General features: G+C 39.5%; 4 non-coding genes across 4 annotated transcripts; all 4 read left to right on the forward strand.

Annotated features, from left to right (window-relative positions):
- Positions 1–10,603: 10,603 nt before the first annotated feature.
- LOC148545730 (small nucleolar RNA R71) lies at positions 10,604–10,711 on the forward strand. Its single transcript, XR_015901295.1, has one exon. It is a non-coding gene; the product is annotated as a small nucleolar RNA R71 (small nucleolar RNA).
- An 8,750-nt stretch (positions 10,712–19,461) lies between these two features.
- On the forward strand, positions 19,462–19,569 carry LOC148545731 (small nucleolar RNA R71). Its single transcript, XR_015901218.1, has one exon. It is a non-coding gene; the product is annotated as a small nucleolar RNA R71 (small nucleolar RNA).
- Positions 19,570–42,797: 23,228 nt separating this feature from the next.
- LOC148545732 (small nucleolar RNA R71) lies at positions 42,798–42,903 on the forward strand. Its single transcript, XR_015901565.1, has one exon. It is a non-coding gene; the product is annotated as a small nucleolar RNA R71 (small nucleolar RNA).
- Positions 42,904–49,528: 6,625 nt separating this feature from the next.
- On the forward strand, positions 49,529–49,632 carry LOC148545733 (small nucleolar RNA R71). The gene has a single exon (XR_015901196.1). It is a non-coding gene; the product is annotated as a small nucleolar RNA R71 (small nucleolar RNA).
- Positions 49,633–72,089: the final 22,457 nt, after the last annotated feature.

Consider the following 72,089-nt stretch of genomic DNA (forward strand, 5'->3'; position numbering starts at 1 on the left):
TTAGAATCCTTGATTCTCCCTTAAATTGTTTTGGTGTGAAACACCAAACTTAGCTCCTTGCAATACATACCAATCATTTAACCTTTTTATTGAAATAGCTATGAAAGGAAAATTACCTCAGGTTGGGTTGCCTCCCAACAAGCGCTTCTTTATTGTCATTAGCTTGACATTGGGGCTTTCCTTTTATGGTGGTTGATGATTGTAGTGCCTCAACTTGTCTCCCCTGACTGTGATTCTCCTCTTTGTTCTTTGGTGCTCAATTTCAGCATGTTCTAATGAGAGTATCTTGCTGACAATGTAGTAATCATCAGTCTGTTGGCTTGATCCTAGTTGTTGATAAATCAATTGCACTTTATCACCTTTGGAAAGCCCTTCTGTTGGAATTTTTTTGTTCTTCCAACCCTTTTTGATTCTGTTTTCATTCTTCTTCCTTCCTCTTATTGATCCTTTCTGCTTGCAAGTGGGCTTCATTTTGGGATTCTTCTTCTTGATAACTAACACATCAATGCTTTCATGAATCTCTTCATCGCTCTGTACAAGTTCTTTTTCTTCTTCCCATGCTGCATTATCTACTTCTTGCTTTGGGAGGTGATTGCTGATCATCTTGTCAATTTCTTCCTTCCTCTGCAGTTCTATCTCGTCAGTTTCCATGCTTTCTTCTTTTTTATTGATGAACTTTATTTCTGGAGAGACACTCAGTGTGACACTTTCATCATGTAGCCTAAGGGTCAACTCTCCTTTTTCTACGTCTACAATGGCCCTAGCAGTGGCCAAGAATGGCCTTCCCAGTATAATAGAGTCACTATCATCCTCATCAGATTCCAAGATCACAAAATCAGCAGGGAAAATGAATTTGTCTACTTTGACTAGAAGGTTCTCAACTATACCCCTTGGGTACACTACTGATTTGTCCACCAATTCTAAAGACATCTGTACTGGTTTCACTTCTTTCATGCGCAGCTTTTTCACTAGAGAGGAGGGCATCAGATTGATACTAGCCCCTAGATCATACAGCGCCTTGCTGATGGTCATGTTACCAATGGCACAGGGTAGAAAGAAACTCCCAGGATCTTCACGTTTAGGGGGAAGTCCCTTTTGAATCAATGCTCTGCATTCCTCAGTAAGTAGTATGGTATCTTTCTCATCCCAACTTCTTTTCTTATTGATAAGCTCCTTCAAAAACTTGGCATACAGAGGCATTTGCTCAAGTGCTTCAGCCAAGGGAATATTGATTTCCAGCTTTTTGAAAGTCTCAAGGAACTTATGAAATTGTTGGTCCTTAGTCTCTTTGTTGAACCTCTGGGGATATGGCAGTGGAGGTGTGATGCTCTTTCCTATTTGCTGCTGTCCCTGAGTTACTTCTTTTGAACCGTGTGGTTAGTTGTCCTTCTCTTTGAGTTTCTCAGTGCTCTTGTTTGGCATCACAACTTGATTCTTGGCTTCATCTTCCTTTGTTTGCTCCTCATCTTCTATTGGTCTTTTGCTGCCCTCTGCTTGCTTCTTTGTAGTGTCATTATTGCTCATCAATGTTCTCCCACTCCTTAATTATATCGCCTTGCATTCTTCCTTAGGATTTGGAATTGTGTCACTCGGCAGAGAGCTTAAGGGTCTCTCAAGAGAAATCTGCTTGGAGATTTACCCCATCTGTCTCTCTAGGCTCTTCAGGGATGCTTCATGATTCTTGGTTGTCATTTCCTGGTGTTTCAACATTTTGTCTATCACGGCCTCCAAGTTAGTGATTCTTTGGGCTTCAGGTGATACTTGAGGTGGGTTATGAGATGTGGGTGGTGGATGGTAGGCATTTTGGTTGGGGTTGGGGTAGTTGTTTTGAGGTTTTCTGTAGGGGTTTTGGTTATTTTGCTGTTGGTTGTGGTTTTAGTTGCTTCTTGGGTTGTTTTGGTTTGAGTTCCTCTGCCATAGTTGTTGGTTTTGGGTTTGATTATCTCCCCATCTGAGGTTTGGGTGGTTCTTCCAGGATGGATTGTATGTATCACCATACACTTCATTTGGTCCTTGGTTGTGCATATACTGTACTTGCTCTTGTTGTTGTTCTTCTTGAGTTTCTTCATTCTGTCCCCATGTGGTTGATGGTTGGCTAGTGTTAACTGCTGCAACTTGGAGACTATCAATCCTCTTGGCCATTTGCTCAAATTGTTGTTGAATTTGCTGCTGCATCATCTTGTTTTGAGCCAAGATTGAGTCCACTCCTTCAAGCTCCATTACTCCTCTTCTTTGTGATGGTTGGCGGTTTCCTTGATGAGCAAAGAAATATTGGTTGTTAGCCACCATATCAATGAGATTTTGAGCTTCCTCTGCAGTTTTCATGAGTTGCAAGGAACCTCCAGCTGAATGATCCAAAGCTTCTTGAGATTTCAATGTTAAGCCCTCATAGAAATTCTGCAGCTTATCCCACTCAGTGAATATTTCAGGAGGACATTTCCTGATTAGAGCCTTGTATCTCTCCCATGCCTCATGGATGGGTTCAGCCTCCATTTGTGTAAATGTTTGTACCTCAGTCTTCAACCTTATGATCCTTTGAGGTGGGTAAAATTTGGCAAGGAACTTGGTTACCAAATCATCCCAATTGTTGATGCTGTCTCTTGGAAAGGATTCCAACCATTGAGTGGCCTTGTCTCTGAGAGAAAATGGGAATAGCAGTAGCTTGTAGCTGTCAGGAGGCACACCATTAGTTTTAACAGTGTTACAAATCCTCAAGAAGGTGGATAGTGTTGGTTCGGATCTTCAAGTGGTCCTCCACCAAAAGAGCAATTGTTTTGAACCAAAGTGATGAGTTGTGGCTTTAGTTCAAAATTGTTTGCATTGACATTTGGAGTTAAGATGCTACTTCCACAATGTCTAGGATTTGCAAAAGTATAGGAAGCTAAAACTCTCCTCTGGGGTGGATTGTTATTGTTGTTGTCTGCTCCACCTGGTGGATTGGTTGAATGTTCCTCCATATCTTGGAATTCTTCTTCTGATTCCTCTTCTCCAACAATATTTTTCCCTTTTTCAGCTCTTCTTAACCTTCTAAGAGTTCTTTCGTCTTGTTCATGAAAGATGGGTGTATTTCTTCTTGTACCTGACATACAAGCAGAACATAAGAAACACACAAACTAGTGACACTTCAATCTATTGCTAGAATGAAGTTTTAGTTAGCTTAAGCAAAAATTCAAACAGTTAGTGGGTTAATTGAAAATTAAAGGAACAGAAAATAAAAATGCTAGATCTAGATCACCACCTCACTTAATCATTGTCAATCTAATCAATCCCCGGCAACGGCGCCAAAAACTTGATGGGATATTTTTGTGGAAAAACGAATTTCTCCAAAACACCCAAATCTAACCGGCAAGTGCACCGGGTCGCATCAAGTAATAATAACTCACGGGAGTGAGGTCGATCCCACAGGGATTGAAGGATTGAGCAATTTTAGTTTAGTGGTTGATTTAGTCAAGCGAATCAAGATTTGGTTGAGAGATTTGTGATTTGCAGAATTGAAATTGCATAGAAAGTGAAGGAAATGGGTAAATTGCATGAAATTAAAGAGAACTGGAATTTAAAGTGCTGAATCTTAAAGAGCAAGAAATTAAATGGCAGAAACTTAGAACGCAAGAAATTTAAATTGCAGAATCTTAAAGTGCAAGAAATGTAAATGGCTTGAATTGTAAAGGGAATTGGGAATTGGATTTGCAGAAATTAAACAAGGAAACGTAAAATTGCAACAAGCAGAGAAATAGAAGAAGACTTGGATCGAATCGGATCTAAAACAGAAAAGTAAATGAGCATGAAAAGCAGTAAACAGAGGATGTAAAATTGGAATTCAGATCTCAGGACCCAAGAGACTAGAAAACCGAGTCTAGATCTCAATGCCTTCCTAGATCCAACAAGCACAACTGCAAAGGAAATTGTAAATTGCAAAGAAAGTAGATGAAGAAGCAAGTAACCGAGACTGAAATTCAATTAAGCAGAAAATTAAACAAGATCCCAAGGTGAGATTGAAACAGAATTTCTTCAATTCTCCACCCAAAATCCAAGACAAGAAAAGTAAAGAGTGCTGGGCAAGAACAAGGAAGAAGAGAGATCAATTCTCCTCCCAAATTCTCTTGAATTAAAACAACAATGCTAAGAAATGTAAAAGTGAGCTCTAAGCAAACCGAAAAGAAATCTATTCTGAAAAACTAAAAGGGAAGCTCCCTTAAAAACTTAAATCCTATGCTATTTATACACTTTCTTCAAATGGTCTTCAAGCCTTCAATTGGGCCTTTGCTCTTGATGGAATTGGGTTGATAGAGGCCTTGGTTGATTGCTCTTGGAGTTTGGAGAAGAACCGAATTGAACCGGGTTGGAATCATGAAAGCTTGAGTAAAAGTTGGAGTAAAAGTTGGAGGCTAACTTTTACTCCAACTTTTCACATCAGCCACCCTTCCTTGCTGATACCAACGTTGGGGCAAAAGTTAGGGGTCTAACTTTTGCTCCAACGTTGGCCTCCCCTTGCATACTCATGGCGCCAACGTTAGCCAAAAAGTTAGAGGCTAACGTTGGCGCAAACTTTTGCTCTCCAGGGTGTGTTTTTCATGCGCCAACGTTAGCCAAAAAGTTAGGGGCTAACGTTGGCGCAAACTTTTGCTCTCCAGGGTGTTGATTTGTGATGCCAAAAGTTAGCCAAAAAGTTTGAGGCTAACTTTTGCTCCAGCTTTTTGCCCAAAAGTTAGCCCAAAAGTTTGAGGCTAACTTTTGCTCCAGCTTTTCGCCCAAAAGTTTGCCCAAAAGTTTGAGGCTAACTTTTGGTCAAGCTTTTTGCTCCCTGGTTCGTTTTAAATTAATCCAAAAGTTTGAGCTAAAGTTTGAGGCAAACTTTTGCTCAAACTTTTTGTCCTCTCTTCCTCCTAGCCATTCCTTCTTGCTTCAACCTTTCTCCAAGCTTTCTTCACCTATCATTAATCAACCAAACACATCAAAGCTATGCTCAAAATCATGAGATATTCATTCTTTCATAATATGTGACAATTATAGCATAAAACCTCATGAAATAGCATGAATTCATACATGGTTGATTAAATCAAAGGAAGCATGAAAATCTACCCAATTGGCTTGCTTATGGCTCAAGAAAGTGCATAATTCAAATGAAAACAAAAGAAAAAGGCTAGTGAAACTAGGCTAAGATGACTTGTCATCACTAAGGCGTGCCACCTTCTGGTGGAGATTGAGCATCGAGCCTATTGGGCGGTAAAGCAGTGCAACATGGATTTAGCCAAGGCGGGTGAAGCTAGGAAGTTACAACTAGAAGAGCTTGAGTGTTTGAGGAACGAGTCATATGAGAATGCTCGAATTTACAAGGAAAAGACTAAGGCATTTCATGACCATCACATCCGAAAGAAGGACTTTCAAAAAGGTGATGAGGTCCTCCTCTACAACTTAAGGCTTCGATTTATGCCTGGCAGGCTCCGTTCTAGATGGGAAGGACCTTTCAAGGTGAAGGAGATGAAGCCCTACAGAGTGGTGAAATTGTTTGATCCCAAGAGTGAAGCAACTTTCAAAGTGAATGGATATACAGTGAAGAAGTATCATGGTTGCAAGCCCCCAAGAGAGCTAGAGGTATACATATTGGAGGATGCACTAAGGAGAGAGGAAGCTTAAGAAAAGGACCGTCCAACTTAAGGACGTTAAAGAAAAGTGCTTGGTGGGAGGCACCCTACCGTGGTAAGATCTTCCTTGTTTGTACCATCTTGTTCGTATCTTTCGTTTCTTGTGAATTTTGTGATCTTTTGACGATTGATTGAGTGCATAGGAATGCTAGCTTTGTTGATTTTGTTGGATAGGTAGAATGTTCATATAGATAGGATGTGAAAAAGATAAAGAAAACAAAAATATTTCTTTGAAGAAGGGCACCGACGCACCAGCGCACAGTGCGCGCGCGCGCCAGTGGTGAAATTCCACTCTTGGGCCAAATACCCGAGAGTCATGCCCACTTTGTGCCCAACTCGCACCAGGCACCGACGCGTTCGCGTACATGCCGACTGCGCGCACCCTTGCAATTCAACCATCGACGCGCTAGCCGACGTGACGGAAATTGGCTAATTAAGAATTGTTATAAGATATGCGTTGCAAGTATAGTTCTTAACCAACCAGAAATCCGCTTATCAATTTAAAAAGGGTTGTCACAAGAATTAAAATTAAAATACTGGGAGTATAAATCCCAGGTCGTCTCCCAACGAGCTGCAGAAATGTGTGCTATTTTACTAATCAGATGTTTTCAAAAAGAGTTTGAGTTGAATAAACAGGAAATTAAATTGGAGAAATTAAGTAATTTAAATAAAAGCCTTGACTGGGAGTAGATTAGTTGGAAGCCCTATTCTTGTTGCAGTACTCTCAAGATTAATTGATAATTGAAGGTTGTTCTATTTAGTGATCCCTTACTAGGTAAGGAAAAGTCAAACAAGTTGGAATGTTGTTTCTATTCACAAGTCCCAATCCGCTTACTTGGAAGGACTGGCGTTAGTGACTAGAGAGCAATCCAACAATAAACCCAATTACAATTTCTCCTTTGAGCATTCCAACTCAAGGGTTCCTTTCAACCAACTCCCCATCAAGTTAGGGAACTACTCGCTCATTGTGAATGTGGAATTCATAACATAGAAAAGAGGATTAAAGAAAGACATGATAAATAAAACTCAAAGGAACCAATTAAAAATAAAAGTAACTCTTGTATTAATAAATTCTAAAATAATCCAATAGTAAAATTGAGTAAATTAAAGGACATGGAAGAGCAAAGCCAAGTAAAGAAAATGAACTAGAATGACGAAGTCTTGATGAGGTAATAACTCTTTTCAATATCCCAATGCAAAGAGCAAAATAAAATCCTAAGAACTATGGATGTGTAGAAAAAACCTAGAGGAGGAGTAAAACTAGATCTAAAAACTAAAAACTGTGTAGAATGAATGTTGTCATTGGTTTCTGCATGTCCTCTGGCTCTAGTCTGCTTTTTCAGACCGAAAACTGGGTCAAAACAGGGTCCAAAATCGCCCCCAGCGATTCTGCAGATTATGCAGATCGCGCACGTCATGCGATCGCGTCATTCATGCGGACGCGTCGTTCGGAGTTTTGCTTTTCCACGCGGGCGCTAAAGGAGTAGAATCATCCTTAATGTGCTCAAGGCAACTCAAGTGGTCGGCCACTAAATTCTGGTTACCACTCCTATCCTTAATTTCCAAATCAAATTCTTGTAAGAGCAGTATCCAACGTATAAGCCTTGGTTTGGACTCCTTTTTAGCTAATAAATACTTTAGAGCTGCGTGGTCTGAATACACTACTACTTTAGTACCAATTAAATAGGCTCTGAATTTATCCAGAGCAAAAACAATAGCAAGCAGCTCTTTCTCAGTAGTAGTGTAATTGGACTGAGCGGCATCTAAAGTTTTAGACGCATAAGCAATAACAAAGGGGTCCTTACCTTCACGCTGAGCTAGTGCTGCTCCTACTGCATGATTGGAGGCGTCGCACATTATTTCAAATGGCTGGCTCCAGTCTGGTCCTCTCACAATTGGAGCTTGAGTCAGGGCGGTCTTCAGCTTATCAAACGCTTGTTTGCAATCCTCACTGAACTCGAACTCAATATCTTTCTGCAGTAGCCTGGATAAGGGAAGTGCTACCTTACTGAAGTCCTTAATGAATCTCCTGTAAAAACCTGCATAGCCAAGGAACGAACGGACTTCCCTCACAGAAGAGGGGTAAGGTAAACTAGAAATAACATCCACCTTTGCTGGATCTACAGAAATGCCAGTATTAGACACAACATGTCCTAGTACAATACCTTGTTTTACCATAAAGTGACATTTTTCAAAATTTAATACAAGGTTTGTACTGACACATCTATCTAATACTCTAGATAATCCATCTAAGCAAAGGCTAAAGGAATCGCCGTACACACTGAAATCATCCATAAAAACTTTCATATAGTCCTCAATAAGAACAGAGAAAAGACTCATCATGCACCTCTGGAAAGTAGCTGGTGCATTGCACAAGCCAAAGGGCATTCTCTTGTAAGCATAAGTCCCAAAAGGACATGTAAAAGTGGTATTTTCCTGATCCTCAGGAGCTATATGAATCTGGAAATAACCTGTGTAACCATCTAAAAAACAATAATGTGATTTACCTGACAGGCGATCCAGCATTTGATCAATGAATGGAAGAGGATAGTGATCTTTACGAGTTGCTTGGTTGAGGCGTCTGTAGTCAATGCAGACCCTCCAAGCATTCTGTACTCTGGTTGCTATGAGCTCTCCATGCTCATTCTTCACTGTAGTGACGCCAGACTTCTTGGGGACTACTTGTACTGGGCTTACCCATTCACTTTCTGAAATGGGATAGATGATGTCTGCCTCCAGTAGTCTGGTCACTTCCTTCTTGACAACCTCTAAGATAGTGGGGTTCAGTCTTCTCTGGGGTTGACAGACAGGTCTTGCTCCCTCTTCTAAAAATATCCTATGCTCACAGACTTGAGGGTTGATGCCTACTAAGTCTGCCAAACTCCACCCAATTGCCTTCTTGTGCTTCCTCAGCACACTAAGTAACTGCTCTTCCTGTTGAGAAGTGAGTTCCCTTGCAATGATAACTGGAAACTTCTGCTCGTCTTCAAGGTAAGCATATTTGAGGTGTGGAGGAAGGAGTTTTAATTCTAACTTTGGATCATGGTCAGGCTCTAGGTTGTCTGGAGCTGGCAACAATGGTAAAGCACTGTCATTGTCCTCTGAGAATGTCCCCACACTTAGACCTTGTCCTATGTACTTCTCTTCGAATTCCTCCTGGTGAACTTCAGCCACGGTTTCATCTATAATGTCACACTAGAGGATAGAATGATCCTCCGGAGGATGTTTCATAACTCCATTCAGATTGAAGATTACTACTCGGCCATCTATTTCAAAAGAGTATGTTCCTGAAAAGCATCTAATTTGAACTTCGAGGTCTTTAGGAATGGTCTTCCGAGTAGGATTGATGATGGCTTCTCTGAGTCATTTTGGGGCATCTCCAGAATATAAAAATCAGTGGGAAACGTGAGCCCCTTAATGCCCACTAATACATCTTCAGCAACTCCGGCCACTGTAATAATGCTTTTATCTACTAACACAAAACGAGCTGCCGACCTTTTTAAGGGAGGGAGCCTCAAAATATCATATATGGACAAAGGCATTATACTCACACATGCTCCTAAATCACACATGCAGTCAGAAATTATCACACCACCAATAGTACAATTAACCATACAATGACCTGGGTCACTACATTTTTCAGGTAAACCACCCATTAAAGCAGATATGGAACTACCTAAAGGAATAGTTTCTAATTCATTAATTTTGTCTTTATGTATACATAAATCTTTTAGAAACATTGCATATTTAGGTACCTGTTGAATAACATCAAAAAGAGGAACAGTTATCTCAACCTTTTTGAATATCTCGACCATTTTGGGATCAGGTTCCAGCTGCTACCTGGGCTTCCTTGCAAGTTGTGGAAATGGAATGGGAGTGGTGTTTTCTGCAGTACCTGCGCCCTGTGGTGCTTCCTCCTGTAGCTGAATTTCTTCTTTTTCAGCTATGTCCTGTATGTCCTCTTCCTCTTCAACATCTTCTATTTCCACTGCCTCTTCAGCTGAGGCATTTTCTGGTGGGCTTGGCTCCTCCTGATTCCTCTCCTGCAGTGTGGTTCCAGACCTTAGGGTGATGGCATTAATACCACCCTTGGGATTGGGTAATGGTTGAGAGGGAATTCCACTGGAGCTCAAAGGTTGGTTATTGGAGTTATTCATTGATCCAATCTGGGAGACAAGAGCTTGCAAAGTAGCGTTCAGACCATTTAGAGTGGCATTAATGTTATTTTCCATGGTCTGCTGTCTCCGATCAATAGATTGTAGTAAGTCATCATTAGCAGATGAAGAAGGATAGGTAATTTGAGAGGTCTGCTGTTGGGTATTCTGTGGTCATTAAGATTGCCTCAGATGAGGTGCTCTGTAAGGCTGGTACTAATTCTGCTACCTGTTGTTGTTATTATTCTACCTCTGATTTCCCTGATTGTCTCTACCTCCTCTGTTGTTGTTGTCCCTCCAATTCTGGTTGGAATTGTCCTGCCATCCATGGTTGTAATTGTCACCTTGATTGTACCCTTGGTTGGGGCGGTCATAGAAGTAATGAGTGGTTGCCACGGTGTTGTCTTCCTGCTAGAGCTGCGGACATTCATCAGTATAATGGCTATAATCAACACAGATTCCACAAACTCTATGTGGGACTAACTGTTGGCTTTGTTGTGGTGGAGAAGGTTGAGCTTGCTGAACTTGTTGTTGATTCAATTGCATCTGCTTCAGCAAATTGGTCATTTCACAGATACTCTGAGTTAGAGCAGCAGTCTCTCTGCTAGAGGATACTTCTACAACGGCTTTTGAATGGCCTTGTTTCTGCCTGTGATTCCGAGTAGATTCAGCTAAGTCGCTGATCAATTGCCATGCCTCATCAGTGGTCTTGTACTTTTTCATAGACCCATTGCTAGCACTTTCCAATGTGGTCTTATCTTGGGGCCTCATGCCCTATGTGACGTAACCGAGTAACACTATCTTGTCAATCATATGGTGGGGGCAAGCTTCCAGAAGATTATTGAAGCACTCCCAGTATTCATAGAGAGTCTCAGATTCGTCCTGAACAATCATGGAAATATCTTTCCTTAGTTTATCTGTAACTTTAGCTCGAAAGAATTTTTCCAAAAATTCTCTTCTAAGTGTATCCCAGTTGGATACAGTTACTGCGGGTTGAGTGTAGTACCACTCTCTTGCCTTTCCCTCAAGAGAAAATGGAAAAGCTTTCAGCAAAATTGAAGTTCCATCTGCACCATCACACCTGACAGTAGAACAGGCTACTTGAAAATCTCTCAGGTGCTTGATAGGCTCTTGAGCAGGTAAGCCATGAAACTTGGGCATCAAATTGAGCAGTGCGGTCTTTATTTCAAAGTCTGTAGCCACCGCTGGGTGATGCGCTTGAAACGATTGCATTGTAAAATCAGGGGCTCCAGCCTCCTGGATAGTAACTCTCCTAGGTGCTGCCATTTCACCTATACGTAAATCAACCGAATCAGTAGAACGGGGGCTGGTTTCTTCCTCAAATGACGTTTCAGATCCACCCTTAGAGAGGACTAACCAACGCCGAGCTTGCCTTATTCGTGAAATAGTTCTTTCAATCTCAGGATCGAATATTGGCAAGCTTGGATCAGGAAGTGAATGCGTCATCTAGCGAAAGAAACAAGCAGCTCATAGTAGAAAGATAAAATAAAATGCAAATAAATAAATTCCAATTAATAACTTTAGCACTCTATTGCAACTCCCTGGCAACGGCGCCAAAAATTGACGTGACGGAAATTGGCTAATTAAGAATTGTTATAAGATATGCGTTGCAAGTATAGTTCTTAACCAACCAGAAATCTGCTTATCAATTTAAAAAGGGTTGTCATAAGAATTAAAATTAAAATACAGGGAGTATGAATCCCAGGTCGTCTCCCAACGAGTTGCAGAAAGGTGTGCTATTTTACTAATCAGATGTTTTCAAAAAGAGTTTGAGTTGAATAAACAGGAAATTAAATTGGAGAAATTAAGTAATTTAAATAAAAGCCTTGACTGGGAGTAGATTAGTTGGAAGCCCTATTCTTGTTGCAGTACTCTCAAGATTAATTGATAATTGAAGGTTGTTCTGTTTAGTTATCCCTTACTAGGTAAGGGAAAGTCAAACAAGTTGGAATGTTGTTTCATTTCACAAGTTCCAATCCGCTTACTTGGAAGGACCGGCGTTAGTGACTAGAGAGCAATCTAACAATAAACCCAATTACAATTTCTCCTTTGAGCATTCCAACTCAAGGGTTCCTTTCAATCAACTCCCCATCAAGTTAGGGAACTACTCGCTCATTGTGAATGTGGAATTCATAACATAGAAAAGAGGATTAAAGAAAGACATGATAAATAAAACTCAAAGGAACCAATTAAAAATAAAAGTAACTCTTGTATTAATAAATTCTAAAATAATCCAATAGTAAAATTGAGTAAATTAAAGGACATGGAAGAGTAAAGCCAAGTAAAGAAAATGAACTAGAATGACGAAGTCTTGATGAGGTAATAACTCTTCTCAATATCCCAATGCAAAGTGCAAAATATAATCCTAAGAACTATGGATGTGTAGAGAGAAAACCTAGAGGAGGAGTAAAACAAGATCTAAAAACTAAAAACTGTGTAGAATGAATGTTGTCATTGGTTTCTGCATGTCCTCTGGCTCTAGTCTGCTTTTCTGGGCCGAAAACTGGGTCAAAACAGGGCCCAAAATCGCCCCCAGCAATTCTGCAGATTATGCAGATCGCGCACGTCACGCGATCGCGTCATTCATGCGGACGCGTCGTTTGGATTTTTCTTTTCCACGCGGTGCGTCGTCCACGCCTCCGCGTCACCTGTGCTATTCCAATCCGCGCGGTCGCGTTATCCATGCGGCCGCGTCACTTCTCGCTGGTCATGTCCTCAATTTCTTGTGTTCCTCCCATTTTTGCAGGCTTCCTTTCCAATCTCCAATTCATTCATGCCCTATAAAGCCTAAAACACTTAACACACAGATCACGGCATCGAATGGAATAAAGGAGAATTAAAATACATAATTAAAAGTCTCTAGGAAGCAAGTTTTCAATCATGTAATAATTTTAGGAAGGAAATATAAATGCATGCTAATTATATGAATAAGTGGGTAAAGATCATGATAAAACCACACAATTAAACACATTATAAACCATAAAATAGTGGTTTATCACCAGCGCACGGTGCGCGCGCGCGCCGATGGAGATATGTGGACTCTCTGGAACAAAAACCAGAGAGTTGTGCCACAATTGGGCTAACCTTGTGCCAAAACTGACGCGTCCGCGCAAGGTGCGCGTCCGCGCGCCTGCCTCACTGATTCACTCTGGTACAAAAGCCAGAGACTTGAGCCAACTTTGTGTCACTTCTGTGCCTGAGGCACAACTCCCCTCGCGCGCGCGCGATTGACGCGCACGCGTCCCCTGCTAGCATCCTCACCGACGCGCAAGCGCACCTTGCGCGCGCCGGTTGCGCGAGTCAGTTTTATACTTTGTGCCTTGTCCCGTTTTTCTTTCTCTCAAACCCTTTTCTTTCTTAGTTTCTTTTTCTTCTCCCTCCATCTCCTCCCTTCTCCTCTTCTTCTTCCCTACCGCCCCGCCCCCACCACTGTCTCCGGCCACTCACCGGCGACAACCAACTTTTTCCGGTGGCACTACACCTCTCCCATTTTCTTTCTCATCATCACAAAAGAAGATTCGACCTTGTTCCTTCATACTTTTCAAGGTTTCACTTCTTCTACTTCTCTTCTTTATTTTTTCTTGCATTATTTCCTCTAGTTAGATGCTTCTTATTGCTTTACTTAGTTTCCCTTTTACTTGCATGATGATGTTTCTTGCTTTTTGTTTGCTTACCTTTCCTTTTTCCTTATTTCTCCATGGATGTTGAATTTGAGCTTAATTTGCATTAGTAGATTGGTGCACAAAACTGTGATCTCAGGCAACAGCGCCAAAAACACTGTACGCACGTCTTAATTAATCGTTTTTTTTTCACAACTTCGATACAACTAACCAGCAAGTGCACTGGGTCGTCCAAGTAATAAAACCTTACGTGAGTAAGGGTCGATCCCACGGAGATTGTTGGTATGAAGCAAGCTATGGTCATCTTGTAAATCTCAGTCAGGCGGATAATAATTGATTATGGAGTTTTCGAAAATAAATAATAAATAGACAGAAAATAAAGATAGAAATACTTATGTATATCATTGGTGAGAATTTCAGATAAAGGTATAGAGATGCTTTCGTCCCTCTGAACTTCTGTTTTCCTGCTGTCTTCATCCAATCAGTCCTACTCCTTTCTATGGCTGGCTTTATGCAAGGACATCACCGTTGTCAATGGCTACTTTTCATCCTCTCTGTGAAAATGGTCCAAATGCTCTGTCACAGCACGGCTAATCATCTGAGGTTCTCGATCATACTGGAATAGGATTCACCCTCCTTTTGCGTCTGTCACTACGCGCAGCACTCGCGAGTTTGAAGTTCGTCACAGTCATTCAATCCCAGAGTCCTACTCGGAATACCACAGACAAGGTTTAGACTTTCCGGACTCTCATGAATGCCGCCATCAATCTAGCTTATACCATGAAGATTCTGACTAAGAGATCCAAGAGATACTCATTCAATCTAAGGTGGAACGGAAGTGGTTGTCAGGCACGCGTTCGTGGGGGAATGATGATGATTGTCATGCTCATCACATTCATATTGAAGTGCGAATGAATATCTTAGAAGCGGAATAAGTTGAATTGAATAGAGAAACAGTAGTACTTTGCATTAATTCATGAGGAACAGCAGAGCTCCACACCTTAATCTATGGAGTGTAGAAACTCTACCGTTTGAAAATACATAAGTGAAAGGTTCAGGCAGGGCCGAATGGCCAGCCCCCAAAACGTGGTCACAGGATCAAAAATACAATCCAGGATGTCTAATACAATAGTAAAAAGTCCTATTTATACTAAACTAGCTACTAGGGTTTACAGAAGTAAGTAATTGATGAATAAATCCACTTCCGGGGCCCACTTGGTGTGTGCTTGGGCTGAGCTTTAGCTTTCCATTCGCATAGGCTTCTTTTGGAGTTGAACGCCAAGTTGTAATGTGTTTTTGGCGTTCAACTCTGGTTCGTGACGTGTTTCTGGCGTTTAACTCCAGACAGCAGCGTAGAACTGGTGTTCAATGCCCTTTTGCGTCATCTAAACTCGGCCAAAGTATGGACTATTATATATTTCTGGAAAGCTCTGAATGTCTACTTTCGAACACAATTGGTAGCGCACCATTTTGATTTCTGTAGCTCCAGAAAATCAACTTTGAGTGCAGGGAGGTCAGAATCCAACAGCATCAGCAGTCCTTCTTCAACCTCTGAATCTGATTTTTGCTCAAGTCCCTCAATTTCAGCCAGAAATTACCTGAAATCACAAAAAAACACACAAACTCATAGTAAAGTCTAGAAATATGAATTTAACATAAAAACTAATGAAAACATCCCTAAAAGTAACTAGATCCTACTAAAAACATACTAAAAATAATGCCAAAAAGTGTATAAATTATCCGCTCATCACAACACCAAACTTAAATTGTTGCTTGTCCCCAAGCAACTGAAAATCAAATAGGATAAAAAGAAGAGAATATACTATAAATTCCAAACTATCAATGAAACATAGCTCCAATCAGATGAGCGGGACTTGTAGCTTTTTGCCTCTTGAATAGTTTTGGCATCTCACTTTATCCATTGAAGTTCAGAATGATTGGCATCTATAGGAACTCAGATTTCAGATAGTTTTATTGATTCTCCTAGTTCAGTATGTTGATTCTTGAACACAGCTACTTTATGAGTCTTGGCCGTGGCCCTAAGCACTTTGTTTTCCAATATTACCACCGGATACATAAATGCCACAGACACATAATTGGGTGAACCATTTCAGATTGTGACTCAGCTTTGCTAAAGTCCCCAATTAGAGGTGTCCAGGGTTCTTAAGCACACTCTTCTTTTGCTTTGGACCTTGACTTTAACTGCTCAGTCTCAAGTTTTCACTTGACACCTTCACGCCACAAGCACATGGTTAGGGACAGCTTGGTTTAGCCGCTTAGGCCGGAATTTTATTCCTTTAGGCCCTCCTATCCACTGATGCTCAAATCCTTGGGATCCTTTTTATTTACCCTTGCCTTTTGGTTTTAAGGGTTATTGGCTTTTTGCTCTTGCCTCTTGGTTTTAAGAGCTTTGGCTTTTTCTGCTTGCTTTTTTTTCGCTTTTTTTTTCTGCAAGCTTTGTTCTTTGCTGCTTTTTCTTGCTTCAAAAATCATTTTTATGATTTTTCAGATTATCAAATTACATGTCTCCTTGTCATCATTCTTTCAAGAGCCAACATATTTAACATTCTTAAACAACAACTTCAAAAGACATATGCACTGTTCAGGCATTCATTCAGAAAACAAGAAGCATTGTCACCACATCAATATAACTAAACTAAGTTCAAGGATAAATTCGAAACTCATGTACTTCTTTTTCTTTTGAATTAAAACATTTTTCATTTAAGAGAGGTGATGGATTCATAGGACATTCATAACTTTAAGACAAAGTTACTAAATACTAATGATCATGTAATAAGACACAAACATAGGTAAGCACTTAACATAAAGAAAATGAAAAACAGAGAATGTAAGAACAAGGAATGAATCCACCTTAGTGATGGTGGCGTTTCCTTCTTGAGGAACCAATGATGTCCTTGAGCTCTTCTATGTCTCTTCCTTGTCTTTGTTGCTCCTCCCTCATTGCTTTTTGATCTTCTCTAATTTCATGAAGGATAATGGAGTGCTCTTGATGTTCCACCCTTAATTTTCCCATGTTGGAACTTAATTCTCCTAGGGAGGTGTTGATTTGCTCCCAAAAATTCTGTAGAGGAAAGTGCATCCCTTGAGGTATCTCAGGGATTTCTTGATGATGAGCTTCCTCATGTGTTTCTTGAGCTCCATGAGTGGGCTCTCTTGTTTGCTACATCCTTTTCTTAGTGATGGATTTCTCTTCCTCAATGGGAATGTCTCCTTCCATGAAAGCTCCAGCTGAGTAACATAGATGGCAAATAAGATGAGGAAAAGCTAGCCTTGCCAAGGGAGAGGACTTTTCGGCTATTTTGTAGAGTTCAAGGGAGATGACTTCATGAACTTCTACTTCCTCACCAATCATGATGCTATGGATCATGATGGCCCGATCCACAGTGACTTCAGATCGGTTGCTAGTGGGGATGATGGAGCGTTGGATGAACTCTAACCATCCTCTAGCCACAGGCTTGAGGTCCAGTCTTCTTAGTTGAACCGGCTTGCCTTTGGAGTCAATATTCCATTGAGCTCCTTCCACACATATGTCCATGAGGACTTGGTCCAACCTTTGATTAAAGTTGACCCTTCTAGTGTAGGGGCGTGCATCTCCTTGCATCATGGGCAAGTTAAACCCCATCGACTTGTTGGATGGGGTTTGTTAGCTGGGTTTATGGGGAAGAGTGGATGGATGTGAGTGGTGAAATGGTGATAGGGAAGAGAGATTGAGGTGATTGGTGAAGAGTTTTGGGGAAGAGTGTTTATTGGGAAGAGAGGATGAACATTGAGAAGAGGGAAGAGAGTGAGTGGTGGTAGGTGGGGATCCTGTGGGGTCCATAGATCCTGAGGTGTCAAGGAATTGCATCCCTGCACCAATTAGGCATGTAAAATGCCTTTGCATGCAATTCTGGCGTTTAAACGCCGAATTGATGCTTGTTCTGGGCGTTCAACACCCAGATGCAGCATATTTCTGGCGTTGAATACCAGCCAGATACTTCTTCACTGCGCATTTCTAGCGTCTGGACACCAGGATGCTGCTTGTTTCTGGCGTTCAACGCCAGATCCATGCTCTGTTCTGGCATTGAACGCCAGCCAGATGCTCCTTACTGCGTTTAAACGCCAGTAAGATCCTCCTCCAGGGTGTGATTTTTCTTCTGCTATTTTTGATTCTGTTTTTAATTTTTTGATTTATTTTGTGACTCCACATGATCATGAACCTAATAAAACATAAAATAACAATAAAATAAAATTAGAGAAATAAAAATTGGGTTGCCTCCCAATAAGCGCTTCTTTAATGTCAATAGCTTGACAGTGGGCTCTCATGGAGCCTCACAGATGTTCAGAGCATTGTTGAAACTCCCCAACACCAAACTTAGAGTTTGGATATGGGAGTTCAACACCAAACTTAGAGTTTGGTTGTGGCCTCCCAACACCAAACTTAGAGTTTGACTGTGGGGGCTCTGGTTGACTCTGTTTTGAGAGAAGCTTACTGTGCCTCTTTTCCATATTTACAGAAGGATGTCCTTGAGTTTTAAACTCAAGGGAGTCCTCATTCAATTGAAGAACTAGTTCACCTTTGTTAACATCAATCACAGCTCTTGCTGTGGCTAGGAAGGGTCTTCCAAGGATGATGGATTCATCCTCATCCTTCCCAGTATCTAGGACTATGAAATCAGCAGGGATGTAAAGGCCTTCAACCTTTACTAACACGTCCTCTACTTGTCCATAAGCCTGTTTTCTTGAATTGTCTGCCATCTCTAATGAGATTTTAGCAGCTTGCACCCCAAAGATTCCCAGTTTCTCTATTACAGAGAGGGGCATGAGGTTTATCCCTGAACCAAGGTCACACAGAGCCTTTTCAAAGATCATGGTGCCTATGGTACAAGGTATTAGGAACTTTCCAGGATCCTGTTTCTTCTGAGGCAATGTCAGTTGATCCAGATCACTCAGTTCATTGGTGAACAAGGGAGGTTCATCTTCCCAAGTCTCAATACCAAATAATTTGGCATTCAGCTTCATGATTGCACCAAGGTACTTGGTAACTTGCTCCTCAGTAACATCCTCATTCTCTTCAGAAGAGGAATACTCATCAGAGCTCATGAATGGCATAAGGAGGTTTAATGGAATCTCTATGGTCTCTAGTTGAGTCTCAGATTCCTTTGGTTCCTCAGAGGAAAACTCCTTATTGATCACTGGATGTCCCAGGAGGTCTTCCTCCTTGGGATTCATGTCCTCCCCTTCTTCCTTGGATTCAGCCATGATGGTTATATCAATGGCCTTGCACTCTCCTTTTGGATTTTCTTCTGTATTGCTTGGGAGAGTACTAGGAGGGGTTTCAGTGATCTTCTTACCCAGCTGGCCCACTTGTGCTTCCAAATTTCTAATGGAGGACCTTGTTTCATTCATGAAACTCACAGTGGCCTTAGATAGATCAGAGACTAAGTTTGCTAAATTAGAGGTATTTTGTTCAGAGTTCTCTGTCTGTTACTGAGTGGATGATGGAAAAGGCTTGCTATTGCTAAACCTGTTTCTTCCACCATTATTAAAGCCTTGTTGAGGCTTTTGTTGATCCTTCCATGAGAGATTTGGGTGATTTCTCCATGAGGGATTATAAGTGTTTCCGTATGGTTCACCCATGTAATTCACCTCTGCTATTGCAGGGTTCTCAGGATCATAAGCTTCTTCTTCAGAAACTGCCTCTTGAGTACTGTTGGATGCAGCTTGCATTCCATTCAGACTCTGAGAGATCATATTGACTTGCTGAGTCAATATTTTGTTCTGAGCCAATATGGCATTCAGAGTATCAATCTCAAGAACTCCCTTCTTCTGAGGCGTCCTATTACTCATAGGATTCCTCTCAGAAGTGTACATGAACTGGTTATTAGCAACCATATCAATGAGTTCTTGAGCTTCTGTAGGCATTTTCTTTAGGTGAATGGATCCACCTGCAGAAGTATCCAATGACATTTTAGCTAATTCAGACAGACCATCATAGAATATATCCAGGATGGTCCATTCTGAAAGCATGTCAAAAGGACACTTTTTGGTCAGTTGCTTGTATCTCTCCCAAGCTTCATAGAGGGATTCACCTTCTTTCTATCTGAAGGTTTGAACATCCACTCTAAGCTTGCTCAGCTTTTGAGGAGGAAAGAACTTGGCTAGGAAAGCTGTGACCAGCTTATCCCAAGAGTTCAGGCTATCTTTGGGTTGAGAGTCCAACCACACTCTAGCTCTGTCTCTTACAGCAAAAGGGAAAAGCATGAGCCTGTAGACTTCAGGATATACTCCATTAGTCTTAACAGTATCACAGATCTGCAAAAATTCAGTTAAGAACTGAAAAGGATCTTCAGATGGAAGTCCATAGAACTTGTAGTTCTACTGCATCAGAGAAACTAATTGAGGTTTCAGCTCAAATTTATTTGCTCCAATGGTAAGGATGGAGATGCTTCTTCCATGTAAATTGGAATTAGGTGCAGTAAAGTCACCAATCATCCTCCTTGCATTATTATTATTTTCGGCTGCCATCTCCTCTTCCTGTTCGAAAATTTCTGAAATGTGCTTGCTGGATTGTTGTAATTTAGCTTCTCTTAGTTTCCTCTTCAGAGTCCTTTTAGGTTCTGGATCTGCTTCAACAAGAATGTTCTTGTCCTTGCTCCTGCTCATATGAAAAAGGAGGGAACAGAAAAATAATAATAATAGGGATCCTTTTTGCCCAGGTATAGAGGTTCCCTTAGGTGAGTGGAAGAAAAGAGGAGTAGGAGAAAAGAAGAAGAGAAAATCTGAACTCAGAGAGAGAAGGGGGTTCGGATTTTTGGTGAGTAAGGAAGAGATGTTAGTAAATAAATAAATAAATAGAAGGAGATGAGAGAGAGAGAGAGAATTTTCGAAAATTATTTTTGAAAAATGGTTAGTGATTTTCGAAAATTAAAAGAAGAAATAAATTAAAATTGAATTTTGAAACAATTAGTTAATTAAAAAGAATTTTTGAAAAAGAGGGAGATATTTTCGAAAATTAGAGAGAGAGGGTTAGTTAGGTAGTTTTGAAAAAGATAAGAAACAAACAAAAAGTTAGTTAGTTAGTTGAAACAAATTTCGAAAATCAATTTTGAAAAGATAAGAAGATAAGAATTTTGAAAAAAGATTAGAATTTTTAAAATCACAATTAATGACTTGATTCATAAGAAATCACAAGATATGATTCTAGAACTTAAAGTTTGAATCTTTCTTAACAAGTAAGTAACAAACTTGAAATTTTTGAATCAAAACATTAATTGTTGATGATATTTTCGAAAATTAGGAGATAAAGATAAAAAAAAGATTTTTGAAAAATATTTTAAAAATTTTCGAAAATAAATAAGAAGAGTGAAAAAGATATGATTTTTGAAAAAGATTTTGAAAAAGATAAGATTTTCAAATTGAAAATCTGATTTGACTCATAAGAAACAATTGAATTTTAAAAGTTTTGAAAAAAGTCAACTCAATTTTTCGAATTTGATGAGAAGAAAAAGAGGGAAAGATATTTTTTTTTATTTTTAAATTTTTAATGATGAAAGAGAAAAACATGAAAGTGATGCAATGCATGAAAATTTTGGATTAAAACAATGAATGCATGCAAGAATGCTATGAATGTCAAGATGAACACCAAGAACACTTTGAAGATCATGATGAACATCAAGAACATATTTTTGAAAAATTTTTAATGCAAAGAAAACATGCAAGACACTAAACTTAGAAATCTTTAATGCTTAGACACTAGGATTTCAAGAATGCATATGAAAAACACCATACAACACAAAACACTAAAATATGAAGATCAATCAAGAAGGTTTATCAAGAACAACTTGAAGATCATGATGAATGCAATGCATGAATGCAATTTTCGAAAAATGCAAGATGAGTATGCAATTGACACCAAACTTAAAAATTGACTCAAGATTCAAACAAGAAACACAAAATATTTTTTTGATTTTTATGATTTTATAATTTTTTTTGAAAATAAAACAAAAAGAAAATTACCTAATATGAGAAACAAGATGAACCGTTAGTTGTCCAAACTCGAACAATCCCCGGCAACGGCGCCAAAAACTTGGTGCACGAAATTGTGATCTCATGTAACGGTGCCAAAAACTCTGTACGCACGTCTTAATTAATCGTTTTTTTTTCACAACTTCGATACAACTAACCAGCAAGTGCACTGGGTCATCCAAGTAATAAAACCTTACGAGAGTAAGGGTCGATCCCACGGAGATTGTTGGTATGAAGCAAGCTATGGTCATCTTGTAAATCTCAGTCAGGCGGATAATAATTGATTATGGAGTTTTCGAAAATAAATAATAAATAGACAGAAAATAAAGATATAAATACTTATGTATATCATTGGTGAGAATTTCAGATAAAGGTATAGAGATGCTTTCGTCCCTCTGAACTTCTGTTTTCCTGCTGTCTTCATCCAATCAGTCCTACTCCTTTCTATGGCTGGCTTTATGTAAGGACATCACCATTGTCAATGGCTACTTTTCATCCTCTCTGTGAAAATGGTTCAAATGCTCTGTCACAGCATGGTTAATCATCTGAGGTTCTCGATCATACTGGAATAGGATTCACCCTCCTTTTGCGTCTGTCACTACGCCCAGCACTCGCGAGTTTGAAGTTCGTCACAGTCATTCAATCCCAGAGTCCTACTCGGAATACCACAGACAAGGTTTAGACTTTCCGGACTCTCATGAATGCCGCCATCAATCTAGCTTATACCACGAAGATTCTGACTAAGAGATCCAAGAGATACTCATTCAATCTAAGGTGGAACGGAAGTGGTTGTCAGGCTTACAGGAATAGTTTAATCACAATACAACAACTTTCTGTAGGTGAACTTCGGCCTACAGAAATAACACCTCTGTAAGTGAACTTCGGCTTACAGAAATGGTTTAATCACAACAACTTTCTGTAGGTGAACTTCGGCCTACAGAAATAGTACCTCTGTAAGTGAACTTCGGCTTACAGAAATAGCGCCCCTGTAAGTGAACTTCGGCTTATAGGTATCACAACTCTCTGTAGGTGAACTTCGGCCTACAGGAGCAATACCCTGAGATACACAATTGATATTCACTACAGGTGAACTTCGGCCTACAGGAATAACAACTCACTGTAGGTGAACTTGGGCCTACAGGACCCCTAGGGCCAATGGAAAAGCAGCTGATGAACATACAACAGAACATCATACCACAAGGCTTAACTCTTTATTCTTATACTCTTCTCCTCTCTTCTTTTTGTTATATTACTCTTTTCTCATTATCATCATTCATTATCATTCTCGTTATTCATCATCACTTTCACATTCTTATGCAGTACCTCTTTCTTTCTCTGTATCTCTTTACACTGTTTTAATTACTCTGTTCTCTGTATCTCTTTTCTCTTCTCTGATTACTCTTTTCATCTGTATCTATATTACTCTTTTTCTCTTTATCTCTTTACTTTACTCTGGTTACTCTGTTCTCTGTTTATCTTTACTTTTCTCTGGTTACTCTATTCTCTGTGTTTCTCTACTCTGTTCTGATTTCTCTGTTTAACGTATGTATTTAAAGCTTATGAAAATTTCAGTATGAATAGTTAGTCTGTCCCAAGTATAGGTTCATTAAGTCTATACTGAAACGGTTTAACTTTTCATATAATACCTAACCCTATTCGCAATTCCAGGACTAGCTATGTTGCCCTAGTTCGTTCACTAGTCTCTGTCTGTTTTTCTATCATTAAAACTTTACAGACTTTTTCTTCGATTTTTATCTTTTCTTCAACTTTTTATCTTTTATTTATCTTTGCCTCACTAATATGTTTTTACCACTCCCTAAGTGTTTTATGAAAGTAATTATGAGATTCTGTGCTTAAAGTTGTCTTTCTAAAGCTTTTATAGAAAATTGCCTTTTCCGCATTATTTTATTATTTTTATTAAAATATTATTTTTAATTAAATATTATTATTTAATATTTTATTATTATTTATTATTTTATCGTTAAATTTTCGAAAATTACCCCTTTTTAACTTTTAACCTTTAAAAATTCACTTTTTACCACCCGTAACTTTTAATATTTCTACTTCAACCACCCTAACTTTCAGAAATTACAAAATAACCCCCCAAACACCAAATTAATTACTTCCTTGCCCTTTTATGAATCAAAAAGGTGTTCTTCATTGTTCTTCACCACACTCAAAGTGTTCTTCATGTTCTTCATAAATTCTTCAGATTCTTTCTCTGTTTTTACCCGTTTTTCAGTCTTTTCAGCAACCGATTTTTACCATAATTCAAAATAAAATTGCAGCCACTAAAACCCCATCTTTTCTACATGATTTTAACACAAATTAAACCCCAATTTAAGGTCTAGGGTTCGTTTTTCCAGCAGCCTTGAAGAACACAAATTCAAAGTTGAATATCATCAAATTTCATCAAATTTTCACCAAAATTTCAACAAGAATTACTCATATAAACAATCAATTTCAAGCATAACCAAACCATATCATAATCACACAACTCAAACACAATCAATCAAGATTAAATTCGTCAATCCCTACCTTGATTTGCTGCTCCAAATTCGGTTAGACTTTCAGGTGGTCCTTAAGCACTTTTTCCTCCTAAAACACATCAAGAACAACTTTAAATCCACAAAATCTCAACTGACCAAATCTCCCTCAGCACGTTAGGAAGAGATATCTCACCTTAGACTTGCTGAAAATTAATGTTTCTTGGCCCTCAAGTCAAGTTAAGCATGATTCCTAAGGAAGAACATCAAGAAAACACATGTTTTGCATGGTTTTCCTTGAAAACCGAATTGAAGAGGGAGGGAGACAGCCATCTCACCTTATTTCCAGCCTTGATAAGTCACATGGTTATGTAGAGGAAGAAGAGAGGATCATTTTGGTGAAATCGGAGTTTTGATTTGAGTTTTGGTTCAGAAGAAATCAAGATTTGAAGATTAAGTGTTCATGAAGTTTTCTCTCTTTTCTCTCCTTTCAATATCGGCCAAAATGATGAAATGAGACAGCCTTGGAGGTCTTGGGGGTGTAAGGTGAGTTGTGATTGGTTGGCTTGGAGGTGGGTTAAAATAATATTAAAATATCTCAGGTGTATAACTACTAAAACTAGGTGTATCGGAACACTCGTAAAAACATCTCTAAAAATTATTTTCTGAGCTACTAGCATAAATGACACTAGTAACATATTTATTATGAGAATAGAACATATATAATGAGGCCTTAGCATTGCTAAAGTCACCAGAGAGTGCTGGTGCTAAGCTGCACTAGTAAACCGTAAACCCGGTTAAACCGATTTTCTGTTTTTAACTAAAACAGACCAGGTAACCTTATAATATCATTCAAGCATTTTCTAATACTAATATAATGATAATATTATACTATTATCTCTCTCCTCTCATAAATCGAGTCTGGTTTGTCAAACTGAGACTATTTACGAAAAACCGAATCAAAACCCCTAACCGATACGGTTCAAAAACTAGGTTCTTCGTGACCGCGTTATCGAGCTTGTCTCAACTAAGGTCCTGAGTTAAAGATAATATAATGACAATGAGGATTGAGATGCTTGATGATACAGAAGAGGTATTCCCTTTACTGATCTTTCGGAGAAATCCATGTATTCAGAAACGATCTCTTGTACTCGAAAATCGGGGTTGTTACAACAAGCGTTCGTTTAGCAAGTCATATGCATTCCATGGTGATGTTCAATTTGGTAGGATTCATGAATCACATACTATTTTCACCCTATATGCTCACATGTATTCTTGGAGGATAGATTTACTCTTGACCAAGTAGGTAGATGATTTTATATTAGTTGCATGCATCCATTTAGGTAGTTTGCATTTCATAAACCCTTTCCCATCATGATCTTTGGTCTTTTTATTTTAAGCATGAGGACATGCTTGGTTTAAGTGTGGGGAGATTTGATAAACCCTGATTTTGTGGTTTATCTTGTGCTTATTTTGGGGGATTTTATCAATATTTCTCATACTTATTCGCAAGAAATGCATGGTTTTGTGTTCACTTCCCAATATTGCTCCATGATGGAAAACATGCTTATTTTGCCTTAAAATTGCCATATTTTAATCCTCTTTTATTGCCATTCGATGTCGTGATGTATTTGTTGAGTAATTTCATGAATTATAGGGTAGGAATAACTTAGAAGAGAGGGAGAAAGCATGTACAAAGAGGGAGGAACATGAAGAATTGAAATCTTGGGAAAAGCAGCATCGGCACGCCCGCGCACTCCACGCGGACGCGTGGATGGGATTGGCTGGAAGCGGCGCGCAAGGATGGACGCATACGCGCGGAACAGAAGATTCCTATCGACGCGCACGTGCACGCACGCATGGCGCGCACCTGTGGGAAGCTGCACGTGACCTCATTAAAGGAAATCGTGCCTGGCGATTTCTGAGGCTCATCAGGCCCAATTTCAAGCTGTTTCTGCATGGAAAAGACCCAAGGATGCTAGGGGAAAGGGGAGATCAATCATTTTTACACTAAGACATAATTTTAGCTAGTTTTTGGTTCTTTGGTTATTCTAGAGAGAGAAACCCTTGTTCCTCTCTAGATCTAGTTTTAATTTGATCTTCCCTTGTTGATTTATGAATTGGATCTTGTTAATTACTAGTTTTAATTGTTCAATTTGAATTCCTTGTTACAATTTTGCTTATATCTAGTGATAGTTTTATGAATTCTTGTCAATTGTCATTTTATACACATTTCATGAATGTTGTGAATCTTGACTTGTTGATGTTACATTGATGATTTCTATGTTTAATCTTGTTGTTTGGATGATTGTATTTTATACCCATTTAATTGCTATTTTGAACATGTCTTTTGTTAATGCTTACCAAGTGTTCGATGAATTGTTTACTTTGATTATGGAGTAGTCTTCTTTACTCTTGGCCTAGGTCAAGGGAATTGGGTAAACTTGAGTCATTGGGTCTAATGGATTTGATGATTTGGGAGCCCTTGGTGGTCAATTTGATACTCATTGACGCCAACCCACTACTAATCCAATTAGTAGGTAGGTTAGGACTTATGGGTTGATGTGATCAAAGCCATTTGGCGTACTTCAAGTCTAGGAGTAGATATCACGTACTTAAGACTTTGAGGGTAGACTTAATGAGCTTGGTTCCTCATAATTGTCAAGATACGGTTGTTAGACAAGGATCGTGACCCCAATTCCCATGCCTAGCCAAGAGTCGCTTTTATTATTCATATTTGAAAACCAATTTTCCCAAATTATTTGCTTTAGTTACAGTTACTTGCTTGGTTTATAATAGAATTAAGTGGAATGTTGCTTGTTCATTGGAATTGCTCATGTTTTGCTTAGATAGTTGAATTAGTTTGTTGCAATTTAAGATTACTTGCTTGTTAGGATTCCCATTTATTTTCATGCTCATAACTCACAACTCCGGATTTTTAACCAATGTTGAAGCACATGTTTGCCCATTCCTTGTGAGACGACCCAAGGTTTGAATACTTCGGTTATTTCTATTGGGGTTGAACTTGTGACAACCAAATCTCTCTCTAAAATTGACCCCTGAGGATTGTTGTTGGTAGAGCTATACTTGCAACGTGGTTTTATTGGAGAAAATCTTTACCAATACACCCTTGGGAGCCTGTCATCGATCCCACAGGGATTGAAGGATTGAGCAACTTTAGTTTAGTGGTTGATTTAGTCAAGCGAACAAGGGTTGATTTGAGTGAGTTGTAATTGACAGAAGCTAAATTGCATGAATTGTAAAGGGAGAGGGAAGAATTGCAGTAAATTAAAGAACTAAATAAGTAAAAGTGCTAAATCTTAAAGAACAAGTAAAGTAAATATCAGAAACTTAGATTGTAAGAAATGTAAATTGTTAGAATCTTAAAGGGTTCAAGGAGCTGGGATTGCAGAATTTAAACAGGGAAAAGTAAATTGCAACAAGCAGGAAAGTAAAATATGAATTGAGTCAAAATAAATCTCAAACAGAAAGGTAAATTGGCTTGAAGAAGCCTTAGCAGATAAACAGAAAGAAAAATGAAGGATCTCAGGGGTTAAGAGACTAGAAAACCAAGTCTAGATCTCATTGCCTTCCTTGATCCAATTCAAAGATCAATTGCAAGAGAATTAAAGATCAAATAGTAGAAGAAGTAAATTCAAGTCTCACTTTCTCAAATGGTGCAGTGAAACGAAAACAGAGAGAGATCTCAAGGTGAGATTGAGACAGAATTTCCTCAATTCTAAACACCCAAGACTCAAGCAAAGTATGTAGAAAAGAAGACAAGAAAACCCAGAGGAAGAGAATTCAATTCTCTTTCCCAATTCTCCCCAAAAACTCTAAATCTCAAGAACAACAATGTAAAAAAAATTGAGCTCTCCACTGAAGTCCAGTAAAAAAATCTGAAAAAAAAATCTCTCTCAAAACTTAAATCCTAAGCTATTTATACACTCTCTTCTAATGATCATTAAGCCTTGAATTTGGGCCCTTGGCCTTGATGGAATTGGGTTGAACATAGCCTCTGTTGATTGCTCTTGGTCTTGAGAAGAAATTCGTTTGCACTATGGACTTTGGGATCATTCACGTTTGAGTCAACGTTTGAGGCAAACGTTGACTCGAACGTCTTCGTGTGATGGCGTTATACAGAACGGGTGGTTGCTGTCACTCACGTTTGAGTTCACGTTTGAGGTTAAACGTGAGCTCAAACGTGATCCTCCCCAAGGCAATCTTCAGCCAATGTTTGACCTCACGTTTGAGGCAAACGTTGGCGAAAACGTGGCTCCTCCTCCAGGGTATTCTTAAGCCAATGTTTGACCTCACGTTTGAGGCAAACGTTGGTGCAAACGTTGAGCTCCTCCCAGGGTATTCCTTAGCCAACGTTTTACCTCACGTTTGAGGCAATCATTGGCGCAAACGTTGACCTCCTCCAGGGTGGTTGTGCTGTTATCCACGTTTGAGTTCACGTTTGAGGCAAACGTGAACTCAAACGTGATATGCTCAATGCTGCCTTTATTTCCATTCCTGCCATCCCCTTTCTTCAACCTTCCTCCAAGCCTTTTGGTCACCTATCATCAATCAATAAATGCATCAAAGCTACGCTAAAATTATGAGACTTCTTCTTATCTGTGCGCCTGCACCCCAACCCTTGTTGCTTCTGTACGTGCGCACGGACCTGTGTGTGCATGCACACATGATCCATCTCTTACCAAAAAAAAAGAGAGAGTTCTGTGCACACGCACAGTCTTGTGTGTGCGCACACGTCTATTTTCGCGGTCTGCCCGGAGCGTTCGCACGACTTATGCGGATGCACCCCTCCCCTTTTTACCTTTTTGTGCATACGCACATGCATCTGTGCGTGCGCACAGGTGCTGTTTTGGGCAATTTTTGTTTTCGCTTTTTCCTAAACCTTAAAGCACTCCCAACCCTTCCATCCTCCCTTTTCTTGCTTTTTCCATGTTTTTCCTCTTATTTTACTTAATCTTTATTGCATTTCATTTTTATTTTAGTTATTATATTAGTTTTACTTTAGTTGTTTTTATTTAAATAAGTTGCAAGTGTTTGCTTGTTGTTTGATTGGGTTGCTTGTTGAATTAATATCATCGATGCACTTATACTTTGCCTTCAATTATTATCACCTAATTGGAATTGTACATTTACATTTTGTTGCATATTAGGTGAAACTTTTATGAGTGCACATGGAATTTAGTGAATTGAATTGAATTGCTTGTTCACCATGGACTTTAAGTCAATATAATCACATTACAAGGTCCTTGTTTCTTGTTAATATTTTGCATTTATTTGAGTTGAATTAACTTGATTCTATCAAGTTTGTCACCTTTTTGTAACAAACACCTTAACCATGTGATTATTTGATTATGCCTAAGGATGAATAAGTAGTTCTCTTCATCATTGAATTGGTTATTGCTTATTGTGCTATTTTATTAATCTTGCGCTTTCACTTGCACAATTTCAATATCCAATATATCCTACATTCAATTCACTCTTATTGTAGTTGCCTAAGTTTGCTTGTATTTAATTGATGCTCATTCATTGCTTGTAACTTAGACTATTTAATTGAGGAACTGATACTTACTTTTTGATTGTGTGGATGCCATTTTAACCGGCCGTTGTGTGTATTCTAACTGTGTGCACACTTGGAATACACACATGGCTCATTTTCATCATCCAGAACACTATGCAAACTCCTCAATTAGATGCTTATTAGTTTCCCCCTACCCTTTTGTGCTACTTGCCCTATGATTCTTAACTATACTTTATCCATTCTTTTTGAGGATGAGACGTGAACGCAAGGAGCCGGGAGAGGAGGAGGACACCGAGGAGGGAGATGCCGAGCATACATTGGACTTGGCAATTTCTCCACAACCCAAACCCCCACATCCGCCAGCTGAAGGTGGGGTACTTTAGAGCCATTCTCCCCGGATTGTGTTTGTGCACGAAGGACCGTGCAACGCTTAAGTGTGGGGGAGGATTCGTCATTTTGGGGAGTAAACTTACTTTTCCGAACACTTTGCACTTTATTTTTGTTTCTTTTTATTAGTTTTCTTTTAGATATTTAGAGTGCTTTTGATTGTTGCATTGCATTTACTTCTAGTATATATATCTTAACTTATGCATAGTTTATTTCTAGTTATTGCATGTTGCATTTTTGCATCTTTTTCTTAGTATATATTTTATAGATAGAAGTTGTGATTGGATGATGTGAATACTATAGCACCTAGTTCAATTTTGTCCTAATTGTTCATGTTAATTTTTGCTTGTTAAAAATTAGGAATAGAACTAGGAAATTTTTGGAAATTGCATCCATCACATCATATATATAGGAAATAATTTTGGTGAAAAACAACAAGGATTTCCAAGAATTTTGTTTCAAAAGAATTCTATTGAATTGATTTAGAAAATTATTTTTACACTTGCTTGAATGATTTTTTATGGAATATAGAAGGGTAATAGAACAAAACAACCTTGTGAGTTGTTGAGCCTTAATGCGTGGTTACACATTATAACCACAAATTTTGTTCATTGTGTGCTATGCTCCTTCTATGATTGTAATCTTGGTTTTGCTTGATTCTTTATTTCCAATGTTTGATGTTGTGATTGCATTTAGTATTTGAGGCCATTTTTGGTATTAAACTCACTCACCCATATAGATCCACCCTTGCATCTACCTTTGTTAACCCCTTTTGAGCTTTTTAATCCCTTTGTTCTAATTGTTAGCACATCACAACCCTAAGCAGAAAACCATGAATTACCTTGAATTGTATCTTTGATTAGTTTAGGTTGAAGAGTGTGTTTCATTTAAGTGTGGGGGGAAATTTTGGGAAGCATTGGTAGAGAAAAAATTTTGTTTTGGGTATTTATTGAAAATTTGGAAACTACATGAAGCAGAGTAACTACATGCATGAATCATCAAGTACTTTTTATCATGAAAGTAAACTATGAACCATAAAACAACTACGAACTAGATAGTAATCTAGAAACTAGAAAACAACAATTTTTGAGTAATTTCTGTGATTGTTTGGAGCTGATAACTAGTTATGATGAGGGTGCAATGTGTTCTTTAATGAAAACTATGGTGGAACACCAAACTTAGATTTACACACTCACCCTTGAATTTCTTTGGTGTGCAATGGTGCACGAATTGAGAATCACACTTTTTGAATTCGTACCACTAACCAGCAAGTGCACTGGGTCGTCCAAGTAATACCTTATGTGAGTAAGGGTCGAATCCCACGGAGATTGTTGGTTTGAAGCAATCTCTGGTTATCTTGTAAATCTCAGTTAGGAGGTCAATTATAATTATCAGTTGACTTGCAAATGAACAAGGGAACATAAAATAAATACTTGGTATGCAGTAATGGAGAATATATTGGAGTTTTGGAGATGATTTGTCTTCTGAATCTCTGCTTTCTCCCTGTCTTCTTCTTCACGCACGCAAGATTCCTCCTATGGCAAGCTGTGTGTTGGTGGATCACCGTTGTCAATGGTTACCATCCGTCCTCTCAGTGAAAAAGGTCCAGGTGCGCTGTCACCGCACGGCTAATCATCTGTCGATTCTCGATCATGTCAGAATATGATCCATTGATCCTTTTGCGTCTGTCACTACACCCAACACTCGCAAGTTTGAAGCTCGTCACAGTCATTCAATCCCTGAATCCTACTCAGAATACCACAGACATGGTTTAGACTTTCCGGATTCTCAAGAATGCTGCCAATGGATTCTAGCTTATACCACGAAGATTCTGATTAAGGAATCCAAGACATATTCATTCAATCGAAAGTAGAATGGAGGTGGTTGTCAGGCACGCGTTCATAGGTTGAGAATGGTGATGACTGTCATGGATCATCACATCCATCATGTTGAAGTGCGAATGAACATCTTAGATAGAAACAAGCGTGTTTGAATAGAAAACAGAAATAGTTGCATTAATTCATCGAAACACAGCAGAGCTCTTCACCCCCAACAATGGAGTTCAGAGACTCATGTCGTCAGAGATTACAATGTTCAGATCTAAAATGTCATGAGATGCAAAATAAATCTCCAAAAGTTGTTTAAATACAAAACTAGTAACCTAGGTTTACAGAAAATGAGTAAACTATGATAGATAGTGCAGAAATCCACTTCTGGGGCCCACTTGGTGCGTGCTGGAGCTGAGACTTAAGCTTCTCACGTGTCTGGGCTGTTTTGGGCGTTCAACGCCAGGTTGTAACCTGTTTCTGGCGTTGAACTCCAACTTGTAACTTGTTTCTGGCGCTGGACGCCAGACTGCAACATGGAACTGGCGTTGAACGCCAGTTTATGTCATCTATCCTTGAGCAAAGTATGGACTATTATATATTTCTGGAAAGCCCTGGATGTCTACTTTCCAACGCAATTGAGAGCGCGCCATTTAGAATTCTGTAGCTCCAGAAAATCCACTTTGAGTGCAGGAAGGTCAAAATCCAACAGCATCAGCAGTCCTTTTTCAGCATGAATCAGATTTTTGCTCAGCTCCTTCAATTTCAGCCAGAAAATACCTGAAATAACAAAAAAACACACAAACTCATAGTAAAGTCCAGAAATGTGATTTTTAATTAAAACAACTAATAAAAATATACTAAAAACCAACTAAATCATACTAAAAACTAAGTAAAAACAATGCCAAAAAGCATATAAATTATCCGCTCATCACAACACCAAACTTAAATTGTTGCTTGTCCCCAAGAAACTAAAAACAAAGTAGGATAAAAAGAAGAGAATATACAATGAATTCCAAAACCATCTATGAAGATTAGTGTTAATTAGATGAGCGGGGCTATTAGCTTTTTGCTTCTAAATAGTTTTGGCATCTCACTTTATCCTTTGAAGTTCAGAATGATTGGCATCTATAGGAACTCAGAATTTAGATAGTGTTATTGACTCTCCTAGTTCAGTATGTTGATTCTTGAACACAGCTACTTTATGAGTCTTGACCGTGGTCCTAAGCACTCTATTTTCCAGTATTACTACCGGATACATACATGCCACAGACACATAACTGGGTGAACCTTTTCAGATTGTGACTCAGCTTTGCTAAAGTCCCCAATTAGAGGTGTCCAGGGTTCTTAAGCACACTCTATTTTTTTTTTGCTTTGGACCTCGACTTTAACCGCTCAGTCTCAAGTTTTCACTTGACACCTTCACGCCACAAGCACATGGTTAGGGACAGCTTGGTTTAGCCGCTAAGGCTAGGATTTTATTCCTTTAGGCCCTCCTATCCACTGATGCTCAAAGCCTTGGATCCTTTTTATTACTCTTGCCTTTTGGTTTTAAGGGCTATAGGCTTTTTGCTCTTGCCTTTTGGTTTAAGGAGCTTTTGGCTTTTTCTGCTTGCTTTTTCTTTTTCTTGCTCTCTTTTTTTTTCGCATTTTTTTTTCTGCAAGCTTTGTTCTTCACTGCTTTTTCTTGCTTCAAGAATCATTTTTATGATTTTTCAGATTATCAAATAACATTTCTCCTTTTTCATCATTCTTTCAAGAGCCAACAATTTTAACATTCATAAACAACAAATTCAAAAGAAATATGCACTGTTCAAGCATTCATTCAGAAAACAAAAAGTATTGCCACCACATCAAAATAATTAAACTATTTTAAAATTCGAAATTCATGTACTTCTTTTTCTTTTTCAGAAAACAATTTTCATTTAAGAAAGGTGATGGATTCATAGGACATTCATATCTTTAAGACATAGACACTTAGATACTAGTGATCATATAGTAAAGACACAAACATAATTAAACATGAAGCATAGTAAACGAAAAACAGGAAAATAAGAACAAGGAGATTAAGGAATGGGTCCACCTTAATGAGGGTGGCATCTTCCTCTTCTTGAAGAACCAATGGTGCTCTTGAGCTCCTCTATGTCTCTTCCTTGCCTTTGTTGCTCTTTCCTCATAGCTCTTTGATCTGCAGTCAATTGCTCTACCACTGAATTATGGAAAAACAAAAGCAATGCTTTTACCATACCAAACTTAAAAGGTTTGCTCGTCCTCGAGCAAAAGAAGAAAGAAGTGGAGAAGATGGAGGAGATGGAAGTGTGTGAATGGGTGGGTTTGGGAGGGAAATGGTTTGAATTTGAATGGTGAGGTAGGTGGGGATCCTGTGGGGTCCACAGATCCAGTGGGGTCAAGGATTTAGCATCCCTGCTCCAATTAGGCGTACAAAATGCCCTTACTGTGCAATCCTGGCATTTAACGCCAGACTGCTGCCTGTTTCTGGCATTAAACGCCCAAATGTAGCCTATTTCTGGCGTTTAACGCCAGACTGATGCTTGTTTCTGGCGTTAAACGCCAGCTTGGTGCTTGTTTCTGGCATTAAACGCCAGACATATGCTTGTTTCTGGCGTTTAAACGCCAGAATGATCTTCCTCCAGGGTGTGCTATTTTTCATGCTGTTTTTCATTCTGTTTTTGATTTTCCATTTGTTTTTGTGACTTCACATAATCATCAACCTAAAGAAAACATAAAATATCCATGGAAAATAAATAGATATAATTAAATAACATTGGGTTGCCTCCCAACAAGCGCTTCTTTAATGTCAATAGCTTGACAGTGAGCTCTCATGGAGCCTCACAGATAATCAGAGCAAGGTTGGGACCTCCCAACACCAAACTTAGAGTTTGACTGTGGGGGCTTTGGTTGACTCTGCAGTGAGAGAAGCTTTTCATGCTTCCTCTCCATGGTTACAGAAGGAGAACCTTGTGTCTTATAGTTTGCAATGTCTGCAAACCACAGAACTTCCTGAATAGCAAATAATTGCTCATCCGGAAAGGTTTCAGAGATTTCAGTAGGAGGGAGGGATGCTCCTGCTACTGGTTCTATCCGGGATAGGTGATCAGCTACTTGATTCTCTGTTCCTTTTCTGTCTCTTATTTCTATATCAAACTCTTGCAGAAGCAACACCCATCTTATGAGCCTGGGCTTTGAATCTTGCTTTGTGAGTAGATATTTAAGAGCAGCATGGTCAGTGTACACAATCACTTTTGATCCTACTAAGTAGGATCTAAACTTGTCAATGGCATAAACCACTGCAAGTAATTCTTTTTCTGTGGTTGTGTAATTTTTTTGGGCATCATTTAAAACACTGCTAGCATAATAAATGACATGCAGAAGCTTGTTATGCCTCTGTCCCAATATTGCACCAATGGTATGGTCACTGGCATCACACATTAGTTCGAAGGGTAATGTCCAGTCTGGTGCAGAAATAACTGGTGCTGTGACCAGCTTAGCTTTCAGGGTCTTAAACGCCTGCAGACACTTTGTGTCAAACACAAATGGCGTGTCAGCAGCTAGCAGATTGCTCAGAGGTTTTGCAATTTTTGAAAAATCCTTTATAAACCTCCTATAGAATCCTGCATGCCCCAGAAAGCTTCTGATTGCCTTAACATTGGCAGGTGGTGGTAATTTTTCAATTACTTCAACTTTAGCTTGATTCACCTCTATTTCCTTGTTTGAAATTTTATGCCCAAGGACAATCCCTTCAGTCACCATAAAGTGACATTTTTCCCAGTTTAAAACTAGGTTGGTCTCTTGGCATCTTTTCAGAACAAGTGCTAAATGGTTAAGGCAGAAGCTGAATGAGTCTCCAAATACTGAAAAGTCATCCATGAAGACTTCCAGAAACTTCTCTACCATATCAGAGAAGATAGAGAGCATGCACCTCTGAAAGGTTACAGGTGCATTACACAGACCAAAAGGCATCCTTCTGTAGGCAAACACTCCAGAAGGACATGTGAATGCTGTTTTCTCTTGGTCCTGAGGATCTACTGCAATTTGGTTGTAACCTGAATAGCCATCCAAAAAGCAGTAATATTCATGACCTGCTAGTCTCTCTAGGATCTGGTCTATGAATGGTAAAGGAAAATGATCCTTCCTGGTAGCTGTATTGAGCCTTCTGTAGTCAATACACATACGCCACCCTGTAACTGTTCTTGTAGGAACCATTTCATTCTTTTCATTATGAACCACTGTCATTCCTCCCTTCTTAGGGACAACATGGACAGGGCTCTCCCAGGGGCTATCAGAAATAGGATAGATAATCCCAGCCTCTAGTAACTTAGTGACCTCTTTCTGCACCACCTCCTTCATGGCGGGATTTAGCCGCCTCTGTCGTTGAACCACTGGCTTAGCATCATCCTCTAATAGGATCTTGTGCATCCATCTGGCTGGGCTAATGCCCTTAAGATCACTTATGGACCACCCAAGAGCTGTCTTGTGTGTCCTTAGCACCTGAATTAGTGCTTTCTCTTCCTGTGGCCCTAAAGCAGAGCTTATGATTACAGGAAAAGTGTCACCTTCTCCCAGAAATGCATATTTCAGGGATGGTGGTAGTGGTTTGAGCTCGGGTTTAGGAGGTTTCTCCTCTTCCTATGGAGTTTTCAGAGGTTCTTTTATTTCCTCTGGTTCCTCCAGATCAGGCTGAACATCTTTAAAAATGTCCTCTAACATCTTTCAAAAACTTGGTGCACGAATTGAGAATCACACTTTTTGCAATTCGTACCACTAACCAGCAAGTGCACTGGGTCGTCCAAGTAATACCTTACGTGAGTAAGGGTCGAATCCCACGGAGATTGTTGGTTTGAAGCAATCTCTCGTTATCTTGTAAATCTCAGTTAGGAGGTCAATTATAATTATCAGTTGACTTGCAAATGAACAAGGGAACATAAAATAAATACTTGGTATGCAGTAATGGAGAATATGTTGGAGTTTTGGAGATGCTTTGTCTTCTGAATCTCTGCTTTCTCCCTGTCTTCTTCTTCACGCACGCAAGATTCCTCCTATGGCAAGCTGTGTGTTGGTGGATCACCGTTGTCAATGGTTACCATCCGTCCTCTCAGTGAAAAAGGTCGAGGTGCGCTATCACCGCACGGCTAATCATCTGTCGGTTCTCGATCATGTCAGAATAGGATCCATTGATCCTTTTGTGTCTGTCACTACGCCCAACACTCGCGAGTTTGAAGCTCGTCACAGTCATTCAATCCCTGAATCCTACTTAGAATACCACAGACATGGTTTAGACTTTCCGGATTCTCAAGAATGCTGCCAATGGATTCTAGCTTATACCACGAAGATTCTGATTAAGGAATCCAAGACATATTCATTCAATCGAAAGTAGAATGGAGGTGGTTGTCAGGCACGCATTCATAGGTTGAGAATGGTGATGACTATCATGGATCATCACATCCATCATATTGAAGTGCGAATGAACATCTTAGATAGAAACAACCGTGTTTGAATAGAAAACAGAAATAGTTGCATTAATTCATCGAAACACAGCAGAGCTCTTCACCCCCAACAATGGAGTTTAGAGACTCATGCCGTCAGAGATTACAAAGTTCAGATCTAAAATGTCATGAGATGCAAAATAAATCTCTAAAAGTTGTTTAAATACTAAACTAGTAACCTAGGTTTACAGAAAATGAGTAAACTATGATAGATAGTGCAGAAATCCACTTCTGGGGTCCACTTGGTGTGTGCTGGAGCTGAGACTTAAGCTTCTCACGTGTCTGGACTGTTTTGGGCGTTCAACGCCATGTTGTAACCTGTTTCTGGCGTTGAACTCCAACTTGTAACTTGTTTCTGGCGCTGGACGCTAGACTACAACATGGAACTGGCGTTGAACGCCAGTTTACGTCGTCTATCTCTGAGCAAAGTATGAACTATTATATATTTCTGGAAAGCCCTGGATGTCTACTTTCCAACGCAATTGAGAGCGTGCCATTTGGAGTTCTATAGCTCCAGAAAATTCACTTTGAGTGCAGGAAGGTCAGAATCCAATAGCATCAGCAGTCCATTTTCAGCCTGAATCAGATTTTTGCTCAGCTCCCTCAATTTCAGCCAAAAAATACTTGAAATAACAGAAAAACACACAAACTCATAGTAAAGTCCAGAAATGTGATTTTTAATTAAAAAAACTAATAAAAATATACTAAAAACCAACCAAGTCATACTAAAAACTAAGTAAAAACAATGCCAAAAAGCGTATAAATTATCCGCTCATCATGCAACACCAAACTTAGCTCCTAGCAATGCAGAGAAATCTCCTTACTCTCTTATTGACAAGCTATGAAAAGAGAATTACCTTTGGTTGGGTTGCCTCCCAACAAGCGCTCTTTTAAAGTCACTAGCTTGACGACTAACTCTCTCAGTCGAGTCTGTATTTTGCCTTAGTCCTTTCCTTCATGTCACCCAAGTAGTGCTTGGGCCTTTGTCCATTTACAGTGAAGGTCTCCTGTGATTTTTCTTCCATGATTTCTATATGTCCATAAGGGGAAACCTTGGTGATAAGAAAAGGGCCAGACCACCTTGATCTTAATTTCCCAGGGAAAAGTTTCAGTCTGGAATTGTAAAGTATCACTTTCTGACCTTCTTCAAAGCATCTTGGTGCTATCTTGAGGTCGTGTGTTTCCTTTGCCTTTTCCTTGTACATTTTGGCATTTTCATAGGCTTGGGATCTGAATTCTTCCAATTCTTGCAATTGCAAAAGCCTCCTTTCACCAACAGCTTCACTATCAAAATTCAATAACTTGAGAGCCCAAAATTCTTTGTGTTGAAGCTCTAATGGCAGGTGACAAGCTTTACCATACACCAGTTGATATGGAGACATCCCAATTGGTGTTTTAAAGGTGGTTCTGTATGCCCAAAGAGCATCATCTAGCTTCTTCGACCAATCTTTTCTTGAAGCTCCCACCGTCTTTTCCAGGATCCTTTTTAGCTCTCTATTAGATACTTCTGTCTGCCTACTTGTTTGGGGGTGATAAGGTGTGGCAACCTTGTGCTTCACCCCAAATCTCAGGAGGAGGGCCTCTAATGGCCTGTTGTAAAAATGACTTCCTCCATCACTGATGAGTGCTCTAGGAACTCCAAAGCGACTAAAGATGTTCTTTCTCAAGAAGTTAAAGAACACCTTGTTATCTGATAAACCCATATTTTATGATATATTTTGTGCTCAATTCAAGTGATTTATTCAACCCTTCACTCACTTATTCATGTAAATTGCATGGTTTTACTTTCCCTTCCTTATTATGTGATATATGTGAAAAACATGTTTCCTATGCTTTAAAAATAATTATTTTAATTACCTTTTAATACCATTCGATGCCGTGATTTGTGTGTTGAGTATTTTCAGATCTCCTAAGGCAGGAATGATTTAAAGGATGGAAAGGAAACATACAAAAATGGAAGGAAAGCACAAAATGGAGTTTTTAAAGAAATTGGCAGCGACGCGAACGCATGGACGATGTGGCCGCATGCTTAACACGAAAAGGCAGTGACGCGAATGTGTGACTGACGCGGACGCGCGCCTTGAGCAGAACGCAGATGACGCGTACGCGTGACCGAAGCGAACGTGTGATAAGGAAAACTCCAGATGACGCAACCGCGTGACCCATGCGGACGCGTGACAGACGCCACGCACCAGAAACTGCAGAAAACGCTCCCAGCGATTTCAGAAACCCTTTTTGGCCCAGATCCAAATACAGAAAGCACAGATTAGAGGTTATAAAGCGGGAGAATGCATCCATTCAAGAGGAGGTCTTCAATTTAGTCACTTTTCATTATTTAGATGTAGTTTTAAGAGAGAGGTTCTCTCCTCTCTCTTAGGTTTTAGGATTAGGATTCCTCTTAAAGGATTTAGGATTTCAACTCTTCATCAGGTTCAATATTTCTTTTACTTTATATTTCTCTTTTACTTTCAGATACTTTAATGCTCTCATTTAATTACTTATGTTGCCAAATTGGCTTGTGAACCATTCATGTTAGGATTTTCTTTATCTAATATAAACTGAGGTATTTCAGATTTACGATTCTTATTTAGCTTTTTTTTATATTCTTGGCTTAAATTGATTAATTGGTAACTCTTGAGTTGTCAAACTCATCGTGATTGATAATTGTTATCTTTGCTGATTGATCTAAATTCCTATAACTCTAGTCTTTCCTTAAGAGTTGACTAGGACTTTAGGTGTTAAATTGATTTATAAATTGATTTATCCACTTGACTTACTTTCATAGTTAGAGGTTGATTTAGTGGGAGCGAAAATATAATTCTCATCACCATTGATAAGGATAACTAGGATAGGACTTCGAATTTTCATACCTTGCCAAGAGTTTATTTTACAGTTATTTATTTATTTTACTTGTCATTTAAATTACTTGTTCCTTAATTTCAAAACCCCTAATTTACAAAACTCATAACCAATAATAAGAACACCTCCCTGCAGTTCCTTGAGAAGACGACCCGAGGTTTAAATACTTTGGTTACCAATATTAAAGGGGTTTGTTACTTGTGACAACCAAAACGTTTGTACGAAAGGATTTTCTGTTGGTTTAGAAGCTATACTTACAACGCGATCATATTTTTATATTTCTTTACCGATAGAAAAACCGATCGTCAAAATGGCGCCGTTGCCGGGGAACTGCAAACGTGTGCCTTATTACTGGTTATTGTAAATATTTTTCTTTTACTTGTTTATTTGTTTTTGTTTTTCCCTTTTATTTCTATTAGCTACTATGAATTCTCACCCCTCTCACTTTGAGTTTGGTTCTAATATTGTTGAAAGGAACGAAAGCTATAACAGGAATATGCATCAAGGTCTAAGCAATCAAAGATGGATGGAGCCAAGAGGCCCTGATCAACCCTTTAGGCAACAACACCCTCCAAGATATCATGGGCAAGGACCACTCTACAATGCATATCAAGCTGATAGATATGGTGGACCCCCTTGTAATTACCAACAAGCCCCACCCTGTGCTTATAGACCACCCTCTTAACATAGCTTTCCACCACCACACTCACAAGTTTCTTTTCACCATTCACCACCGTATGACCCTTATCCACCACAATTCCAATCCAATTACTCCCAGGAACCACCACATTCTTATTTTGAACCCTCTTCCCCAACCAATGAACCCTCATACCCACCCCAACCTCCAATGAATCCCCATTTCTGATCTTACCCATTCTCTTTAATTTATTCAATTTACTTTTATGAGCATCTTCCCCATTCCCATTAAAATTCTGCACTTTACCTTCTGCCATTTACTTTCAGCTCTTTACTTTCGGCATTTACATTTTCTGCTATTTACTTTCTTGCCATTTAATTTCCTGCAACACTCAAACCAAATTCTGCTTCTCTCAACTAGAACATTCCTCTAATTAAAGTTTCTTGACCAATCAATCCCTGTGGGATTCGACCTCACTCTATTGTGAGTTTTTACTTGACGACAATTCGGTACACTTGCCGAAGGAAAATTGTTGAGAGACAAGTTTCCGTGTGCATCAAATTCTACCCAAAACTTGCTTATTTCCTAAGAAAATGCATGAAACTACCCTAAAACAGTAAAAAAAAGGTCAGTGAAACTGGCCGAAATGCCCTGGCATCAACTATTCCATGAGAGAATTTGAAGGACCGATCTGCCAATTGGAGAGCCATTCTTGTTGGTTTGGCTTCCTCAATCTTCATTCTCTTCATCATTGTTAAGGACATCAAATTTATACTAGCTCCCAAGTCACATAAGGCTTTTTCAACTGTTATTTCCCCTATGATGCAGGGAATTTGGAAGCTTCATGGGTCCTTCAATTTTTGAGGCAGCTTGTGTTGGATGATAGTACTACATTCCTCAGTTAAAACCACAGTTTCATCATTCCTCCAGCTTCTCTTCTTGGTCATCAATTCCTTCAGAAACTTAGCATAAAGTGACATTTGTTCTAGTGCTTCTGCAAAGGGAATGTTGATTTGAAGTTTCTTGAAAATCTCCAAAAATTTAGAGAATTGGCTGTCTTTTGCATTCCTCATTAGGCGCTGAGGGTAAGGAGCCTTTGGGACATATGGCCTTAGAACTTGTTTCTCTTTTGATGGGTTGGGAGCAGGTATTTGTGCTTCTTCCTTGGCGTTTGAACTGCCCTCTTCCTTCTCTTTTTAAGCCTCCCTTGGAGTTTCTTTCAATTTCTTTCCGCTTCTGAGGGTAATAGCCTTGCATTCCTCTTTTGAAGTTGTCCGGGTGGCATTGCCTAAACTGTGCCCAGGAGCTTGCTTGGACAAGTATCCAATTTGTGCTTCAAGTTTCTGAGTAGCAGCATCTTGGTTTTGCCAATTGGATATTACTTCCTCCTGGAATTTCTTCATTTCTTTAATTTCCTTGCAAAGGTCTACAATCATAGCTTCTATTTTGGCCATCCTGTCATCTTCATGTGGTGATGGTTGGTTGGGATTGGGGTATTGAGAGTGGTTGTTGTGGCTTTGGTATGGTGGCTGTGAATAAGTGTTTTGTGTGGTCTGGTATGGTTTTTGGTTAGAGTTTTGGTGAGTGGAGTTATTATACTGGTTTGGATTGTAAGGTCTGTGTTCTTGGCCTTGGCTTTGTTGGTTTCCCCACCCAAAGTTTGGATGGTTCCTCCAACCAGAGTTATAGGTTTTAGAGTATGGATCATTAGCTTGCCTAGATGAGTTTCCAAGGTAATTAGCTTCCTCCCAGTTAACTCCTTCTTCTGTTTCCAACTCTTATTGGGGTGATGGTTGAGTGTGGATAGCTGCAGCCTGAGTCTTCTCCATTTGCTTGGTCAATTCAGCGAATTGCTTGGTGATCATCTTGTTCTGGACCAGGATTGAATTCATATGTTTTAATTCCAAGACTCCCCTGTTATTGATCCTATCTGAGGCATAAAAGTACTCATTGTCAGCCACTATCTCTATAACATCAATGGCCTCTTCAATGGTCTTCTTCTTATTTAGGGAACCTCTAGATGAGTGGTATACAGCCTTCCTTGATTCACAATTCAGCACTTCATAAGAGATGTGGATTTGCACCCACTCGTTAAACATATCAGGGGGGTATTTCTTTGTCAAGTTTTTGAATCTCTCCCATGCTTCAAAAAGAGTTTCACCATCTCGCTGTCTGAATGTCTGTACTTCAGTTCTTTGCCTGTTTACTCTTTGTGGAGGGTAGAACCTTGTTAAGAATCTGTTCATTACATCTTCCCAGGTGGTCAAGCTTTCCTTGGGGAATGATTCCATCCATTTTGATGCTTTGTCCCTGGTGCACGAAATTGTGATCTCTGAAATGGTGCCAAAAACTTGGTACGCAGGATCGTAATCTCAACTCTTTTTCACAACTCCGCACAACTAACCAGCAAGTGCAGTGGGTCGTCCAAGTAATAAACCTTACGTGAGTAAAGGTCGATCCCACGGAGATTGTCGGCTTGAAGCAAGCTATGGTCATCTTGCAAATCTCGGTCAGGCAGATTCAAATGGTTATGGGATTTTGATAATTAAAATATAAATAAAATAAGATAGAAATACTTATGTAATTCATTGGTGAGAATTTCAGATAAGCGTATGGAGATGCTTTGCTCCTTCTAAATCTCTGCTTTCCTACTGTCTTCATTCAATCATTCATACTCCTTTCCATGGCAAGCTTTATGTTGGGGGATCACCGTTGTCAATGGCTACCGTCCGTTCTCTCAGTGAAAATGGTCCAAATGCGCTGTCACCACACGGCTAATCATCTGTCGGTTCTCGATCATGTTGGAATAGGATCCATTGATCCTTTTGCATCTGTCACTACGCCCAACACTCGCGAGTTTGAAGCTCGTCACAGTCATCCCTTCCCAGATCCTACCCGGAATACCACAGACAAGGTTTAGACTTTCCGGATCTCAGGAATGGCCGCCAATAATTCTAGCCTATACCACGAAGACTCTGATCGTGAACCAGGAGGCTAAGAGATACACACTCAAGCTATTGCAGATAGGACGGAAGTGGTTGTCAGGCACGCGTTCATAGGTGAGAATGATAATGAGTGTCACGGATCATCACATTCAACAGGTTGAAGTGCGAGTGAATATCTTGGAATAAGAATAAGCTTGAATTGAATAGAAAATAATAGCACTTTGTATTAATTCATGAGGAACAGCAGAGCTCCACACCTTAATCTATGGGGTGTAGAAACTCCACCGTTGAAAATACATAAGTGAAAATAGGGTAGACATGGCCGAGTGGCCAGCCTCCCATGGAGGTCTCAGAACGTAAAAGTTACATAATGTGTTCCAGAGATATAAAATAAATCACTAAAAGTAGTTTTTATACTAAACTAGTAACTAGCGTTTACAGAAATGAGTAAATGATGCAGAAATCCACTTCCGGGGCCCACTTGGTGTGTGCTTGGGCTGAGCATTGAGCTTTACACGTGTAGAGACTTCTCTTGGAGTTAAACGCCAGGTTGCAGCCTGTTTGTGGCGTTTAACTCTGGTTTGTAACCTGTTTCTGGCGTTTAACTTCAGAATAGGGCAGGAAGTTGGTGTTTGAACGCCAGTTTACGTCGTCAAAACTCGGGCAAAGTATGGACTATTATATATTTCTGGAAAGCCCTGGATGTCTACATTCCAACGCAATTGAGAGGGTGCCAATTGGGTTTCTGTAGCTCCAGAAAATCCACTTCGAGTGCAGGGAGGTCAGAATCAAACAGCATCTGCAGTCCTTTTTCAGCCTCTGAATCAGAATTTTGCTTAGGTCCCTCAATTTCAGCCAGAAAATACCTGAAATCACAGAAAAACACACTAACTCATAGTAAAGTCCAGAAATGTGAATTTTGCATAAAAACTAATAAAAACATAATAAAAACTAACTAAATTATACTAAAAACTACCTAAAAATAATGTCAAAAAGCGTATAAATTATCCGCTCATCACAACACCAAACTTAAATTGTTGCTTGTCCCCAAGCAACTGAAAATCAATTAGGATAAAAAGAAGAGAATATACTATAAATTCCAAAATATCAATGAAACTTAGCTCCAATTAGATGAGCGGGACTAGTAGCTTTTTGCCTCTGAACAGTTTTGGCATCTCACTTTATCCTTTGAAGTTCATAATGATTGGCATCTATAGGAACTCAGAATTTAGATAGTGTTATTGATTCTCCTAGTTCATTATGTTGATTCTTGAACACAGCTACTTTATGAGTCTTGGCCGTGGCCCTAAGCACTTTATTTTCCAGTATTACCATCGGATACATAAATGCCATAGACACATAACTGGGTGAACCTTTTCAGATTGTGACTCAGCTTTGCTAGAGTTCCCAATTAGAGGTGTCCAGGGTTCTTAAGCATACTCTTTTTGCTTTGAATCACGACTTTAACCACTCAGTCTCAAGCTCTTCACTTGACACCTTCACGCCACAAGCACATGGTTAGGGACATCTTGGTTTAGCCGCTTAGGCCAGGATTTTATTCCTGTGGGCCCTCCTATCCATTAATGCTCAAAGCCTTGGATCCTTTTTATTTTTCCCTTGCCTTTCGGTTTAAAGGGTTACTGTCTTTTTCTGCTTGCTTTTTCTTTTTCTTTTTTTTGCCATTTTTTTCGCAAGCCTTGTTTTTCACTGCTTTTTCTTGCTTCAAGAATCAATTTTATGATTTTTCAGATTATCAATAACATTTCTCCTTTTCCATCATTCTTTCAAGAGCCAACAGTTTTAACATTCATAAACAACAAATTCAAAAGACATATGCACTGTTCAAGCATTCATTCAGAAAACAAAAAGTATTGTCACCACATCAAAATAATTAAACTAATTTCAAGGATTAATTCAAAATCATGTACTTCTTGTTCTTTTGTGGTTAAAACATTTTTCATTCAAGAAAGGTGATGGATTCATAAGACATTCATAGCTTTAAGGCATAGACACTTAAACACTAATGATCATGTAATAAAGACACAAACATAAAGCATAGAGAACGAAAACAGAAAAAAATAAATAGACAAGGAGATTAATGAACGGGTCCACCTTAGTGAGGGTGACGTCTTCCTCCTCTTGAAGATCTTATGGAGTGCTTGAGCTCCTCAATGTCTCTTCCTTGCCTTTGTTGCTCCTCCCTCATAGCTCTTTGATCTTCTCTAATCTCATGGAGAATGATGGAGTGCTCTTGGTGCTCCATCCTTAGTTGTCCCATGTTGGAACTTAATTCTCCTAGGGAGGTGTTAATTTGCTCCCAATAGTTTTATGGAGGAAAGTGCATCCCTTGAGGTATCTCAGGGATTTCATAATGAGGAGTTTCCTCATGCTCTTGTTGAGGTCCATGAATGGGCTCTCTTGTTTGCTCCATCCTCTTTTTAGTGATGGGCTTGTCATTTTCAATGAGGATTTCTCCCTCTATGACAATCCCAGCCAAATTGCAGAGGTGACAAATGAGGTGAGGAAAGGCTAACCTTGCCAAATTGGAAGACTTGTCAGCCACCTTGTAGAGTTCTTGAGGTATAATCTCATGAACTTCCACTTCCACCCCAATCATGATACTATGGATCATGATGGCCCAGTCGAGAGTTACTTCAGACCAGTTGCTAGTGGGAATGATTGAGCGTTGGATGAACTCCAACCATCCTCTAGCCACAGGCTTAAGGTCATGCCTTCTCAATTGAACCGGCTTGCCTCTTGAGTCAATTTTCCATTGAGATCCTTCCACACATATGTCCATGAGGACTTGGTCCAACCTTTGATCAAAGTTGACCCTTCTAGTGTAGGGGCGTGCGTTTTCTTGCATCATTGGCAAGTTGAACGCCAATCTTACATTTTTCGGACTGAAATCTAGGTATTTCCCCCGAACCATTGTAAGCCAATTCTTTGGATTCGGGTTCATACTTTGATCATGGTTCTTAGTGATTCATGCATTTGCATAGAACTCTTGAACGATTAAGATTTTGACTTGTTGAATAGGATTGGAGAGAACTTTCCATCCTCTTCTTCTAATCTCATGTCGGATCTCTGGATACTCACTCCTTTTGAGCTTGAAAGGGACCTCAGGGATTACCTTCTTCTTGGCCACAACTTCATAGAAGTGGTCTTGATGAACCTTTGAGATAAATTTCTCCATCTCCTATGACTCAGAGGTGGAAGAAATTTCCTTCCCTTTCCTCTTTCTTGAGATTTCTCTGGCCTTAGGTGCCATTAATGGTTATGGAAAAACAAAAAGCAATGCTTTTACCACACCAAACTTAAAAGGTTTGCTCGTCCTCGAGCAAAAGAAGAAAGAAAGTAGTAGAAGAAGAAGAAAATGGAGGAGATGGAGGGAGATATATGGTTCGGCCAAGGGGTAGAAGTGGTGGTTGTTATGTGTGAAAATGAAGGAGTGGTGAGGGGTTTATATAGAGGTAGGGGGAGAGTTAGGTTTCGTGTATTAGGGTTGGGTTTGGGAGGGAAAGGATTTTGAATTTGGAGGTAGGTGGGGTTTTTTGGGAAAGAGTGGATGGATGTGATTGGTGAAGAGGTGATGGGTAAGGGTGATAGAGGTGATTGGTGAAGGGTATTTGGGAAAGAGTGTTATGAAAAGGTGTGAAGAAGAGAGAAGTGGGGTAGGTGGGGATCCTGTGGGGTCCACAGATCCTGAGGGGTCAAGGACTTAGCATCCCTGCTCCATTTAGGCATGTAAATGCCCTTAGAGTGCAATCCTGGCGTTTAACGCCAGGCTGCTGCTTGTTTCTGGCGTTAAACGCCAGCTTTTCTCCCTTTATTGGCGTTTAACACCAAGTTGGTGCTCGTTTCTGGCGTTAAACGTCAGACTGTAGCCTGTTTCTGGCATTTAATGCCAGCTTGATACTTTTTTCCAGTGTTAAACGCTAGTCTGATGCTTCTTACCGGCGTTTAAACGCCAGTAAGCTTATCCTCCAGGGTGTGCTATTTTTAATGCTGGTTTTCATTCTATTTTTGATTTTTCAGTTATTTTTGTGACTTCACATGATCATCAACCTACAGGAAACATAAAATAACAATGGAAAATAAATAGATATAATTAAATAACATTGGGTTGCCTCCCAATAAGCGCTTCTTTAATGTCAATAGCTTGACAGTGAGCTCTCATGGAGCCTCACAGATAATCAGAGCAGGGTTGGAGCCTGTCAACACCAAACTTAGAGTTTGATTGTGGCTTCTCAACACCAAACTTAGAGTTTGGTTGTGGCCTCCCAACACCAAACTTAGAGTTTAAATGTGGGTTTTTTTTTGACTCTGTATTGAGAGAAGCTTTTCATGCTTCCTCTCCATGGTTACAGAAGGAGAACCTTGAGTCTTAAATACAAGGTAGTCCTCATTTAACTGAAGGACTAACTCTCCTCTGTCAACATCAATCACAGCTTTTGCTGTGGCTAGGAAGGGTCTGCCAAGGATGATAGATTCATCCTCATCCTTCCCAGTGTCTAGGATTGTGAAATCAGCAGGGATGTAAAGGCCTTCAAACTTTACTAGCACGTCCTCTACTAGTCCATAAGCCTGTTTCATTGATTTGTTTGCCATCTCTAGTGAGATTCTTGTAGCTTGTACCTCAAAGATTCCCGGTTTCTCCATTACAGAGGGTGGCATGAGGTTTATCCCTGATCCCAGGTCACACAGAGCCTTTTCAAAGGTCATGGTGCCTATGGTACAAGGTATGAAGAATTTTTCGGGATCCGATTTCTTCTGAGGTAATGTCTGCCTCATTAATGCATTCAGTTCATTAGTGAACAAGGGGGGTTCATCCTCCCAAGTCTTATTACCAAATAACTTGTCATTCAGGTTCATGATTGCTCCTAGATATTTAGCAACTTGCTCTTCAGTGATGTCTTCATTCTCTTCAGAGGAAGAATATTCATCAGAGCTCATGAATGGCAGAAGAAAGTTCAATGGAATCTCTATGGTTTCTGTATGAGCCTCAGATTCCTTTGGTTCCTCAAAGGGAAACTCCTTTCTGTCCAGAGGACGTCCCATGAGGCTTTTCTCATTGGGACTCACGTCCTCCTCACTCTCTCCAAGTTCGGCCATGTTGGTCATGGTTATGGCCTTGCACTCTCTCTTAGGATTTTCTTCTGTATTGCTTGGGAGAGTACTAGGAGGAGTTTTAGTAATCTTCTTACTCAGCTGACCCACCTGAACCTCCAAATTTCTAAGGGAAGACCTTGTTTCATTCATGAAACTTAGTGTGGTCTTAGATAGATCAGAGACTATGGTTGCCAGGCCAGAATGGCTCTGTTCAGAATTCTTTGTCTGTTGCTAAGTAGATGATAGAAAAGGCTTGCTATTGCTAAACCTATTTCTTCCACCATTATTTTTGAAGCCTTTTTGAGGCTTCTGTTGGTCCTTCCATGAGAAATTTGGATGATTTCTCCATGAAGGATTATAGGTGTTTCCATAGGGTTCTCCCATGTAATTCACCTCTGCCATTGCAGGGTTTTCAGGATCATAAGCTTCTTCTTCAAAAGATGTTTCTTTAGTACTGTTGGATGTAGCTTGCAATCCATTCAGACTCTGAAAAATCATATTGACTTGCTGAGTCAATATTTTGTTCTGAGCCAATGTGGCATTCAGAGTATCAATTTCAAGAACTTCCTTCTTTTGAGGCATCCCATTGTTCACAGGATTCCTCTCAGAGGTGTACATGAACTGGTTATTTGCAACCATTTCAACGAGTCCTGAGCTTCTGTAGGGGTTTTCAGATAAAGAGATCCTCCTGCAGAATGGTCCAATGACATTTTTGACAACTCAGACAAACCATCATAGAATATACATATGATGCTTCATTCTGGAAGCATGTCAGAATGACACCTTTTGATCAATTGCTTATATCTTTCCCAAGCTTCATAGAGGGACTCACCTTCCTTCTGTCTGAAGGTTTGAATTTCCACTCTAAGCTTGCTCATCTTTTGAGGTGGAAAGAATTTGGCCAGGAAAGCACTGACCAGCTTTTCCCAAGAGTTCAAGCTTTTCTTAGGTTGTGAATCCAACCATATCCTAGCTCTGTCTCTTACAGTAAAAGAGAAAAACATAAGTTTGTAGATCTCAGGGTCAACCCCATGAGTCTTAACAGTGTCACAGATTTGCAAGAACTCAGCTAAAAACTGATGAAGATCTTCCAATGAAAGCCCATGATACTTGCAATTCTACTGCATTAGAGAAACTAATTGAGGCTTAAGCTCAAAGTTGTTTGCTACAATTGCAGGAATTGAGATGCTTCTTCCACAGAAGTCAGAAGAAGGTGCAATAAAGTCACCAAGCATCTTCCTTGTATTGTTGGCATTATTGTTAATTGGTTTGGCCATGTCTCCTTCTTTTTTAAAAATTTCTGTTAGGTCCTCTCCATAGGGTTGTGCGTTAGCTTCTCTTAGTTTCCTGATGAGCGGGTATTTTATACGCTTTTTGGAGTTAATTTCATATAGATTTTAGTACATTTTAGTTAGTTTTTAGTTTATTCTCATTAGTTTTTAGGCAAAATTCATATTTCTGGACTTTACTATGAGTTTGTGTATTTTTCTGTGATTTCAGGTATTTTTTGGCTGAAATTGAGGGAGCTGAGCAAAAATCTGATTTAGGCTGAAAAATGACTGCTGATGCTGTTGGATTCTGACCTCCCTGCACTCAAAGTGAATTTTCTTGAGCTACAGAATTCCAAATGGCACGCTTCTAATTGCGTTGGAAAGTAGACAGCCAGAGCTTTCCAGCAATATATAATAGTCCATACTTTGCTCAAGAATAGATGACGTAAACTGGTGTTCAACGCCAGTCCCATGCTGCTGTCTGGCGTCCAGCGCCAGAAACAAGTTAGGAGTTGGAGTTCAACGCCAGAATTGGATCCAGAGCTGGCGTTGAACGCCCAAAACAGCCTTATGCATGTGAGAAGCTTTAGTCTCAGCCCCAGCACACACCAAGTGGGCCCCAGAAGTGGATTTCTGCACCATCTATCATAGTTTACTCATTTTCTGTAAACCTAGGTTACTAGTTTAGTATTTAAACAACTTTTAGAGATTTATTTTGTATCTCATGACATTTCAGATCAAAACTTTGTACCTTTTTGACGGCATGAGTCTCTAAACTCCATTGTTGGGGGTGAGGAGCTCTGCTGTGCCTCGATGAGTTAATGCCAGTATTTCTGTTTTCTATTCAATCATGTTTGTTCCTATCTAAGATATTCATTTGCCCTTATTATGATGAATGTGATGATCCGTGACACTCATCACCATTCTCAACCTATGAACGTGTGCTTGACAACCACCTCCGTTCTACATTAGATTGAATGAGTATCTCTTAGATTCCTTAATCGGAATCTCCGTGGTATAAGCTAGATTCCATTGGCAGCATCCTTGAGAATCCGGAAAGTCTAAACCTTATCTGTGGTATTCCGAGTAGGATTCTGGGATTGGATGACTGTGACGAGCTTCAAACTCGCGAGTGCTGGGCGTAGTGACAGACGCAAAAGGATAGCGAATCCTATTCCAGTATGATCGAGAACCTACAGATGATTAGCCGTGCGGTGACAGCGCACCTAGACCATTTTCACTGAAAGGAAGGATGGTAGCCATTGACAACGGTGATCCTCCAACACACAGCTTGCCATAGGAGGGACGTGCGTGCGTGAAGAAGAAGATAGAGAGAAAGCAGATATTCAAAAGGCAAAGCATCTCCAAAACTCCAACATATTCTCATTTACTGCATAACAAGTAACCCTTAATTCATGCTCTCTTGTTCATTTGCAAGTCAATTGATAACCACTAATTAATATCCTGACTAAGAGTTGCAAGATAACCATAGCTGCTTCAAGCCAACAATCTCTGTGGGATCGACCCTTACTCACGTAAGGTATTACTTGGATGACCCATTTCACTTGCTGGTTAGTTGTGCGGAATTACATAGTGTGAAGTAATTTTCGTGCACCAAGTTTTTGGCACCGTTGCCGGGGATTGTTTGAGTTTGAACAACTGACAGTTTATTTTGTTGCTTAGATTAGGAAATATTTTTCTTTTTGGTTTAGAGTCTTTTATTATTTATACATTGTTAAAACACTTTAAATTTATAGCTCAATTAGTTAGAGCGTGGTGCTTATGTTCTGGGTAATTGGCTATCCTATTTTTAAAATCTTTTTCAAAAATAATTTTTCTTTGAATAAATCTTGTGCCAAACTCTAAATTTGGTATTTTCTGGGTGATTTTTCTTTGTTTTTTTTCGAAAATTATAGTTTGGTTTTCTAAAAATTTTAAGTTTGGTGTTCTTTCTTCATGTTCTTGTGTTCTTGTGAGTCTTCAAAGCGTTCTTGAGTTTTCCTTGTGTCTTAATCCTAAAATTTTTAAGTTTGGTGTTCCTTGGTGTTTTCCCTCCAAAATTTTCGAAAACAAGGAGCATTAGATCTAAAAATTTTAAATCTTGTGCTATTTTATTGTTTTTCTCTTTCCTCACTAAATTCAAAAATATCTTTTCTCTCTATTTTTAAAACAAATTTTCGAAAATTATTTTAAAAAAAAAATTCAGATTTTTTTTTTCAAAATTTAAAATCTTTTCCAAATCATATCTTTTTCAAAAGTTCCTAACCACTTTCTCTCTCCTCATTTTTTCGAAAATCTTCACCTATTTATATTTATTTTATTTTAATTTATTGTATTCTCAAAATAATTAAAATAAATAAATAAATAAAAATAAATATTTTCTCTACATCATCTCCCTTTCTCCATCATGGATCTAAGTGGAAATGAACAGTCCAGGAGGACTCTGGGGTCATATGCTAACCCCTCTACTGCTTCATACGGGAGTAGCATCTGCATACCTTCCATTGGAGTCAGTAGCTTTGAGTTGAATCCTCAGCTCATTATCATGGTGCAGCAAAGCTGCCAGTATTCTGGTCTTCCACAGGAAGAACCTACAGAGTTTCTGGCACAGTTTTTACAAATTACTGACACAGTACATGATAAGGAAGTAGATCAGGATGTCTACAGATTATTACTATTTCTATTTGCTGTAAAAGACCAAGCCAAGAGGTGGTTAAATAACCAACCTAAGGCTAGCATAAGGACATGGAAACAGCTGACAGAAAAATTCCTGAATCAATACTTTCCTCCAAAACGGATGACACAGCTAAGGCTGGACATCCAAGGCTTTAAACAAGGAGATAATGAATCTCTTTATGACGCCTGGGAGAGATACAGAGATATGCTACGAAAATGCCCCTCTGAAATGTTTTCAGAGTGGGTTTAGTTAGACATCTTCTATTATGGGCTTACAGAAAGAGCTCAGATCTCTTTAGATTGCTCAGCTGGTGGATCTATCCACATGAGAAAGACAATTGAAGAAGCTCAAGAGCTCATTGATATAGTTGCCAGAAATCAGCATCTGTACCTAAGCAGTGACTCTTCCATGAAAGAAGAGGCTAAAATAGTAACTGCTGAACTCAATCCTGCAGAGCAAGCTGCTGAATTCAATCAACAATTGGATTTTCTAACAAAGCAGTTAGCTGAATTCAAGGATAAACTACAAGAGACAAGGATGGCTAATATAAACATTGAAGAACAATTGAAGCAAACAAAGCAGCAGCTGTCAAGACAAATAACAGAAGAATGCCAAGCAGTCCAATTAAGAAGTGGGAAAACATTAAATACCCCACCTCAAGGCAGCAAGAAGCCAAGAAATGAGCAAACCATCCAAAATCCACCAGAGGACAGTAAGAGCCCAAGGAAAAATAATTCTGGCACAAAAACGCCAGAAATTTGGTGGAAGGCTGGCGCTGAACGCCCAGACCATGCTCAGGACTGGCGTTCAACGCCAGAAACAAGCAAGGATCTGGCGTTGAACGCCCAAAAGGAGCACAGTTCTGGCGTTCAGACGCCAGGAAGAACTGGGAAGCTGGCGTCTAACGCCACTCCAGCTCCTAACTCTGGCATTCAATTGCCAGTGAGGGATCAGACACACACAAGTGCTGATGATAACCCATCTAAAAAGGCTTCCTCAACCACTTCTGTAGGAAATAAACTTACAGCAACTAAGGTTGAGGAATATAAAGCCAAGATACCTTATCCTCAAAAACTCCGCCAAGAGGAGCAGGATAAGCAATTTGCTCGCTTTGCAGATTATCTCAAGACTCTTGAAATAAAGATTCCATTTGCAGAGGCACTTGAGTAAATACCTTCTTATGCCAAGTTCATGAAAGAGATCTTGAGTCATAAGAAGGATTGGAGAGAAACTGAAAGAGTTCTCCTCATTGAAGAATGTAGTGCAGTCATTCTGAAAAGCTTTCCTGAAAAGCTTAAAGACCCTGGGAGTTTTCTGATACCATGCACATTAGAAGGTAATTGCACCAAGACAGCTTTATGTGATCTTGGGGCAAGCATCAACCTAATACCTGCATCCACTATTAGAAAGCTTGGTTTAACTGAAGAAGTTAAACCAACCCGGGTATGTCTCCAACTTGCTGATGGCTCCATTAAATACCCATCAGGCGTGATTGAAGACATGATTGTCAGAGTTGGGCCATTCGCCTTTCCCACTGACTTTGTGGTGCTGGAAATGGAGGAGCACAAGAGTGCCACTCTCATTTTAGGAAGGCCATTCCTAGCAACTGGACGAACTCTCATTGATGTCCAACAGGGGGAAATAACCCTGAGAGTCAATGATGATGAGTTTAAGTTGAATGCTGTCAAAGCCATGCAACATCCAGACACATCAAAAGACTGCATGAAAGTTGATCTTATTGGCTCTTTGGTAGAAGAGATCAACATGGCTGTGAGTCTCGAATCAGAGTTGGAAGACATCTTTAAAGATGCTCAGCCTGATTTGGAGGATTCAGAGGAAATGAAAGAGCCTCTGAAATTTCCTCTGGAAGAGAAAAAACCTCCTAAACCCGAGCTCAAACCATTACCACCATCCCTGAAATATGCATTTCTGGGAGAAGGTGACACTTTTCCAGTGATCATAACCTCTGCTTTAAATCCACAGGAAGAGGAAGCACTTATTCAAGTGCTAAGGACACACAAGACAGCTCTTGGGTGGTCCATAGGTGACCTTAAGGGCATAAGCCCAGCTAGATGCATGCACAAAATCTTATTGGAGGATAATGCTAAACCAGTGGTTCAACCACAGAGGCGGCTGAATCTAGCCATGAAGGAAATGGTGCAGAATGAGGTCACCAAATTACTGGAGGCTGGGATTATTTATCCTATTTCTGATAGCCCTTGGGTGAGCCCTGTTCAAGTTGTCCCCAAAAAGGGAGGAATGACAGTGGTTCATAATGAAAAGAATGAACTGGTTCCTACAAGAACAGTTACAGGGTGGCGCATGTGTATTGACTATAGAAGGCTCAATACAGCCACCAGAAAGGATCATTTCCCTTTACCATTCATAGACCAGATGCTAGAAAGATTGGCAGGTCATGATTATTACTGCTTTTTGGATGGCTACTCAGGATATAACCAGATTGCAATAGATCCCCAGGATCAAGAGAAAACAACATTCACATGTCCATCTGGAGTGTTTGCTTATAGAAGGATGCCATTTGGGCTGTGTAATGCGCCTGCAACCTTCCAGAGATGCATGCTCTCTATTTTCTCTGATATGGTGGAAAAATTCCTGGAAGTCTTCATGGATGACTTCTCAGTATATAGAGACTCATTCAGCTCCTGTCTTGATCACCTGAAACTAGTTCTGAAAAGATGCCAAGAGACCAACCTGGTTTTAAACTGGGAAAAATGTCACTTTATGGTGACTGAAAGGATTGTCCTTGGGCATAAAATTTCAAATAAGGGAATAGAGGTGGATCAAGCAAAAATAGAGGTAATTGAAAAATTACCACCGCCTGCCAATGTTAAGGCAATCAGAAGCTTTCTGGGGCATGCAGGATTCTATAGGAGGTTTATAAAGGATTTTTCAAAAATCGCTAAACCTCTGAGCAATCTGCTAGCTGCTGACATGCTATTTATATTTGACACAGAGTGTCTGCAGGCGTTTGAAACGCTGAAAGCCAAGCTGGTCACAACACCAGTTATTTCTGCACCAGACTGGACATTACCATTTGAGCTAATGTGTGACGCCAGTGATCACGCCATTGGTGCAGTGCTGGGGCAGAGGCATGACAAGCTTCTGCACATCATTTATTATGCTAGCCGCATTTTAAATGATGCCCAGAAAAATTACACAACCACAGAAAAAGAATTGCTTGCAGTGGTTTATGCCATTGACAAGTTTAGATCATACTTGGTAGGATGAAAGGTGATTGTGTATACTGACTATGCTGCTCTCAAATATCTACTCACAAAGCAGGATTCAAAACCCAGGCTCATAAGATGGGTGTTGCTTCTGCAAGAGTTTGATATAGAAATAAGAGACAGAAAAGGGACAGAGAACCAAGTGGCTAATCACCTGTCCCGGATAGAGCCAGTAGAAGGGACGTCCCTCCCCTCTCCTGAGATCTCTAAGACTTTTCCAGATGAGCATTTATTTGCCATTCAGGAAACACCATGGTTTGCAGACATTGCAAACTATAAAGCTGCAAGGTTCATACCCAAAGAGTACAGCAGGCAACAAAAGAAAAAATTAATTACTGATGCAAAGTACTACTTGTGGGATGAACCCTATCTCTTTAAGAGATGTGCAGACGGAATAATCCGTAGGTGTGTGCCTAGAGAGGAAGCACAAAGGATCCTATGGCATTGCCATGGATCACAATATGGAGGCCATTTCGGAGGTGAGCGAACAGCCACTAAGGTCCTCCAATGTGGCTTCTATTGGCCCACACTCTATAAAGATTCCTGAGAGTTTGTACGAAACTGTGACAGTTGCCAAAGAGCTGGTAATCTGCCTCATGGTTACGCCATGCCTCAATAAGGAATCTTGGAGATTGAGTTGTTTGACGTATGGGGAATTGACTTCATGGGGCCTTTCCCACCATCATACTCAAACACTTATATTCTGGTGGCATTTGACTACGTATCAAAATGGGTAGAGGCCGTTGCCACACCCACCAATGATACTAAAACAGTGCTGAAGTTCCTCCAGAAACATATCTTCAGCAGGTTTGAGGTCCCTAGAGTACTAATCAGTGATGGGGGCACTCACTTCTGCAATAAATAGCTCTACTCTGCCATGGTACGGTATGGGATTCGCCACAAGGTGGCAACTCCATATCATCCACAAACTAATGGGCAAGCTGAAGTCTCTAACAGAGAGCTAAAAAGAATCCTGGAACGGATTGTAAGTACCCGTAGAAAGGATTGGGCACGAAGTTTGGATGATGCTCTGTGGGCTTACAGAACAGCATTCAAGACTCCTATAGGGACCTCTCCATACCAACTTGTGTATGGTAAGGCATGTCACCTGCCCGTGGAACTGGAACATAAAGCCTTCTGGGCAACCAGATTCCTAAACTTTGATGCCAAATTAGCTGGAGAAAAAAGATTGCTCCAGCTAAATGAACTAGAGGAATTCAGATTCACTGCTTTCGAAAATGCCAAGCTTTATAAAGAAAAATAAAAAAAATGGCATGACCGAAAGCTGTCATCTAGAATCTTTGAACCAGGACAAAAGGTTCTGTTGTTTAACTCTAGGCTCAGGCTATTCCCCGGGAAACTGAAGTCCCGGTGGAGGGGACTATATGGTTATGTGGAGCTTCAAGATAGTGATTCTGATAAGAAGTTCATTGTTAATGGACAGAGAATCAAGCACTATCTTGAAGGCAATGTTGAGCAAGAGTGCTCAAGGCTGAAGCTAGATTAAAAGCTCAGCAAGGTCCAGCTAAAGACAATAAAGAAGCGCTTGCTGGGAGGCAACCCAGCCATGGGGCATCACTTCCTCTAAGCATTTTGCCCTATTCTTGATTTTATTTGTTTATATAAAATTCATTGATCCTAAGGTAAAGAGTCAAATGTGTAAGTTCACAGGGTTACAGAAGGATTCTGCACGCAAAATAGAGAAACAGAGCTCACTGACAAGAAAACGCCAGTAAAAATCTGTTTTGGGCATTAAACGCCCAACAGAAGCATCCACTGGGCGTTGAACGCCAGTGAGGATAGCCATCTGGGCGTTGAACGCCAGAAAGAAGCTCTTTCTGGGCGTTTAACACTAGATTTACAGCGTTCTGGGCGTTCAGAAAAATGCCCAGTAACAAAGGACTTCCTGGCGTTCAACGCCAGAAATAAGCAGCACTGGGCGTTGAACGCCCAGGAGAAGCAGCATTTGGGCGTTGAACGCCCAAAACATGCAGCGTTTGGGCGTTCAAACACCAGGATGGTGGGGAGGAGGTAAATTCATTTTTTCTTCATATTTTTCATTTTAATCCTAATTTTCATGTTTCAATTCATGATTTCTTGCATAAACATGTTAAGAACCCTGATTTCTAAAATCCCTAATTTCTAAAAACCCTTCTTTAAAAATATTAAATGTATCTTAATCCATAAGCACAAATCCTTTTTTTCAATCCAACTCAACTCTTTTTCAAAATTTTCAAAACAAATCTCTCTCTTTTCATTCAAAAATCTTTTCAACTAAGCAATATCTTTTTCAAATCCCCATACTATCTTTTTCAAAATTCCAAATCTATCTTTTTCAAATATCTTTCATATCTTTTCAATTTTAAACCATATCTTTTCTTATCATATTTTTTTTTCTAAAAATCATATCTTCTATCTTATCTTTCTCCCTATTTTTTCAAAAACCCACCCCCTCCCTTTAAATTTGGGTTCGGCCTCCCTCCCCTCCCATCCACTATTGCACCTAGCTCTCCTTCTCTCCCTCTCCTTTCTTTTCTTTTTGCTTGAGGACAAGCAAACCTCTAAGTTTGGTGTGCTCATCCGTGATCACTAAGATCATGGCTCCTAAAGGAAAACAACCCACTCCAATAGGCAAGAAAGAGAGTGTTCCAAAACCACTTTGGAATCAAGGAAAGTTCTTAACTAAAGAACATTCAGACCATTATTACAAAATAATGGGTCTAAGATCAGTGATCCCGGAAGTCAGATTCGATTTGAAAGAAGATGAATATCTGGAGATCCAGGAGCAAATTCGAATCAGGAACTGGGAGATCCTAGCTAATCCTAAAACGAAAGTGGGAAGGAATATGGTCCAGGAGTTCTATGCTAATATGTGGCATACAGACAGGCAAAGACTATCTGGATCTGATATCTATGACTATCGGACCGTGGTCAGAGGAAAGATTGTTCATACCCACCCTGACAAGATCAGGGAGATCTTAAAGCTACCTCAGCTGAAAGATGATCCAGACTCCTTCAATAGGAGAATGATGAGAACAGACAAGGGCCTGGATAAGATTCTAGAGGACATATGCATCCCTGGAGCCAGGTGGACCACCAGCACGAAGGGTGTTCCTAATCAACTCAAAAGAGAAGATCTCAAACCAGTCGCCAGAGGATGGCTGGATTTCATTGGGCATTCTCTGCTACCCACTAGCAGCCGTTCTGAAGTCACTATCAGAAGAGCAGTGATGATCCATTGCATCATGATGGGAAAAGAAGTGGAAGTTCATCAACTGATTTCAACTGAATTTTACAAAATTGCAAATAAAAATTCCAAAGATGCCAGGTTGGCTTATCCAAGCTTGATTTCTATGCTCTGCAAGGACGCTGGAGTAAGGATGGGAATAACTGAGTACATCTCAGTTGAGCGACCAATCACCAAAGCATCAATGGAAAAACAACAAGCACAGGATGACCCCATCAAGAAGAAAACACAGGAATTTCTCCCAGAAATCCCTCAATCTGAATACTGGGAGTATCTTGAGACATTAGTCAGCAAGATGCAAGAAGATATGGAACAAATAATAAAAGAACAGAAGGAACAAAGTAGCATTCTTTGCTATTTGATTAAAGAACAGGAGGAGCAAGGGCGCGACTTAAGGGAATTGAAGCGCCAGAAATTATCTCTTGAAGGACCAAGCACCCCATAAATTAGAGGAACATCCAGTCCCCAGAACAAAGGTTGTTAAATACCAATCTTAGCCTTAACTCTGTGATAACTATTCTTATTCTAGTTTTACCTTAGGAGTCATATAGTAGTAATTAGTATCTATATTTTTGATTTTATCTCCAATTAAGCTATAATTTAATTTTCTCATCATCATCAAACATGAATAAAATAGAAGAATTTCTTTAGAATAAGAGGCAATAATTTTCAAGTTTTTAATAAGAACATTCTAATTATTTACATGTGGTGGCAATGCTTTCTGTCTTCTGAATGAATGCTTGAACAGTGCATATGTCTTTTGAATTTGACGTTTAAGATTGTTAAATATGTTGGCTCTTGAAAGAATAATGAACATGAGACATGTTATTGATAATCTGAAAAATCATAAAAATGATTCTTGAAGCAAGAAAAAGCAGCAAAGAACAAAAGCATGCAGAAAAAGAAGAAGAAGAAGAAGAGAAAGCAGAAAAAGCCTAAGCTCTTAAAACCAAAAGGCAAGAGTAAAAAGCCAATAGCCCTTAAAACCAAAAGGCAAGGGTAATAAAAAGGATCCAAGGCTTTGAGCATCAGTGGATAGGAGGGCCTAAAGGAATAAAATCCTGGTCTAAGCAGCTGAACCAAGCTGTCCCTAACCATGTGCTTGTGGCGTGAAGGTGTCAAGTGAAAACTTGAGACTGAGCGGTTAAAGTCAAGGTCCAAAGAAAAAAGAAGAGTGTGCTTAAGAACACTGGACACCTCTAATTGGGGACTTTAGCAAAGCTGAGTCACAATCTGAAAAGGTTCACCCAATTATGTGTCTGTGGCATTTATGTATCCGGTGGTAATACTGGAAAACAAAGTGCTTAGGGCCACGGCCAAGACTCATAAAGTAGCTGTGTTCAAGAATCATCATACTGAAAAAGGAGAATCAATAACACTATCTGAATTCTAAGTTCCTATAGATGCCAATCACTCTGAGCTTCAATGGATAAAGTGAGGTGCCAAAACTGTTCGGAAGCAAAAAGCTACTAACCCCGCTCATCTAATTAGAATCTGAGCTTCACTCAAAAACTCTGAGATATTATTGTTTCTTGACCCATTTGTATTCTATTTTATTTATCTAGTTGCTTGAGGACAAGCAACAGTTTAAGTTTGGTGTTGTGATGAGCGGGTATTTTATATGCTTTTTAGGGTTAATTTCATATAGATTTTAGTACATTTTAGTTAGTTTTTAGTTTATTCTCATTAGTTTTTAGGCAAAATTCATATTTCTGGACTTTACTATGAGTTTGTGTGTTTTTCTGTAATTTCAGGTATTTTTTGGCTGAAATTGAGGGAGCTGAGCAAAAATCTGATTTAGACTGAAAAAGGACTACTGATGTTGTTGGATTCTGACCTCCCTGCACTCAAAGTAGATTTTCTGGAGCTACAGAACTTCAAATGGCGCGCTTCTAATTGCGTTGGAAAGTAGATATCCAGAGCTTTCTAGAAATATATAATAGTTCATACTTTGCTCAAGAATAGATGACGTAAACTGGCGTTCGACGCCAGTCCCACGCTGCTGTCTGGCGTCCAGCGCCAGAAACAAGTTAGGAGTTGGAGTTCAACGCCAGAATTGGATCCAGAGCTGGCGTTGAACGCCCAAAACAGCCTTATGCACGTGAGAAGCTTTAGTCTCAGCCCCATCACACACCAAGTGGGCCCCAGAAGTGGATTTCTGCACCATCTATCATAGTTTACTCATTTTCTGTAAACCTAGGTTACTAGTTTAGTATTTAGACAACTTTTAGAGATTTATTTTGTATCTCATGACATTTCAGATCAAAACTTTGTACCTTTTTGATGGCATGAGTCTCTAAACTCCATTGTTGGGGGTGAGGAGCTCTGCTGTGCGTCGATGAGTTAATGCCAGTATTTTTGTTTTCTATTCAATCATGTTTGTTCCTATCTAAGATATTCATTTGCCCTTATTATGATGAATGTGATGATCCGTGACACTCATCACCATTCTCAACCTATGAACGTGTGCCTGACAACCAACTCCGTTCTACATTAGATTGAATGAGTATCTCTTAGATTCCTTAATCGGAATCTCCGTGGTATAAGCTAGAATCCATTGGCAGCATCCTTGAGAATCCGAAAAGTCTAAACCTTGTCTGTGGTATTCCTAGTAGGATTCTGGGATTGGATGACTGTGATGAGCTTCAAACTCGTGAGTGCTGGGCATAGTGACAGACGCAAAAGGATAGCGAATCCTATTCCAGTATGATCGAGAACCTACAGATGATTAGCCGTGTGGTGACAGCGCACCTGGACCATTTTCACTGAAAGGAAGGATGGTAGCCATTGACAACGGTGATCCTCCAACACACAGCTTGCCATAGGAAGGACGTGCGTACGTGAAGAAGAAGATAGAGAGAAAGCAGATATTCAAAAGGCAAAGCATCTCCAAAACTCCAACATATTCTCATTTACTGCATAACAAGTAACCCTTAATTCATGCTCTCTTGTTCATTTGCAAGTCAATTGATAACCACTAATTAATATCCTGACTAAGAGTTGCAAGATAACCATAGCTGCTTCAAGCCAACAATCTCCATGGGATCGACCCTTACTCACGTAAGGTATTACTTGGACGACCCAGTGCACTTGCTGGTTAGTTGTGCGGAATTACATAGTGTGAATTAATTTTCGTGCACCATTTCCTCTTAAGAGTCCTTTCAGATTCAGGATCAGCTTCAATAAGAATGTCTTTGTCCTTGTTCCTACTCATATGAAAAAGAAGAGAACAGAAAAGAATAGGAATCCTCTATGTTACAGTATAGAGATTCCTTTATGTGAGTAGAAGAAGAGAAGAATAGAAGAAGGAGAAGAGAAAAATTCAAATTTAAATTAAAATAAAAGGAAAATATTTTTTTGTTTTTGTTTTAATTATTAGTTAGTATTCGAAAATTAAAAAGAGAAATAAAATTAAAATTAAAATTTGAAATAATTAGTTAATTAAAAAGAATTTTGAAAAAGTGGATAGGAGTTTTCGAAAATTAGAGAGAGAAAATTAGTTAGGTGGTTTTGAAAAAGATATGATTGAACTAGAAAACTTTTAAAATCAAACAAAAAGTCAAGTAGTTAATTGAAAAAGATTTGAAAATCAAATTTGAAAAGATAGGAAGTTAGAAAAGATTTTGAAAATTGATTTTTGAAAAAGATATGATTTGAAATCATTTTGAAAAAGATTTGAAAAGGAAATTAAAAAGATTTGATTTTTGAAATTAAAGTTGATTACTTGACTAACAAGAAACTAAAAAGATATGATTCTAGAGTTTAAAGATTGAACCTTTCTTAATAGGAAAGTAACAACTTGGAAATTTTTGAATCAAAATATTAAATGTTAGTGAGATTTTCGAAAATATGAAGTAAGAATAAGAAAAAGATTTTGAAAATCAATAAAAAAATTTCGAAAAAAATGTAAAAAATAAATGAAAAAGATTTGATTTTTGAAAAAGATTTGAAAAGATAGAATTTTGAAATTGAAATTGATGAGTAAAATAAGAAAAGATATATTTTTTATTTTTGGGTTTTTAGTAAAGAGAGGAAAAAACATAAAAATGATGCAAAACATAAAAATTCAAGATCAAAACACATGATGCATGCAAGAACACTTTGAATGTCAAGATGAACACCAAGAACTTATTTTTGAAAATTTTTAAGAAAAGACACACATGAAAGACACCAAACTTAGAAATTTTCAATGTTTAGACACTAAGAAATTGAAAATGCATATGAAAAACAAGAAAAGACACAAAACATGAAAATGCAAAGATCAAACAAAGAAGATCATCAAGAACAACTTGAAGATCATGAAGAACAAATGCATGAGTTTTTGAAAATTAAAGGAAAATTAAAAAGCATGCAATTGACACCAAACTTACAATTTAACACAAGACTCAAACAAGAAACACAAATTATTTTTGGTCTTATAATTTTATAAATTCTTTTTGTATTTTTCGAAAATTATTTGGAAAAAGAAAAATAAGGATTTCAAAATTTTTAATGAGAATTCCAGGAATCATGCAATGTCAGCCTAAAACTCCGGTCCAGGAATTAGACATGGCTTACTAGCCAGCCAAGCTTTCAGTGAAAGCTCCGGTCAAAAACACTAGACATGGCCAATGGCCAACCAAGTTTTAGCAGATCATTACATACAACAGCTAATTTGCTGAGAAAGACAAAGAAGCTCTTCTAAGGATAGTTGAAACCTCGGTCCAAAAGATTAGACATGGCTTAACAGCCAGCCAGGATTAAACATATCTCATGAAACTCTAGAATTCCTTCTTAAAAATTTTGAAGTCTAGAAGAATTTTTTTTTTTTTGAAAATTTTTTTCGAAAATAAAAAAAAAGCTTAAAATTAAAATAAAATTACCTAATCTGAGCAACAAGATGAACCATCAGTTGTCCAAACTCGAACGATCCCCAGCAACGGCACTGATGAGCGGATATTTTATACGCTTTTTGGAGTTAATTTCATATAGTTTTTAGTATGTTTTAGTTAGTTTTTAGTTTATTTTCATTAGTTTCTAGGAAAAATTCATATTTCTGGACTTTACTATGAGTTGTGTGTTTTTCTGTAATTTCAGGTATTTTTCTAGCTAAAATTGAGGGAGCTGAGCAAAAATCTGATTCAGGCTGAAAAAGGACTGCTGATGCGGTTGGATTCTGACCTCCCTGCACTCAAAGTGGATTTTCTAGAGCTACAGAACTCGAAATGGCGTAATTCCAATTGAGTTGGAAAGTAGACATCCAGGGCTTTCCAGAAATATATAATAGTCCATACTTTGCTCAAGGATAGATGACGTAAACTGGCGTTCAACGCCAATTCTCTGCCCAATTCTGGCGTCTAGCGCCAGAAAAGGATTAAAAGTTGGAGTTCAACGCCAGAAATGGATCCAAACCTGGCGTTGAACGCCCAAAATGGCCTTATGCACGTGAATTACTTAAGTCTCATCCCCAGCACACACCAAGTGGGCCCCAGAAGTGGATCTCTGCACCATCTGTCATAGTCTACTCACTTTTTGTAAACCTAGGCTACTAGTTTAGTATTTAAACAACTTTTAGAGACTTATTTTGGATCTCATGACATTTTAGATCTGAACTTTGTACTCTTTGATGGCATGAGTCTCTAAACTCCATTGTTGGGGGTGAGGAGCTCTGCTATGTCTCGATGAATTAATGCAAGTATTTCTGTTTTCCATTCAAACATGCGTGTTCCTATCTAAGATGCTCATTCGCGCTTAACTATGATGAAGGTGATGATCCGTGACACTCATCACCTTCCTCAAACCATGAACGTGTGCCTGACAACCACCTCCGTTCTATATTCGATTGAATGAATATCTCTTAGATTCCTTAATCAGAATCTTCGTGGTATAAGCTAGAACTGATGGCGGCATTCATGAGAATCCGAAAAGTCTAAACCTTGTCTGTGGTATTCCGAGTAGGGTTCTGGGATTGGAAGGCTGTGACGAACTTCAAACTCACGAGTGCTGGGCGTAGTGACAGACGCAAAAGGATAGCAGATCCTATTCCGGTATGACTGAGAACCTGCAGATGATTAGCCGTGCGGTGACAGCGCACTTGGAATCTTTTCACTGGAAGGATGGATGGTAGCCATTGACAATGGTGATCCACCTACACACAGCTTGCCATAGGAGGACGTGCGTGCGTGAATCAGAAGACAGAGGAAAGCAGAGATTCAGAAGACAAAGCATCTCCAAAACTCCAACATATTCTCCATTACTGCATAATAAGTAACTTTCAATTCATGCTCTCCTGTTTATTCACAATTCAACTGATAAACATAATTGACTTCTTGACTAAGATTTACAAGATAACCATAGATTGCTTCAAACCAACAATCTCCGTGGGATTCGACCCTTACTCACGTGAGGTATTACTTGGACGATCCAGTGCACTTGCTGGTCAGTGGTACGAGTTGTGAAAAGTGTGATTCACAATTTGTGCACCAAGTTTTTGGCGCCGTTGCCGGGGATTGTTCGTGTTTGAACAACTGACGGTTTATTTTGTTGCTTAGATTAGGAAAAATTTCTTTTTTTGTTTAGAGTCTCTTATTATTGTCGTGTTAAAATTTTAGAATCCTTATTTTCTTTTTAAAAAAGTTTTCAAAAATAATTTCTCTATTAAATTCTGTGCCAAACCTTAAGTTTGGTGTTTTCTTGTTGATTTTCCTTAAAATTTTCGAAAATTTATTCTGGTTTTCTAAAAATTTTAAGTTTGGTGTTCTTCCTTTGTGTTTTTGTGTCTTGTGAATCTTCAAAGTGTTCTTGAGATTTCCTTGTGTCTTGATCTTAAAATTTTTAAGTTTGGTGTTCCTTGGTGTTTTTCCTCCAAAAATTTTTGAAAACAAGGAGCATTAGATCTAAAAATTTTAAATCTTGTGCTATCTTATTGTTTTTCTCTCTCTTCTTAAAATTCAAAAATATCTTTTCTCTCTATTTTAAAGCATCTTTTTCAAAATCTATTTCTAAAATTCAGATTTTTAATTAAAAATTTAAAACCTTTTTCAAAAATCATCATATCCTTTTCAAAACTTCCTAACCACTTTCTCTCTCCTCAATTTTTCGAAAATCTTCACTCATTTTTTATTTATTCTATTTTGATTTATTTTGTTTTCGAAATAAATAAATAAATAAATAAATAAATAAAAATAATTTTTTCTATCTTACATCATCTTCCTTTCTCCATCATGGACCTAAGCGGAAATGAACAGTCCAGGAGGACTCTGGGGTCATATTCTAACCCCTCTACTGCTTCATATGGGAGTAGCATCTGCATACCCTCCATTGGAGTCAGTAGCTTTGAGTTGAATCCTCAGCTCATTATCATGGTGCAGCAAAATTGCCAGTATTCCGGTCTTCCACAGGAAGAACCTACAGAATTTCTGGCACAGGTTCTACAGATTGCTGACACAGTACATGATAAAGAAATAGATCAGGATATCTACAGACTATTACTGTTTCCATTTGCTGTAAAAGATCAAGCTAAGAGGTGGTTGAATAACCAACCTAAGGCCAGCATAAGGACATGGAAACAGCTGACAGAAAAATTCCTGAATCAATACTTTCCTCCAAAACGGATGACACAGCTAAGACTGGACATCCAAGGCTTTAAACAAGGAGATAATGAATCTCTTTATGATGCCTTGGAGAGATACCGAGAGATGCTACGAAAATGCCCCTCTGAAATGTTTTCAGAGTGGGTTCAGTTAGACATCTTCTATTATGGGCTTGCAGAAGGAGCTCAGATGTCTCTTGATTACTCAGCTGGTGGATCTATCCACATGAGAAAGACAATTGAAGAGGCTCAAGAGCTCATTGATACAGTTGCCAGGAATCAGCATCTGTACCTAAGCAGTGACCCTTCCATGAAAGAAGAGGTCAAAACAGCAACTGCTGAACTCAGTCCTGTAAAACAAGCTGCTGAATTCAATCAGCAATTGGACTTTCTAACAAAGCAGTTAGCCGAATTCAAAGATAGACTACAAGAGACAAGGATGGCTAATATACATATGGACGAACAGTTTAAGCAAACAAAGCAGCAGCTGTCGAGGCAAATAGCAGAAGAATGCCAAGCAGTTCAACTAAGAAGTGGGAAAACATTAAATACCCCACCTCAAGGCAGCAAAAAGCTAAGAAATGAGCAAACCACCCAAAATTTACCTGAGGACAGTAAGAGCCAAGGAAAAAGTAATTCTGGAACTAAAACGCCAGAAAATTGGTGGAAGGCTGGCGCTGAACGCCCAGACCATGCTCAGGACTGGCGTTCAACGCCAGAAACAAGGCAGGACTGGCGTTCAACGCTAGAAATGGGCAAGGATCTGGCGTTGAACGCCCAAAATGGGCAAGATCTGGCGCTAAACGCCCAAAATGGGCACAATTCTGGCATTCAAACGCCAGGAGCAAACAAGGAGCTGGCGTCCAGTTTCACTCCAGCTTCTAGCTCTAGCACTCAATTGCCAGTGAGGGATCTGACACACACAAATGCTGATAACAACCCCTCTAAAAAGGCTTCTTCAACCACTTCTGTAGGCAATAAACCTACAGCAACTAAGGTTGAAGAATATAAAGCCAAGATACCTTATCCTCAAAAACTCCAGAAAGAGGAGCAGGATAAGCAATTTGCTCGCTTCGCAGATTACCTCAGGACTCTTGAAATAAAGATTTCATTTGCAGAAGCACTTGAGCAAATACCTTCTTATGCCAAGTTCATGAAAGAGATCTTGAGTCATAAAAAGGTTTGGAGAGAAACAGAAAGAGTTCTCCTCACTGAAGAATGCAGTGCAGTCATTCTGAAAAGCTTTCCTGAGAAGCTCAAAGACCCTGGGAGTTTTCTGATACCATGCATATTAGAAGGTCAATGCACCAAGACAGCCTTATGCGATCTTGGGGCAAGCATCAACCTAATACCTGCATCCACTATCAGAAAGCTTGGCTTATCTAAAGAAGTTAAACCAACCAGGATATGTCTCCAACTTGCTGATGGCTCCACTAAATACCCATCAGGCGTGATTGAAGACATGATTGTCAGAGTTGGGCCATTCGCCTTTCCCACTGACTTTGTTGTGCTGGAAATGGAGGAGCACAAGAGTGCTACTCTCATTCTAGGAACACCCTTCCTAGCAACTGGGCGATCCCTTATTAACGTCCAACAGGGGGAAATAACCCTGAGAGTCAATGATGATGAATTCAAGTTGAACGCTGTCAAAGCCATGCAGCATCCAGACACATCAAAAGACTGCATGAAAGTTGATCTTATTGACTCTTTGGTAGAAGAGATCAACATGGTTGAGAGTCTTGAATCAGAGTTGGAAAACATCTTTAAAGATGTTCAGCCTGATTCAGAGGATTCAGAGGACATGAAAGAGCCTCTGAAATTTCTTCTGGAAGAGGAAAAACCTCCTAAACCTGAGCTCAAGCCATTACCACCATCCTTGAAATATGTGTTTCTGGGAGAAGGTGACACTTTTCCAGTGATCATAAGCTCTGCTTTAAATTCATAGGAAGAGGAGGCACTTATTCAAGTGCTAAGGACACACAAGACAGCTCTTGGGTGGTCCATAGGTGACCTTAAGGGCATAAGCCCAGCTAGATGCATGCACAAAATCTTATTGGAGGATAATGCCAAACCAGTGGTTCAACCACAGAGGCGGCTAAATCCAGCCATGAAAGAAGTGGTGCAGAAAGAGGTCACCAAACTACTAGAGGCTGGGATTATTTATCCTATTTCTGATAGCCCCTAGGTGAGTCCTGTCCAAGTCGTCCCAAAAAAGGGAGGCATGACAGTGATTCATAATGAAAAAAATGAACTGGTTCCTACAAGAACAGTTACAGGGTGGCGCATGTGTATTGACTACAAAAGGCTCAATACAGCCACCAGAAAGTATAATTTTCCTTTACCATTCATAGACTAGATGCTAGAAAGACTAGCAGGTCATGATTATTACTGCTTTTTGGACAGCTACTCAGGCTATAACCAGATTGCAGTAGATCCTCAGGATCAAGAGAAAACAGCATTCACATGTCCATCTGGAGTGTTTGCTTATAGAAGGATGCCATTTGGGCTATCTAATGCGCCTGCAACCTTTTAGAGATGCATGCTCTCTATTTTCTCTGATATGGTGGAAAAATTTCTGGAAGTCTTCATGGATGACTTCTCAGTATATGGAGACTCATTCAGCTCCTGTCTTGATCACCTGAAACTTGTTCTGAAAAGATGCCAAGAAACCAACCTAGTTTTAAACTGGGAAAAATGTCACTTCATGGTGACTGAAGGGATTGTTCTTGGGCATAAAATTTCAAACAAGGGAATAGAGGTGGATCAAGCAAAGATAGAGGTAATTGAAAAATTACCACCACCTGCCAATGTTAAGGCAATCAGAAGCTTTCTGGGGCATGCAGGATTCTATAGGAGGTTTATAAAGGATTTTTCAAAAATCGCAAAACCTCTAAGCAATCTGCTAGCTGCGGACACGCCATTTGTGTTTGACACAGAGTGCTTGCAGGCGTTCGAAACGCTGAAAGCTAAGCTGGTCACAGCACCAGTCATTTCTGCACCAGACTGGACGTTACCATTTGAGCTAATGTGTGATGCCAGTGATCACGCCATTGGTGCAGTATTGGGACAGAGGCATGACAAGCTTCTGCATGTCATTTATTATGCTAGTCGCATTTTAAATGATGCCCAGAAAAATTACACAACCACAGAAAAAGAATTACTTGTAGTGGTTTACGCCATTGACAAGTTCAGATCATACTTAGTAGGATCAAAAGTGATTGTGTATACTGATCATGCTGCTCTTAAATATCTACTCACAAAGCAGGATTCAAAACCCAGGCTCATCAGATAGGTGTTACTTCTGCAAGAGTTTGATATAGAAATAAGAGACAGAAAAGGGACAGAGAACGAAGTAGCTGATCATCTGTCCCGGATAGAGCCAGTAGAAGGGACGCCCCTCCCCTCTCTTGAGATCTCTGAGACTTTTTCGGATGAGCATTTATTTGCCATTCAGGAAACACCATGGTTTGCCGATATTGCAAACTATAAAGCTGCAAGGTTCATACCCAAGGAGTACAACAGGATACAAAAGAAGAAATTAATTACTGATGCAAAGTACTACTTGTGGGATGAACCTTATCTCTTTAAGAGATGTGCAGACGGAATAATCCGTAGGTGTGTGCCTAGAGAAAAAGCACAGAGGATCCTGTGGCATTGCCATGGATCTCTATATGGAGGCCATTTCGGAGGTGAGCGAACAGCCACCAAGGTCCTCCAATGTGGCTTCTATTGGCCCACATTCTATAAAGATTCCCGAGAGTTTGTACGTAACTGTGACAGTTGCCAAAGAGCTGGTAATCTGCCTCATGGTTACGCCATGCCTCAACAAGGAATCTTGGAAATTGAGTTGTTTGATGTATGGGGAATTGACTTCATGGGACCTTTCCCACCATCATACTCAAACACTTATATTCTGGTGGCAGTTGACTATGTATCAAAATGGGTTGAAGCCATTGCCACACCCACCAATGATACTAAGACAGTGCTGAAGTTCCTCCAGAAACATATCTTTAGCAGGTTTGGTGTCCCTAGAGTACTAATCAGTGATGGGGGCACTCACTTCTGCAATAAACAGCTTTACTCTACCATGGTTCGGTATGGAATTCGCCACAAGGTAGCTACTCCATATTATCCACAAACTAATGGGCAAACTGAAGTCTCTAACAGAGAATTAAAGAGAATCCTAGAACGAACAGTAAATATCCGTAGAAAGGATTGGGCACGGAGCTTGGATGATGCTCTGTGGGTTTACAGAACAGCATTCAAGACCCCTATAGGGACCTCTCCATACCAACTCGTGTATGGTAAGGCATGTCACCTGCCCGTGGAACTGGAACATAAAGCCTACTGGGCAACCAGATTCCTAAACATTGATGCCAAATTAGCAGGAGAAAAATGATTGCTCCAGCTAAATGAGCTAGAGGAATTCAGATTCACAGCTTTCGAAAATGCAAAGCTTTATAAAGAGAAATAAAAAAAGTGGCATGACAGAAAGCTGTCATCTAGAATCTTTGAACCAGGACAGAAGGTTCTGTTGTTTAACTCTAGACTCAGGCTATTCCCCGGGAAACTGAAATCCCGGTGGAGGGGACCATACGTGATTACAAGTGTATCACCATATGGTTATGTGGAGCTTCAAGATATTGATTCTAATAAGAAGTTTATTGTCAATGGACAGAGAATCAAGCACTATCTTGAAGGCAACATTGAGCAAGAATGCTCAAGGCTGAAGCTAGATTAAAAGCTCAGCAAGGTCCAGCTAAAGACAATAAAGAAGCGCTTGCTGGGAGGCAACCCAGCCATGGGGCAACAATCCTCTAAGCATTTTGCCCTATTTTTATTTTTATTTTTATTTGTTTACATAAAGTTCACTGACACTAAGGTGAGGAATCATTTACAGAAGACCTCGGCACACAAAACAGAGAAAAGAGTTCACTGGCAAGAAAACGCCAGTAAAAGTGTATTTTGGGCGTTCAACGCCCAAAATGGGCATCCACTAGGCGTTGAACGCCAGTAATGGTAGCAATATGGGCGTTCAACGCCAGAAATGGGCACCCACTGGGCGTTGAACGCCAGTAATGGCAGCAGCTGGGCATTGAACGCCCAGGAGAGCAGCAATTGGGCGCTGAATGCCCAAAACAGGCAGTGTTTGGGCGTTCAAACGCCAGGATGGCAGGGAGGAGACAAAACTCATTTTTATTCAATTTTTTTCATTCTAAATCTTGATTTTCATACTTCAATACATGATTTCTTGCATAAACATGTTAAGAACCTTGATTTCTAAATTCCATAATTTCTAAAAACCCTACCCTAAAA

The sequence above is a fragment of the Arachis ipaensis genome, chromosome B9 (genome assembly GCF_059453495.1).
Source record: "Arachis ipaensis isolate K30076 ecotype BB chromosome B9, ASM5945349v1, whole genome shotgun sequence".
In the NCBI taxonomy this organism is placed as follows: domain Eukaryota; kingdom Viridiplantae; phylum Streptophyta; class Magnoliopsida; order Fabales; family Fabaceae; genus Arachis; species Arachis ipaensis.